The sequence below is a fragment of the Somniosus microcephalus genome, unplaced genomic scaffold (genome assembly GCF_052327205.1).
Source record: "Somniosus microcephalus isolate GS21.2 unplaced genomic scaffold, FLI_Smic_1.0 unresolved_chr4, whole genome shotgun sequence".
In the NCBI taxonomy this organism is placed as follows: Eukaryota; Metazoa; Chordata; class Chondrichthyes; order Squaliformes; family Somniosidae; genus Somniosus; species Somniosus microcephalus.
The window spans coordinates 10,325,237-10,397,325 of NW_028225182.1; the positions used below are offsets into that span (position 1 = coordinate 10,325,237).

Here is a 72,089-nt window from a genome sequence, read left to right on the forward strand (position 1 = left end):
GGACCGGCTATTTCACAGAAAAAACCTATTCTCTCACATGATGTTTTCAGACCACACACTGACTGATATTTGCTAGGCCCCAAGTGGATGATCTGACACTTGCCCGCGTTGAACTCCATGAATCACGGGTCAGGGGAGATTAAGTAAAGGTGATCAAAATTAAGGGGGAAACAGTTTCCACTGGCAGGAGTGTCAGCAGGGCTATTGGGGAAGAGCAGCGGAGTGGGACTGATTGGATAGCTCTTTCAAAGATGCAACATGAATTGCTCGTTTTAATCTGCGATTGAAAGTTTTTTGTTAACCAACGGTATTAAGGGATCATTGAAGTCTGTGAGACACTTCATAATTGTTTCTATTATCAGTAATCAACCCACAACATTTTGCTGCACACTGCAGGAATTGCTAACATGTATACCGGATGACAGTCAAACTTCAATAACTTTTTATAGAATCATAGAAAATTGCCTGAACCACTGTGGTTAATGAAGGGAATTTTAATGGTTGAGTTCCGTATACACCTTGGAATTCTGGAAAACATGGTTTGTATTTTGCAGAAACGCGGCTTAGATCTGCTGTTGTGAACCGAGGTAAAGCTGCAGGATCCTTGAATAATCTTTCAGAATTCAACTGAAAGCAGCCGGAATGTGCAGCTTTGAGAGGGGCTGTCTGCACCGTCAGGGCTGGAAACCGAAGTGAGCGAGCGACACCGTAGTGTTCTGAACTGTACAGAATAACACAAATGGAACAGGACTTTGCTTTATTGCATAACAAGTGCGAATTGATCCATTTTTCTACGATTTAAATGAACATGATTTACAAAATGTTTTCGCTTGGTTTCGAACTGGGGACTTTTGTTGCCTGTTAGGCGAACGTGATAACCACTAAACTACGGAAACGCTAGGTAAAATAGTCGCCTTTTGCCATAAATCTATGAATCTATGAAGAAAGTATTTAAAGTTTGACTGCCACCCAGCAAACATGTTACAATTTCCTTCAGTGTGCAACACATATTTTTGTTGGTTTTAATACAATTATTAAGATTCTCACAGACTTCAATTGTCTTTGTCAGAACTCAAATCCCTGACAGGGAATCAAACCTGATTGTTTTCAATGATTATAGGAGGTCCTCTGAGGAGAGATTGAGTAGATTGGGCCTATAAACTCTGGAGTTCAGAAGAACGAGAGGTGTTCTCATTGAAAGGAACAATTTTCTTGGAGGGCTTGATAGGGTAGAAGCTGAGAGGCTGTTTCCCCTGGCTGGAGAGTCCAGAACTCCGGGGCAGAGTCTCAGGATAAGGGGCCGGCCATTTGAGACTCAGATGAGGAGACATTTCTTCACTCAGATGCTTGTGAAACTTTGCAATTCTCAACCTCAGAGGGCAGTGGATGCTCAGTCATTGAGTATATTCAAGGCATTGAGAGTCCTTTTACACAGAATACAGAAAGTTAACGTTTGTGAGCTCATCCTTTATATTGAGTGGTTTCTCGTCCTTGAATCGGTGTCAGCTTTCGCTCAGCGATTACTTCACAGCACCAACTTCTTTGTAAGTTCGAACTCTGTCTCACCGCGGGCGCAGTCCGGGCTTTTTTCAATCCTCTTCAACACCGAAACACATTATAGCAGTGATTTTAATTTAGCAGTGTGACATTTTTCGAGGCACCGTTAAAAGATTCAATAACTTATTCCTATCAGTGTTGCGAGCTGGGTTCGATTCACGGTTAGGGAAGAAATTTTGATATCACCGTTTCTTATTCATGAATGCGATGTAATTTTATTAAATTAATTACATGCATCTAATGTGAATAAATAAGAACTGCTTTAATCACCATTAATTAACCGGTAACTTTATTTTGCAGACTGAAAGACATGATAATATGGTTACTGAGGGACAGTCGAAACTTCATTCATTTATTTTGCTTTTTGCATCTCCTGAACTGTTAGACCATATCTCATTTAACACATTGCATTTCAGGAGAATGGTTTAAAATTTTCATTGCTTGCGAGAGCAGCGATCTGGGGCAACATTTGTAAAATTTAACGGGACCGGCTATTTCACAGAAAAAACCTATTCTCTCACATGATGTTTTCAGACCACACACTGACTGATATTTGCTAGGCCCCAAGTGGATGATCTGACACCTGCCCGCGTTGAACTCCATTAATCACTGGTCAGGGGAGATTTAATAGAGGTGATCAAAATTAAGGGGGAAACAGTTTCCACTGGCAGGAGTGTCAGCAGGGCTATGGGGGAAGAGCAGCGGAGTGGGACTGATTGGATAGCTCTTTCAAAGATGCAATATGAATTCCTCATTTTAACCTGCGATTGATAGATTTTAGTTAACCAACGGTATTAAGAGATCATTGAAGTCTGTGAGACACTTCATAATTGTTTCTATTAACAATAATCAACACACAACATTTTGTTGCACACTGCAGGAATTGCTACCATGTATACCGGATGACAGTCAAACTTCAATAACGTTTTATTGAATCATAGAAAATTGCCTGAACCCCTGTGGTTAATGAAGGGAATTTTAATGTTTGAGTTCCGTATACACCTTGGAATTCTGGAAAAAATGGTTTGTAGTTTGCAGAAACGCGGCTTAGATCTGCTGTTGTGAACTGAGGTAAAGCTGCAGCATCCTTGAATAATCTTTCACAATTCAACTGAAAGCAGCCGGAATGTGCAACTTTGAGAGGGGCTGTCTGCACGGTCAGGGCTGGAAATGGAAGTGAGCGAGCGAAACCGTAGTGTTCTGTGTGTGTGCACAACTGTACAGAATAACACAAATGTAGCAGGACTTTGTTACATTGCATAACAAATGCGAATTGATCCATTTTTCTACGACATAAATGAACATGATTTACAAAATGTTGCCGCCGGTTTCGAACCGGGGACTTTTCGCGTGTTAGGCGAACGTGATAACCACTACACTACGGAAACGCTGGATAAAACAGTCGCCTTTGGCTATAAATCTATGAATCTATGAGGAAAGTTATTAAAGTTTGACTGTCACCCAGCAAACATGTTACAATTTCCTTCAGTGTGCAACACACATTTTTGTTGGTTTTAATACAATTAATAAGATTCTCACAGACTTCAATTGTCTTTGTCAAAACTGAAATCCCTGACTGGGAATAAAACCTGATTGTTTTCAATGATGATTGGATTGTCCTATAAGGAGAGATTGAGTCGATTGGGCCTATAATCTCTGGAGTTCAGAAGTACGAGATGTGTTGTCATTGAAAGGTACAATTTTGTTGGTGGGGTTGAAATGGTAGAAGATGAGAGGTTGTTTCCGCTGGCTGGAGAGTCTCGAACTAGGAGGCAGAGTCTCAGGATAAGGGGCCGGCCATTTGAGACTCAGATGAGGAGACATTTCTTCACTCAGAGGCTTGTGAATCTTTGCAATTCTCAACCTCAGAGGGCAGTGGATGCTCAGTCATTGACTATATTCAAGGATTTGGGAGTCCTTTTACACAGAATACAGAAATTAACGTTTGTGAGCTCATCCTTTATATTGAGCGGTTTCTCGTCCTTCAATCGGTGTCAGCTTTCGCCCAGCTGTTACTTCACAGCACCAACTTCTTTGTAAGTTCGAACTATGTCTCACCGCGGGCGCAGTCTGGGCTTTTTTCAATCCCCTTCAACACCGAAACACATTAAAGCAGTGATTTTAATTTAGCAGTGTGATATTTTTTGAGGCACCATTAAATGATTCAAAAACGTATTCCTATCAGTATCGCGAGCTGGGTTCGATTCCCGGTTAGAGAAGAAATTTTGATATCACCGTTTCTTATTCATGAATGCGATGTAATTTTATTAAATTAATTACATGCATCTAATGTGAATAAATAAGAACTGCTTTAATCACCATTAATTAACCGGTAACTTTATTTTGCAGAATGAAAGACAGGATGATATGGTTCCTGAGGGACAGTCGAAACTTCATTCATTTATTTTGCTCTTTGCCTCACCTGAACTGATAACTCATATCTCATTTTACACATTGCATTTTAGGAGAATGGTTTAAAATGTACATTGCTTGAGAGAGCAGCGATCTGGGGCAACATTTGTAAAATTTAACGGGACCGGCTACTTCACAGAAAAAACCTATTCTCTCACATGATGTTTTCAGACCACACACTGACCGATCTTTGCTCGGCCCCAAGTGGATGATCTGATACTTGCCCGCGTTGAACTCCATTAAACACTGTTCAGGGGAGATTTAATAGAGGTGATCAAAATTATGGGGGAAACAATTTCCACTGGCAGGAGTGTCAGCAGGGCTATGGGGGAAGAGCAGCGGAGTGGGACTGATTGGATAGCTCTTTCAAAGATGCATCATGAATTGCTCATTTTAACCTGCGATTGATAGCTTTTAGTCAACTAACGGTATTAAGGAATCATTGAAGTCCGTGAGACACTTCATAATTGTTTCTATTATCATTAATCAACCCACAACATTTTGTTGCACACTGCAGGAATTGCTAACATGTATACCGGATGACAGTCAAACTTTAATAACTTGTTATAGAAGCATAGAAAATTACCTGAACCCCTGTGGTTAATGAAGGGAAGTTTAATGTTTGAGTTCCGTATACACCTTGGAATTCTGGAAAACATGGTTTGTATTTTGCAGAAACGCGGCTTAGATCTGCTGTTGTGAACCGAGGTAAAGCTGCAGGATCCTTGAATAATCTTTCACAATTCAACTGAAAGCAGCCGGAATGTGCAGCTTTGAGAGGGGCTGTCTGCACGGTCAGGTCCGGAAACGGAAGTGAGCGAGCGACACCGTAGTGTTCTGTGTGTGTGCACAACTGTACAGAATAACACAAATGTAACAGGACTTTGTTACATTGCATAACAAATGCGAATTGATCCATTTTTCTATGACATAAATGAACATGATTTACAAAATGTTGCCGCCCGGTTTCGAACCGGGGACTTTGCGCGTGTTAGGCGAACGTGATAACCACTACACTACGGAAACGCCGGATAAAGCCGTCGCCTTTGGCTATAAATCTATGAATCTATGAAGAAAGTTATTAAAGTTTGACTGTCACCCGGCAAACATTTTACAATTTCCTTCAGTGTGCAACACACATTTTTGTTGGTTTTAATACAATTAATAAGATTCTCACAGACTTCAATTGTCTATGTCAGAACTGAAATCCCTGACTGGGAATCAAACCTGGTTGTTTTCAATGATGATTGGATTGTCCTATGAGGAGAGATTGAGTAGATTGGGCCTATAATCTCTGGAGTTCAGAAGTACGAGATGTGTTGTCATTGAAAGGTACAATTTTCTTGGAGGGCATGAAACGGTAGAAGATGAGAGGTTGTTTCCCCTGGCTGGAGAGTCTCGAACTAGGAGGCAGAGTCTCCGGATAAGGGGCCGGCCATTTGAGACTCAGATGAGGAGACATTTCTTCACTCAGAGGCTTGTGAATCTTTGCAATTTTCAACCTCAGAGGGCAGTGGATGCTCAGTCATTGAGTATATTCAAGAATTTGGGAGTCCTTTTACACAGAATACAGAAATTAACGTTTGTGAGCTCATCCTTTATATTGAGCGGTTTCTCGTCCTTTAATCGGTGTCAGCTTTCGCTTGGCGGTTACTTCGGAGCACCAACTTCTTTGTAAGTTCGAACTCTGTCTCACCGCGGGCGCAGTCTGGGCTTTTTTCAATCCCCTTCAACACCGAAACACATTATAGCAGTGATTTTAATTTAGTAGTGTGATATTTTTCGAGGCACCATTAAATAATTCAATAATTTATTCCTATCAGTGTTGCAGGCTGGGTTCGATTCGCGGTTAGGGAAGAAATTTTGATATCACCGTTTCTTATTCATGAATGCGATGTAATTTTATTAAATTAATTACATGCATCTAATGTGAATAAATAAGAACTGCTTTAATCACCATTAATTAACCGGTAACTTTATTTTGCGGAATGAAAGAGATAATAATATGGTTACTGAGGTACAGTCGAAACTTCATACATTTATTTTGCTCTTTGCATCTCCTGAACTGTTAAACCATATCTCATTTAACACATTGCATTTCAGGAGAATGGTTTAAAATGTTCATTGCTTGAGAGAGCAGCGATCTGGGGCAACATTTGTAAAATTTAACGGGACCGGCTATTTCACAGAAAAAACCGATTCTCTCACATGATGTTTTCAGACCACACACTGACTGATCTTTGCTGGGCCCCAAGTGGATGATCTGACACTTGCCCGCGTTGAGCTCCATTAATCACTGGTCAGGGGAGATTTAATAGAGGTGATCAAAATTAAGGGGGAAACCGTTTCCACTGGCAGGAGTGTCAGCAGGGCTATGGGGGAAGAGCAGCGGAGTGGGACTGATTGGATAGCTCTTTCAAAGATGCAATATGAATTCCTCATTTTAACCTGCAATTGATAGATTTTAGTTAACCAACGGTATTAAGGGACCATTGAAGTCTGTGAGACACTTCATAATTGTTTCTATTATCATTAATCAACCCACAACATTTTGTTGCACACTGCAGGAATTGCTAACATGTATACCGGATGACAGTCAAACTTCAATAACTTTTTATAGAATCATAGAAAATTGCCTGAACCCCTGTGGTTAATGAAGGGAATTTTAATGGTTGAGTTGCGTGTACACATTGGAATTCTGGAAAACATGGTTTGTAGTTTGCAGAAACGGGCTTAGATCTGCTGTTGTGAACCGAGGTAAAGCTGCAGGATCCTTGAATAATCTTTCACAATTCAACTGAAAGCAGCCGGAATGTGCAACTTTGAGAGGGGCTGTCAGCACGGTCAGGGCTGGAAACGGAAGTGAGCGAGCGAAACCGTAGTGTTCTGTGTGTGTGCACAACTGTACAGAATAACACAAATGTAACAGGACTTTGTTACATTGCATAACAAATGCGAACTGATCCATTTTTCTACGATTTAAATGAACATGATTTGCAAGACAAGATGTTTCTGCCCGGTTTCGAACCGGGGACTTTTCGGGTGTTAGGCGAACGTGATAACCACTACACTACCAAAACGCTGGATCAAACAGTCGCCTTTTGCTAGACATCTATGAATCTATGAAGAAAGTTTTTAAAGTTTGACTGCCACCCAGCAAACATGTTACAATTTCCTTCAGTGTGCAACACACATTTTTGTTGGTTTTAATACAATTATTAAGATTCTCACAGACTTCAATGGTCTTTGTCAGAACTGAAATCCCTGACTGGGAATCAGACCTGATTGTTTTCAATGATGATAGGATTGTCCTATGAGGAGAGATTGAGCAGATTGGGCCTATAATCTCTGGAGTTCAGAAGAACGAGAGGTGTTCTCATTGAAAGGTACAATTTTCTTGGAGGGCTTGAAAGGGTAGAAGCTGAGAGGTTGTTTCCCCTGGCTGGAGAGTCTAGAACTGGGGGGCAGAGTCTGAGGATTAGGGGCCGGCTATTTGAGACTCAGATGAGGAGACATTTCTTCACTCAGAGGCTTGTGATCTTTGCAATTCTCAACCTCACAGCGCAGTGGATGCTCAGTCATTGAGTATATTCAAGGATTTGAGAGTCCTTTTAAACAGAATACAGAAAGTTAACGTTTGTGAGCTCTTCCTTTATATTGAGCGGTGTCTCCTTCTTTAATCGGTGTCAGCTTTCGCTTGGCGGTTACTTCGCAGCACCAACTTCTTTGTAAGTTCGAACTCTGTCTCACCGCGGGCGCAGTCTGGGCTTTTTTCAATCCCCTTCAACACCGAAACACATTAAAGCAGTGATTTTAATTTAGCAGTGTGATATTTTTCGAGGCACCATTAAATAATTCAATAACGTATTCCTATCAGTGTTGCAGGCTGGGTTCGATTCCCGGTTAGAGAATAAATTTTGATATCACCGTTTCTTATTCATGAATGCAATGTAATTTTATTAAATTAATTACATGCATCTAATGTGAATAAATAAGAACTGCTATAATCATCATTAATTAACCGGTAACTTTATTTTGCAGAATGAAAGACATAATAATATGGTTACTGAGGGACAGTCGAAACTTCATTCATTTATTTTGCTCTTTGCATCTCCTGAACTGTTAACCCATATCTCATTTTACACATTGCATTTTAGGAGAATAGTTTAAAATCTTCATTGCTTGAGAGAGCAGCGATCTGGGGCAAGATTTGTAAAATTTATCGGGACCGGCTGTTTCACGGAAAAAACCTATTCTCTCACATGATGTTTTCAGACCACACACTGACCAATCTTTGCTCGGCCCCAAGTGGATAATCTGACACTTGCCCGCGTTGAACTCCATTAATCACTGGTCAGCGGAGATTTAATAGAGGTGATCAAAATTATGGGGGAAAAAGTTTCCACTGGCAGGAGTGTCAGCAGGGCTATGGGGGACGACCTGCGGAGTGGGACTGATTGGATAGCTCGTTCAAAGGTGCATCATGAATTGCTCATTTTAACCTGCGATTGATAGATTTTAGTTAAACAACGTTATTAAGGGATCATTGAAGTCTGTGAGACACTTCATAATTGTTTCTATTATCAATAATCCACCCAAAACATTTTGTTGCACACTGCAGGAATTGTTAACATGTATAACGGATGACAGTCAAACTTTAATAACGTTTTATAGAATCAGAGAAAATTGCCTGAACCCCTGTGGTTAATGAAGGGAAGTTTAATGTTAGAGTTCCGTATACACCTTGGAATTCTGGAAAACATGGTTTGTAGTTTGCAGAAACGCGGCTTAGATCTGCTGTTGTGAACCGAGGTAAAGCTGCAGGATCCTTCAATAATCTTTCACAATTCAACTGAAAGCAGCCGGAATGTGCAGCTTTGAGAGGGGTTGTCTGCACGGTCAGGTCCGGAAACGGAAGTGAGCGAGCGACACCGTAGTGTTCTGTGTGTGTGCAGAACTGTACAGAATAACACAAATGTAACAGGACTTTGTTACATTGCATAACAAATGCGAATTGATCCATTTTTCGACGACATAAATGAACATGATTTACAAAATGTTGCCGCCCGGTTTCGAACCGGTGACTTTTCGCGTGTGAGGCGAACGTGATAACGACTACACTACGGAAAAGGCTGAATAAAGCCGTCGCCTTTGGCTATAAATCAATGAATCTATGAAGAAAGTCATTAAAGTTTGACTGTCACCCAGCAAACATGTTACAATTTCCTTCAGTGTGCAACACACATTTTTGTTGGTTTTAATACAATTAATAAGATTCTCACAGACTTCAATTGTCTTTGTCAGAACTGAAACCCCTGACTGGGAATCAAACCTGATTGTTTTCAATGATGATTGGATTGCCCTTTGAGGAGAGATTGAGTTGATTGGGCCTATAATCTCTGGAGTTCAGAAGTACGAGATGTGTTGTCATTGAAAGGTACAATTTTCTTGGAGGGCTTGAAACGGTAGAAGATGAGAGGTTGTTTCCCCTGGCTGGAGAGTCTCGAACTAGGAGGCAGAGTCTCAGGATAAGGGGCCGGCCATTTGAGACTCAGATGAGGAGACATTTTTCACTCAGAGGCTTGTGAATCTTTGCAATTTTCAACCTCAGAGAGCAGTGGATGCTCAGTCATTGAGTATATTCAAGAATTTGGGTGTCCTTTTACACAGAATACAGAAATTAACGTTTGTGAGCTCATCCTTTATATTGAGCGGTTTCTCGTCCTTTAATCGGTGTCAGCTTTCGCCCAGCTGTTACTTCACAGCACCAACTTCTTTGTAAGTTCGAACTCTGTCTCACCGCGGGCGCAGTCTGGGCTTTTTTCAATCTCCTTCAACACCGAAACACATTAAAGCAGTGATTTTAATTTAGCAGTGTGATATTTTTTGAGGCACCATTAAATGATTCAATAACGTATTCCTATCAGTATCGCTAGCTGGGTTCGATTCCCGGTTAGGGAAGAAATTTTGATATCACCGTTTCTTATTCATGAATGCGATGTAATTTTATTTAATGAATTACATGCATCTAATGTGAATAAATAAGAACTGCTTTAATCACCATTAATTAACCGGTAACTTTATTTTGCAGAATGAAGGACATGATAATATGGTTACTGAGGGACAGTCGAAACTTCATTCATTTATTTTGCTCTTTGCTTCTCCTGAACTGATAACTCATATCTCATTTTACACATTGCATTTTAGGAGAGTGGTTTAAAATGTTCATTGCTTGAGAGAGCAGCGATCTGGGGCAACATTTGTAAAATTTAACGGGACCGGCTAGTTCACAGAAAAAACCTATTCTCTCACATGATGTTTTCAGACCACACACTGACCGATCTTTGCTCGGCCCCAAGTGGATGATCTGATACTTGCCCGCGTTGAACTCCATTAATCACTGGTCAGGGGAGATTTAATAGAGGTGATCAAAATTATGGGGGAAACAGTTTCCACTGGCAGGAGTGTCAGCAGGGCTATGGGGGAAGAGCAGCGGAGTGGGACTGATTGGATAGCTCTTTCAAAGATGCATCATGAATTGCTCATTTTAACCTGCGATTGATAGCTTTTAGTCAACCAACGGTATTAAGGAATCATTGAAGTCTGTGAGACACTTCATATTTGTTTCTATTATCATTAATCAACCCACAACATTTTGTTGCACACTGCAGGAATTGCTAACATGTATACCGGATGACAGTCAAACTTTAAAAACTTGTTATAGAATCATAGAAAATTACCTGAACCCCTGAGGTTAATGAAGGGAATTTTAATGGTTGAGTTCCGTATACACCTTGTAATCCTGGAAAACATGGTTTGTTGTTTGCAGCAACGCGGCTTCGATCTGCTGTTGTGAACCGAAGTAAAGCTGCAGGGTCCTTGAATAATCTTTCACAATTCAACTGAAAGCAGCCGGATTGTGTAGCTTTGAGAGGGGCTGTCTGCACGGTCAGGGCTGGAAACGGAAGTAAGCGAGCGACACCGTAGTGTTCTGTGTGTGTGCATAACTGTACAGAATAACACAAATGTAACAGGACTTTGTTACATTGCATAACAAATGGGAATTGATCCATTTTTCGACGATTTAAATGAACATGATTTACAAAATGTTTCCGCCCGGTTTCGAACCGGGGACTTTTCGCGTGTGAGGCGAACGTGATAACCACTACACTACGGAAACGCTGGAGAAATCAGTCGCCTTTTGTTATAAATCTATGAATCTCTGACGAAAGTTATTAAAGTTTGACTGTCACCCGGCAAACATGTTACAATTTCCTTCAGTGTGCAACACACATTTTTGTTGGTTTTAATACAATTATTAAGATTCTCACAGACTTCAATGGTCTTTGTCAGAACTGAAATCCCTGACTGGGAATCAGACCTGATTGTTTTCAGTGATGATAGGATTGTCCTATGAGGAGAGATTGAGCAGATTGGGCCTATAATCTCTGGAGTTCAGAAGAACGAGAGGTGTTCTCATTGAAAGGTTCAATTTTCATGGAGGGCTTGAAAGGGTAGAAGCTGAGAGGTTGTTTCCCCTGGCTGGAGAGTCTAGAACTGGGGGGCAGAGTCTGAGGATTAGGGGCCGGCTATTTGAGACTCAGATGAGGAGACATTTCTTCACTCAGAGGCTTGTGATCTTTGCAATTCTCAACCTCAGAGGGCAGTGGATGCTCAGTCATTGAGTATATTCAAGGATTTGAGAGTCCTTTTACACAGAATACAGAAAGTTAACGTTTGTGAGCTCTTCCTTTATATTGAGCGGTGTCTCCTTCATTAATCGGGGTCAGCTTTCGCTTGGCGGTTACTTCGCAGCACCAACTTCTTTGTAAGTTCGAACTCTGTCTGACTGCGGGCGCAGTTTGGGCTTTTTTCAATCCCCTTCAACACCGAAACACATTATAGCAGTGATTTTAATTTAGTAGTGTGATATTTTTCGAGGCACCATTAAATAATTCAATAATTTATTCCTATCAGTGTTGCAGGCTGGGTTCGATTCACGGTTAGGCAAGAAATTTTGATATCACCGTTTCTTATTCATGAATGCGATGTAATTTTATTAAATTAATTACATGCATCTAATGTGAATAAATAAGAACTGCTTTAATCACCATTAATTAACCGGTAACTTTATTTTGCGAAATGAAAGACATAATAATATGGTTACTGAGGGACAGTCGAATCTTCATACATTTATTTTGCTCTTTGCATCTCCTGAACTGTTAACCCATATCTCATTTAACACATTGCATTTCAGGAGAATGGTTTAAAATGTTCATTGCTTGAGAGAGCAGCGATCTGGGGCAACATTTGTAAAATTTAACGGGACCGGCTATTTCACAGAAAAAACCGATTCTCTCACATGATGTTTTCAGACCCCACACTGACTGATCTTTGCTAGGCCCCAAGTGGATGATCTGACACTTGCCCGCGTTGAGCTCCATTAATCACTGGTCAGGGGAGATTTAATAGAGGTGATCAAAATTAAGGGGGAAACCGTTTCCACTGGCAGGAGTGTCAGCAGGGCTATGGGGGAAAAGCAGCGGAGTGGGACTGATTGGATAGCTCTTTCAAAGATGCAATATGAATTCCTCATTTTAACCTGCAATTGATAGACTTTAATTAACCAACGGTATTAAGGGATCATTGAAGTCTGTGAGACACTTCATAATTGTTTCTATTATCATTAATCAACCCACAACATTTTGTTGCACACTGCAAGAATTGCTAACATGTATACCGGATGACAGTCAAACTTCAATAACTTTTTATAGAATCATAGAAAATTACCTGAACCCCTGTGGTTAATGAAGGGAATTTTAATGGTTGAGTTCCGTATACTCCTTGGAATTCTGGAAAACATGGTTTGTAGTTTGCAGAAACGGGGCTTAGATCTGCTGTTGTGAACCGAGGTAAAGCTGCAGGATCCTTGAATAATCTTTCACAATTCAACTGAAAGCAGCCGGAATGTTCAACTTTGAGAGGGGCTGTCTGCACGGTCAGGGCTGGAAACGGAAGTGAGCGAGCGAAACCGTAGTGTTCTGTGTGTGTGCACAACTGTACAGAATAACACAAATGTAACAGGACTTTGTTACATTGCATAACAAATGCGAATTGATCCATTTTTCGACGATTTAAATGAACATGATTTACAAAATGTTTCCGCCCGGTTTCGAACCGGGGACTTTTCGCGTGTTAGGCGAACGTGATAACCACTACACTACGAAAACGCTGGATCAAACAGTCGCCTTTTGCTATACATCTATGAATCTATGAAGAAAGCTTTTAAAGTTTGATTGCCACCCAGCAAACATGTTACAATTTCCTTCAGTGTGCAACACACATTTTTGTTGGTTTTAATACAATTATTAAGATTCTCACAGACTTCAATGGTCTTTGTCAGAACTGAAATCCCTGACTGGGAATCAAACCTGATTGTTTTCAATGATGATAGGATTGTCCTATGAGGAGAGATTGAGTAGATTTGGCCTATAATCTCTGGAGTTCAGAAGAACGAGAGGAGTTCTCATTGAAAGTTTCAATTTTCATGGAGGGCTTGAAAGGGTAGAAGCTGAGAGGTTGTTTCCCCTGGCTGGAGAGTCTCGAACTAGGAGGCAGAGTCTCAGGATAAGAGGCCGGCCATTTGAGTCTCAGATGAGGAGAGATTTCTTCACTCAGAGGCTTGTGAATCTTTGCAATTTTCAACCTCAGAGGGCAGTGGATGCTCAGTCATTGAGTATATTCAAGAATTTGGGAGTCCTTTCACACAGAATACAGAAATTAACGTTTGTGAGCTCATCCTTTATATTGAGCGGTTTCTAATCCTTTAATCGGTGTCAGCTTTCGCTCAGCGGTTGCTTCGCAGCACTAACTTCTTTGTAAGTTCGAACTCTGTCTCACCGCGGGCGCAGTCTGGGCTTTTTTCAATCCCCTTCAACACCGAAACACATTAAAGCAGTGATTTTAATTTAGCAGCGTGACATTTTTCGAGGCACCATTAAATAATTCAATAACGTATTCCTATCAGTGTTGCGAACAGGGTTCGATTCCCGGTTAGGGAAGAAATTTTGATATCACCGTTTCTTATTCATGAATGCGATGTAATTTTATTAAATTAATTACATGCATCTAATGTGAATAAATAAGAACTGCTATAATCACCATTAATTAACCGGTAACTTTATTTTGCAGAATGAAAGATATGATAATATGGTTACTGAGGGACAGTCGAAATTTCATTCATTTATTTTGCTCTTTGCATCTCCTGAACTGTTAACCCATATCTCATTTTACACATTGCATTTTAGGAGAATAGTTTAAAATCTTCATTGCTTGAGAGATCAGCGACCTGGGGCAAGATTTGTAAAATTTATCGGGACCGGCTATTTCACAGAAAAAACCTATTCTCTCACATGATGTTTTCAGATCACACACTGACCAATCTTTGCTCGGCCCCAAGTGGATGATCTGACACTTGCCCGCGTTGAACTCCATTGATCACTGGTCAGGGGAGATTTAATAGAGGTGATCAAAATTATGGGGGAAAAAGTTTCCACTGGCAGGAGTGTCAGCAGGGCTATGGGGGACGACCTGCGGAGTGGGACTGATTGGATAGCTCGTTCAAAGATGCATCATGAATTGCTCATTTTAACCTGCGATTGATAGATTTTAGTTAACCAACGGCATTAAGGGATCATTGAAGTCTGTGAGACACTTCATAATTGTTTCTATTATCAATAATCCACCCACAACATTTTGTTGCACACTGCAGGAATTGTTAACATGTATAACGGATGACAGTCAAACTTTAATAACGTTTTATAGAATCAGAGAAAATTGCCTGAACCCCTGTGGTTAATGAAGGGAAGTTTAATGTTTGAGTTCCGTATCCATCTTGGAATTCTGGAAAACATGGTTTGTAGATTGCAGAAACGCGACTTAGATCTGCTGTTGTGAACCGAGGTAAAGCTGCAGGATCCTTGAATAATTTTTCACAATTCAACTGAAAGCAGCCGGAATGTGCAGCTTTGAGAGGGCTGTCTGCACGGTCAGGTCCGGAAACGGAAGTGAGCGAGCGACACCGTAGTGTTTTGTGTGTGTGCAGAACTGTACAGAATAACACAAATGTAACAGGACTTTGTTACATTGCATAACAAATGCGAACTGATCCATTTTTCTACGACATAAATGAACATGATTTACAAAATGTTGCCGCCCGGTTGCGAACCGGGGACTTTTTGCGTGTGAGGCGAACGTGATAACCACTACACTACGGAAACGCTGTATAAAGCCGTCGCCTTTGGCTATAAATCTATGAATCTATGAAGAAAGTTATTAAAGTTTGACTGTCACGCAGCAAACATGTTACAATTTCCTTCAGTGTGCAACACACATTTTTGTTGGTTTTAATACAATTAATAAGATTCTCACAGACTTCAATTGTCTTTGTCAGAACTGAAATCCCTGACTGGGAATCAAACCTGATTATTTTCAATGATGATTGGATTGTCCTATGAGGAGAGATTGAGTAGATCGGGTCTATAATCTCTGGAGTTCAGAAGTACGAGATGTGTTGTCATTGAAAGGTTCAATTTTCTTGGAGGGCTTGAAACGGTAGAAGATGAGAGGTTGTTTCCCCTGGCTGGAGAGTCTCGAACTAGGAGGCAGAGTCTCAGGATAAGGGGCCGGCCATTTGAGACTCAGATGAGGAGACATTTCTTCACTCAGGGGCTTGTGAATCTTTGCAATTTTCAACCTCAGAGGGCAGTGGATGCTCAGTCATTGAGTATATTCAAGAATTTGGGTGTCCTTTTACACAGAATACAGAAATTAACGTTTGTGAGCTCATCCTTTATATTGAGCGGTTTCTCGTCCTTTAATCGGTGTCAGCTTTCGCCCAGCTGTTACTTCACAGCACCAACTTCTTTGTAAGTTCGAACTCTGTCTCACCGCGGGCGCAGTCTGGGCTTTTTTCAATCCCCTTCAACACCGAAACACATTAAAGCAGTGATTTTAAGTTAGCAGTGTGATATTTATTGAGGCACCATTAAATGATTCAATAACGTATTCCTATCAGTATCGCGAGCTGGGTTCGATTCCCGGTAAGGGAAGAAATTTTGATATCACCGTTTCTAATTCATGAATGCGATGTAATTTTATTAAATTAATTACATGCATCTAATGTGAATAAATAAGAACTGCTTTAATCACCATTAATTAACCGGTAACTTTATTTTGCAGAATGAAAGGCATGATAATATGGCTACTGAGGGACAGTCGAAACTTCATTCATTTATTTTGCTCTTTGCATCTCCTGAACTGATAACTCATATCTCATTTTACACATTGCATTTTAGGAGAATGGTTTAAAATGTTCATTGCTTGAGAGAGCAGCGATCTGGGGCAACATTTGTAAAATTTAACGGGACCGGCTACTTCACAGAAAAAAACTATTCTCTCACATGATGTTTTCAGACCACACACTGACCGATCTTTGCTCGGCCCCAAGTGGATGATCTGATACTTGCCCGCGTTGAACTCCATTAATCACTGGTCAGGGGAGAATTAATAAAGGTGATCAAAATTATGGGGGAAACAGTTTCCACTGGCAGGAGTGTCAGCAGGGCTATGGGGAAGAGCAGCGGAGTGGGACTGATTGGATAGCTCTTTCAAAGATGCATCATGAATTGCTCATTTTAACCTGCGATTGATAGCTTTTAGTCAACCAACGGTATTAAGGAATCATTGAAGTCTGTATCTTCTTGCCCACTGCACCTACCAACAAACTTAGCTTATCACAGGCACGGCTATCGATTAATTCATTGCCAGTGTGAAAAATGCAAATTTTGAAACATACAAACGTGTGCAAGCCTGTAATCAGAGAGTCCGTGGCCCGTGATAACTTGAGCATTAAGATGTTCATTAGCCCTTCCTGTATTGCTCAGTAGCCCACTGCGTGAGGAACTAAGAACCACGGGCATTTTCACTTCTGTGTCGGGCTCAGCACCATACCTGAAGATTGAACTTGATTTGGCTCGTGATCAGTGCGGCTCAGTGAGACTTCGGCCCGTCTCTCCCTTCACAACCCATCAGTGTGGAGAAAAGAACAGGGAATTTTACACATGTGTTGTGCTCTGTAACTTTATTTGAACATGTCATTGCATTTCACGCTGTGTCCAACACAGTGAGGTCCCCCGTGCTGTGTCAGCATTGTATCTTTATCAACACTGCAGCTTTACATTAACACAACCTGAGCTCCGAGATCTGGTCGGGTCACATTGCCCGAAGTGAGGAATGAGCGAGAGGGGCAATTCCACCCGGGGATAGAAAAACCTCCAAAAGAACAACAGAATACTGCTTTTGATGTGAAGCCGAAATAGCTCAGTTGGGAGAGCGTTAGACTGAAGATCTAAAGGTCCCGGGTTTCGGTAGGTTTTAGTTACTTTCTGTCTCCTTCACTACAAGAGGAGTGAATGAGGAGAAATTTTACGCTCCTGATGCCGCGTTTCCCAAACGAATGGGAGTGAAACCACATCGGACATGCTGGATCCGGCTCCAACCGTCCGCTGCAGATGTGAATGAAGTCGGGGTCCCGCCGTCTGCTCTTATACCGGAGCAGTGTTTGTGGGAGGGGCTGTGGTGCGATAATAAATTTTAGAATGAGGTTTGTTAGACCATAGAGCTGTCTTTCTGTTAGTTTCGATTTACACTCTGCCCAGTTGTATATACGAACAGTTAACAATGTTTAACCGATGTGGTGTGTTCAATGATTGTGCAGTAACTCGGTCACCCAGTGTGAGGCTGAAAGACAATCTCGCAGCCTGGGTTCGAGCCTGGCCAACAAGAGCATTGTGGCCGGTTAGCCCAGTTGGTGAAAGCCTGGTGTTAATAACGACAAGGTCGTGAGTTTGATCCCCGTACTGGCCATCAGGATGTTTTCATAATTTTACACTTTTCCCGCACATTTCAAATACAAACTTTATAAGGAAGCCAATGCACACAGACTCACGGGGGATTTATTTGGATTAACATCCATTGCACCTTTGCCACCGGGGCTGAGAGACACACCTTTCTGTTTATTTGTCTTTCTGGGTTTGCTGTTGAACGTTGAACAGGTGGCCTGTTCCCGATAAAGTTAACAGGCAGGTAATAGACAGACAGAGCAGCTCTGACCCCGCGAGATGGGCAAAAGGCTTCAGTTCAGGACAAATGCATCAATGAAATGTTCGCCGGCACCGAGAGAGACAACATCCAGAGAAAACCACTGAAGGAAATCGATTTCAAGTGGATGCCTACCCGCACTTGGTGCCGTGCTTTCGCGAACACGTCTTTTGTGTTCTCATGTTAAAAATATCATTTTGTCCGAACAGTTTGCCTGGTGCGAAAGGATCTGAATTGCAAAGGAGCAGGCAGGAAACACTGCATTGCTGTGCTTGCTGGCAGGAGACTTGCTGCAGCTTTTCTGGTAGTCTGGTGGTTAGGATTCAGGCACTTTTACCACCGCGGCCCGGATTCGATTCCCGGTGAGGAAACAGTGTGTTTTGGGGCTGTTTGAATTGCCACCATACAACGCTGAAATAGCTCAGTTGGGAGATCGATTAGATTTGAGCACGCAGACTTTCTGATTTGGAGTCAGATGCGCTACCGTTGCACCATGAGGTCCACAACATAACCACAGATGTTCGTAGTTTGTATATATACTCGTTCCACAAACACTGTTTCATTCCTCCTGCCTTCTCCTGATTCCTCAGTGTCATGCACAGAAGCGCCTGATGCCCTCATTTGTTTAAAGTAACAAGCAGACACAAACACAGGTAATTCGTTCAAAATCTACCCGCAGGTGGCCACAGACACAATAAACAGAGCCAGAGAGACAGACAGAATCGGGAATCTCCGGGAAATAGACAAGCGATATTGACAAGGACTAAAGCGATTTGTGATCAGAAATTTGCCTGAACCCCTGTGGTTAATGAAAGGGATTTTGCTGCTTGAGTTCCTTATACGCCTTGGGCTTCTGGAGAACTTGTTTCGTAGTTTGCAGAAACGCGGCTCAGACATGCTGTTGTGACCGGGCCGGAGCCACAAGGTTCCTGACTGCAATTAGCGACAAGGCAATGTTGCTTCAACAGGCCCGGCTAGCTCAGTCGGTGGAACTTGAGACACTTAATCTCAGCGTCGTGGGTTCGAGCCCCACGTTGGGCGGTAGTTATTTTGTTAAACTTTTATGTTGCTTTCAAAGCGTCATTAATTAAGCGATATCCTTGTTTTGCACAATGAAAGAAATGCGAACTGAGAAAATACTGCAGATGCTGGAAATATGAATTGAAACAGAAAATGCTGGAGATACTCAGCAGGTCAGGCAGCATCTGCGAAGAGAGAAACAGAGGTAACGTTTCAGGTCGATAACCTTTCGTCAGAACTATAAAAAAAAAGGTAATGGAACAGATTTTTAAGCAGTGCAGGGGATTCAATGAGATCATGGCTGATCTCCTGCCTCAATTCCACTCACCGGCCCTATCGCCATATCCCTTGATGCCCTTACCAGTCCGAAATCTACCCACTTCTGTTTTGAATATACCCAATAACTGAGCCTCCACAGCACTCTGGGGAAGAGAATTCCAAAGATTCACCACTTTCTGTGTGAAGAAATGTCTTCTCTCAGTCCTGAATGGCCTAACCTTTATCCTGAGGCTGTGTCCGCTGGTTCTAGACTCCCCAGCCAAGGGAATCATTCTCCCAGCATCCAACCGATCAAACCGTGTAATAATTTTGCATGCTTCATGAGATCCCCTCTCATTCTTCCGAATTCAAGAGATTACAGGCCTAGTTTACTCAATCTCTTAACACAACCGCTTCCCCGAGGCGTGGCTAGTTCTGGAGCACACGCTTTTAGTGCTGCAGACGGAGTGTTGTCGGAGCTCATTGCATTTGCTGTAACTAATCAGCTCAGCTGTTTCTTAATATCGCTTGGAATTAATCGAATTGAATGAAGTCTGGCTTCTCTCAGGATGGTTATAGACACTTCAGCTTTGTCTTCTGTATTCATCCATCTTTTCTGTTTATTTACTCTATCTAATCGTTTTCTTGATTTTAAAACCCTCTGTCAAATTTCCTCTTAGCCGTCTATGCTCTAAGGAGAACAGCTCCAACTTCTCTGGTCTATCCACGTAACGGCAATCGTTCATCACTGGAACCAATGAAGTACAAATGCATCAATGATTTGTTCGCCCCGCACCGAGAGAGACAACATCCAGAGAAAAACACAGGAGGGAATCGATTTCAAGTGGATGCCTACCCGCACTTGGTGCCGAGCTTTCGCGAACACGTCTGTTGTGTTCTCATGTAAAAAATATAATTTTGTCCGAACAGTTTGCCTGGCGCGAAAGGATCTGAATTGCAAAGGAGCAGGCATGAAAAGCTGCGTTGATGTGCTTGCTGCCAGGAGGCTGGCAGCAGCTTCCCTGGTGGTCTAGTGGTTCGGATTCGGCGCTTTCATCGCCGTGCCCTGGGTTCGATTCCCGGTCAGGGAACAGTGCGTTTTGGGGCTGTTTGAATTGCCACCATGCAACGCACCCTTACGGAGCAATGCTCCGCCCCTGATTCAACTTTCCACACCGCTGCTCAACATCACTCTTCATACAGCGATACAAAATATACATCCTTGATTTCTGTAAAATGCGTGCTGTTTCAAAGTCAGCAGGAATTGATTTCTGTCAAATTTAGACTGGCTGACTTTAAATGTTGCCAACATTTAACTGCAGCTCACAGTGTCAGGGCAGTCACGGTTTTCATCAGTCTTCCGTGTATCTTCTTGCCCACTGCACCTCCCAACAAACTTAGCTTATCACAGGCACGGCTATCGATTAATTCATTGCCAGTGTGAAAAATGCAAATTTTGAAACATACAAACGTGTGCAAGCCTGTAATCAGAGAGTCCGTGGCCCGTGATAACTTGAGCATTAAGATGTTCATTAGCCCTTCCTGTATTGCTCAGTAGCCCACTCCGTGAGGAACTAAGAACAACGGGCATTTTCACTTCTGTGTCGGGCTCAGCACCATACCTGAAGATTGAACTTGATTTGGCTCGTGATCAGTGCGGCTCAGTGAGACTTCGGCCCGTCTCTCCCTTCACAACCCATCAGTGTGGAGAAAAGAACAGGGAATTTTACACATGTGTTGTGCTCTGTAACTTTATTTCAACATGTCATTGCATTTCACGCTGTGTCCAACACAGTGAGGTGCCCCGTGCTGTGTCAGCATTGTATCATTATCAACACTGCAGCTTTACATTAACACAACCTGAGCTCCGAGATCTGGTTGGGTCACATTGCCCGAAGTGAGGAATGAGCGAGAGGGCAATTCCACCCGGGGATAGAAAAACCTCCAAAAGAACAACAGTATACTGCTTTTGATGTGAAGCCGAAATAGCTCAGTTGGGAGAGCGTTAGACTAAAGATCTAAAGGTCCCGGGTTTCGGTAGGTTTTAGTTACTTTCTGTCTCCTTCACTACAAGAGGAGTGAATGAGGAGAAATTTTACGCTCCTGATGCCGCGTTTCCCAAACGAATGGGAGTGAAACCACATCGGACATGCTGGATCCAGCTCCAACCATCCGCTGCAGGTGCGAATCCAGTCGGGGTCCCGCCGTCTGCTCTTATACCGGAGCAGTGTTTGTGGGAGGGGCTGTGGTGCGATAATAAATTTTAGAATGAGGTTTGTTAGACCATAGAGCTGTCTTTCTGTTAGTTTCGATTTACACTCTGCCCAGTTGTATATACGAACAGTTAACAATGTTTAACCGATGTGGTGTGTTCAATGATTGTGCAGTAATTCGGTCACCCAGTGTGAGGCTGAAAGACAATCTCGCAGCCTGGGTGCGAGCCTGGCCAACAAGAGCATTGTGGCCGGTTAGCCCAGTTGGTGAAAGCCTGGTGTCAATAACGACAAGGTCGCGAGTTTGATCCCCGTACTGGCCATCAGGATGTTTTCATAATTTTACACTTTTCCCGCACATTTCAAATACAAACTTTATAAGGAAGCCAATGCACACAGACTCACGGGGGATTTATTTGGATTAACATCCATTGCACCTTTGCCACCGGGGCTGAGAGACACATCTTTCTGTTTATTTGTCTTTCTGGGTTTGCCGTTGAATGTTGAACAGGCGGCCTGTTCCCGATAAGGGTAACAGGCAGGTAATAGACAGACAGAGCAGCTCTGACCCCGCGAGATGGGCAAAAGGCTTCAGTTCAGGACAAATGCATCAGTGAAATGTTCGCCGGCACCGAGAGAGACAACATCCAGAGAAAACCACTGAAGGAAATCGATTTCAAGTGGATGCCTTCCCGCACTTGGTGCCGTGCTTTCGCGAACACGTCTTTTGTGTTCTCATGTTAAAAATATCATTTTGTCCGAACAGTTTGCCTGGCGCGAATGGATCTGAATTGCAAAGGAGCAGGCAGGAAACATTGCGTTGCTGTGCTTGCTGGCAGGAGACTTGCTGCAGCTTTTCTGGTAGTCTAGTGGTTAGGATTACAGGCACTTTTACCGCCGCGGCCCGGATTCGATTCCCGGTGAGGAAACAGTGCGTTTTGGGGCTGTTTGAATTGCCACCATACAACGCTGAAATAGCTCAGTTGGGAGATCGATTAGATTTGAGCACGCAGACTTTCTGATCTGGAGTCAGTATGCGCTACCGTTGCACCATGAGGTCCACAACATAACCACGGATGTTCGTAGTTTGTATATATACTCGTTCCACAAACACTGTTTCATTCCTCCTGCCTTCTCCTGATTCCTCAGTGTCATGCACAGAAGCGCCTGATGCCCTCATTTGTTTAAAGTAACAAGCAGACACAAACACAGGTAATTCGTTCAAAATCTACCCGCAGGTGGCCACAGACACAATAAACAGAGCCAGAGAGACAGACAGAATCGGGAATCTCCGGGAAATAGACAAGCGATATTGACAAGGACTAAAGCGATTTGTGATCAGAAATTTGCCTGAACCCCTGTGGTTAATGAAAGGGATTTTGCTGCTTGAGTTCCTTATACGCCTTGGGCTTCTGGAGAACTTGTTTCGTAGTTTGCAGAAACGCGGCTCAGACATGCTGTTGTGACCGGGCCGGAGCCACAAGGTTCCTGACTGCAATCAGCGACAAGGCAATATTGCTGCAACAGGCCCGGCTAGCTCAGTCGGTAGAGCATGAGACTCTTAATCTCAGGGTCGTGGGTTCGAGCCCCACGTTGGGCGGTAGTTATTTTGTTAAACTTTTATGTTGCTTTCAAAGCATCATTAATTAAGCGATATCCTTGTTTTGCACAATGAAAGAAATGCGAACTGAGAAAATACTGCAGATGCTGGAAATATGAATTGAAACAGAAAATGCTGGAGATACTCAGCAGGTCAGGCAGCATCTGCGAAGAGAGAAACAGAGGTAACGTTTCAGGTCGATAACCTTTCGTCAGAATTATAAAAACAAAGGTAATGGAACAGATTTTTAAGCAGTGCAGGGGATTCAATGAGATCATGGCTGATCTCCTGCCTCAATTCCACTCACCGGCCCTATCGCCATATCCCTTGATGCCCTTACCAGTCAGAAATCTACCCACTTCTGATTTGAATATACCCAATAACTGAGCCTCCACAGCATTCTGGGGAAGAGAATTCCAAAGAATCACCACTTTCTGTGTGAAGAAATGTCTTCTCTCAGTCCTGAATGGCCTAACCTTTATCCTGAGGCTGTGCCCGCTGGTTCTAGACTCCCCAGCAAAGGGAATCATTCTCCCAGCATCCAACCGATCAAACCGTGTAATAATTTTGCATGCTTCATGAGATCCCCTCTCATTCTTCCGAATTCAAGAGATTACAGGCCTAGTTTACTCAATCTCTTAACACAACCGCTTCCCCGAGGCGTGGCTAGTTCTGGAGCACACGCTTTTAGTGCTGCAGACGGAGTGTTGTCGGAGCTCATTGCATTTGCTGTAACTAATCAGCTCAGCTGTTTCTTAATATCGCTTGGAATTAATCGAATTGAATGAAGTCTGGCTTCTCTCAGGATGGTTACAGACACTTCAGCTTCGTCTTTTGTATTCATCCATCTTTTCTGTTTATTTACTCTATATAATCGTTTTCTTGATTTTAAAACCCTCTGTCAAATTTCCTCTTAGCCGTCTATGCTCTAAGGAGAACAGCTCCAACTTCTCTGGTCTATCCACGTAACGGCAATCGTTCATCACTGGAACCAATGAAGTACAAATGCATCAATGATTTGTTCGCCCCGCACCGAGAGAGACAACATCCAGAGAAAAACACAGGAGGAAATCGATTTCAAGTGGATGCCTACCCGCACTTGGTGCCGAGCTTTCGCGAACACGTCTGTTGTGTTCTCATGTAAAAAATATAATTTTGTCCGAACAGTTTGCCTGGCGCGAAAGGATCTGAATTGCAAAGGAGCAGGCATGAAAAGCTGCGTTGATGTGCTTGCTGCCAGGCGGCTGGCAGCAGCTTCCCTGGTGGTCTAGTGGTTAGGATTCGGCGCTTTCACCGCCGCGGCCTGGGTTCGATTCCCGGTCAGGGAACAGTGCGTTTTGGGGCTGTTTGAATTGCCACCATGCAACGCACCCTTACGGAGCAATGCTCCGCCCCTGATTCAACTTTCCACACCGCTGCTCAACATCACTCTTCATACAGCGATACAAAATATACATCCTTGATTTCTGTAAAATGCGTGCTGTTTCAAAGTCAGCAGGAATTGATTTCTGTCAAATTTAGACTGGCTGACTTTAAATGTTGCCAACATTTAACTGCAGCTCACAGTGTCAGGGCAGTCACGGTTTTCATCAGTCTTCCGTGTATCTTCTTGCCCACTGCACCTCCCAACAAACTTAGCTTATCACAGGCACGGCTATCGATTAATTCATTGCCAGTGTGAAAAATGCAATATCTCAAACATACAAACGTGTGCAAGCCTGTAATCAGAGAGTCCGTGGCCCGTGATAACTTGAGCATTAAGATGTTCATTAGCCCTTCCTGTATTGCTCAGTAGCCCACTGCGTGAGGAACTAAGAACCACGGGCATTTTCACTTCTGTGTCGGGCTCAGCACCATACCTGAAGATTGAACTTGATTTGGCTCGTGATCAGTGCGGCTCAGTGAGACTTCGGCCCGTCTCTCCCTTCACAACCCATCAGTGTGGAGAAAAGAACAGGGAATTTTACACATGTGTTGTGCTCTATAACTTTATTTGAACATGTCATTGCATTTCACGCTGTGTCCAACACACTGAGGTCCCCCGTGCTGTGTCAGCATTGTATCTTTATCAACACTGCAGCTTTACATTAACACAACCTGAGCTCCGAGATCTGGTCGGGTCACATTGCCCGAAGTGAGGAATGAGCGAGAGGGGCAATTCCACCCGGGGATAGAAAAACCTCCAAAAGAACAACAGTATACTGCTTTTGATGTGAAGCCGAAATAGCTCAGTTGGGAGAGCGTTAGACTGAAGATCTAAAGGTCCCGGATTTCGGTAGGTTTTAGTTACTTTCTGTCTCCTTCACTACAAGAGGAGTGAATGAGGAGAAATTTTACGCTCCTGATGCCGCGTTTCCCAAACGAATGGGAGTGAAACCTCATCGGACATGCTGGATCCGGCTCCAACCGTCCGCTGCAGGTGCGAATCCAGTCGGGGTCCCGCCGTCTGCTCTTATACCGGAGCAGTGTTTGTGGGAGGGGCTGTGGTGCGATAATAAATTTTAGAATGAGGTTTGTTAGACCATAGAGCTGTCTTTCTGTTAGTTTCGATTTACACTCTGCCCAGTTGTATATACGAACAGTTAACAATGTTTAACCGATGTGGTGTGTTCAATGATTGTACAGTAACTCGGTCACCCAGTGTGAGGCTGAAAGACAATCTCGCAGCCTGGGTTCGAGCCTGGCCAACAAGAGCATTGTGGCCGGTTAGCCCAGTTGGTGAAAGCCTGGTGTTAATAACGACAAGGTCGCGAGTTTGATCCCCGTACTGGCCATCAGGATGTTTTCATAATTTTACACTTTTCCCGCACATTTCAAATACAAACTTTATAAGGAAGCCAATGCACACAGACTCACGGGGGATTTATTTGGATTAACATCCATTGCACCTTTGCCACCGGGGCTGAGAGACACATCTTTCTGTTTATTTGTCTTTCTGGGTTTGCTGTTGAACGTTGAACAGGTGGCCTGTTCCCGATAAGGTTAACAGGCAGGTAATAGACAGACAGAGCAGCTCTGACCCCGCGAGATGGGCAAAAGGCTTCAGTTCAGGACAAATGCATCAATGAAATGTTCGCCGGCACCGAGAGAGACAACATCCAGAGAAAACCACTGAAGGAAATCGATTTCAAGTGGTTGCCTACCCGCACTTGGTGCCGTGCTTTCGCGAACACGTCTTTTGTGTTCTCATGTTAAAAATATCATTTTGTCCGAACAGTTTGCCTGGTGCGAAAGGATCTGAATTGCAAAGGAGCAGGTAGGAAACACTGCATTGCTGTGCTTGCTGGCAGGAGACTTGCTGCAGCTTTTCTGGTAGTCTAGTGGTCAGGATTCAGGCACTTTTACCGCCGCGGCCCGGGTTCGATTCCCGGTGAGGAAACAGTGCGTTTTGGGGCTGTTTGAATTGCCAACAGACAACGCTGAAATAGCTCAGTTGGGAGATCGATTAGATTTGAACACGCAGACTTTCTGATCGGGAGTCAGATGCGCTACCGTTGCACCATTAGGTCCACAACATAACCACGGATGTTCGTAGTTTGTATATATACTCGTTCCACAAACACTGTTTCATTCCTCCTGCCTTCTCCTGATTCCTCAGTGTCATGCACAGAAGCGCCTGATGCCCTCATTTGTTTAAAGTAACAAGCAGACACAAACACAGGTAATTCGTTCAAAATCTACCCGCAGGTGGCCACAGACACAATAAACAGAGCCAGAGAGACAGACAGAATCGGGAATCTCCGGGAAATAGACAAGCGATATTGACAAGGACTAAAGCGATTTGCGATCAGAAATTTGCCTGAACCCCTGTGGTTAATGAAAGGGATTTTGCTGCTTGAGTTCCTTATACGCCTTGGGCTTCTGGAGAACTTGTTTCGTAGTTTGCAGAAACGCGGCTCAGACATGCTGTTGAGACCGGGCCGGAGCCACAAGGTTCCTGACTGCAATCAGCGACAAGGCAATGTTGCTTCAACAGGGCCGGCTAGCTCAGTCGGTAGAGCATGAGACTCTTAATTTCAGGGTCGTGTGTTCGAGCCCCACGTTGGGCGGTAGTTATTTTGTTAAACTTTTATGTTGCTTTCAAAGCGTCATTAATTAAGCTATATCCTTGTTTTGCACAAAGAAAGAAACGCGAACTGAGAAAATACTGCAGATGCTGGAAATATGAATTGAAACAGAAAATGCTGGAGATACTCAGCAGGTCAGGCAGCATCTGCGAAGAGAGAAACAGAGGTAACGTTTCAGGTCGATAACCTTTCGTCAGAACTATAAAAAAAAAGGTAATGGAACAGATTTTTAAGCAGTGCAGGGGATTCAATGAGATCATGGCTGATCTCCTGCCTCAATTCCACTCACCGGCCCTATCGCCATATCCCTTGATGCCCTTACCAGTCAGAAATCTACCCACTTCTGTTTTGAATATACCCAATAACTGAGCCTCCACAGCACTCTGGGGAAGAGAATTCCAAAGATTCACCACTTTCTGTGTGAAGAAATGTCTTCTCTCAGTCCTGAATGGCCTAACCTTTATCCTGAGGCTGTGTCCGCTGGTTCTAGACTCCCCAGCCAAGGGAATCATTCTCCCAGCATCCAACCGATCAAACCGTGTAATAATTTTGCATGCTTCATGAGATCCCCTCTCATTCTTCCGAATTCAAGAGATTACAGGCCTGGTTTACTCAATCTCTTAACACAACCGCTTCCCCGAGGCGTGGCTAGTTCTGGAGCACACGCTTTTAGTGCTGCAGACGGAGTGTTGTCGGAGCTCATTGCATTTGCTGTAACTAATCAGCTCAGCTGTTTCTTAATATCGCTTGGAATTAATCGAATTGAATGAAGTCTGGCTTCTCTCAGGATGGTTACAGACACTTCAGCTTTGTCTTTTGTATTCATCCATCTTTTCTGTTTATTTACTCTATCTAATCGTTTTCTTGATTTTAAAACCCTCTGTCAAATTTCCTCTTAGCCGTCTATGCTCTAAGGAGAACAGCTCCAACTTCTCTGGTCTATCCACGTAACGGCAATCGTTCATCACTGGAACCAATGAAGTGCAAATGCATCAATGATTTGTTCGCCCCGCACCGAGAGAGACAACATCCAGAGAAAAACACAGGAGGAAATCGATTTCAAGTGGATGCCTACCCGCACTTGGTGCCGAGCTTTCGCGAACACGTCTGTTGTGTTCTCATGTAAAAAATATAATTTGTCCGAACAGTTTGCCTGGCGCGAAAGGATCTGAATTGCAAAGGAGCAGGCATGAAAAGCTGCGTTGATGTGCTTGCTGCCAGGAGGCTGGCAGCAGCTTCCCTGGTGGTCTAGTGGTTCGGATTCGGCGCTTTCACCGCCGTGCCCTGGGTTCGAAACCCGGTCAGGGAACAGTGCGTTTTGGGGCTGTTTGAATTGCCACCATGCAACGCACCCTTACGGAGCAATGCTCCGCCCCTGATTCAACTTTCCACACCGCTGCTCAACATCACTCTTCATACAGCGATACAAAATATACATCCTTGATTTCTGTAAAATGCGTGCTGTTTCAAAGTCAGCAGGAATTGATTTCTGTCAAATTTAGACTGGCTGACTTTAAATGTTGCCAACATTTAACTGCAGCTCGCAGTGTCAGGGCAGTCACGGTTTTCATCAGTCTTCCGTGTATCTTCTTGCCCACTGCACCTCCCAACAAACTTAGCTTATCACAGGCACGGCTATCGATTAATTCATTGCCAGTGTGAAAAATGCAAATTTTGAAACATACAAACGTGTGCAAGCATGTAATCAGAGAGTCCGTGGCCCGTGATAACTTGAGCATTATGATGTTCATTAGCCCTTCCTGTATTGCTCAGTAGCCCACTGCGTGAGGAACTAAGAACCACGGGCATTTTCACTTCTGTGTCGGGCTCAGCACCATACCTGAAGTTTGAACTTGATTTGGCTCGTGATCAGTGCGGCTCAGTGAGACTTCGGCCCGTCTCTCCCTTCACAACCCATCAGTGTGGAGAAAAGAACAGGGAATTTTACACATGTGTTGTGCTCTGTAACTTTATTTGAACATGTCATTGCATTTCACGCTGTGTCCAACACAGTGAGGTCCCCCGTGCTGTGTCAGCATTGTATCTTTATCAACACTGCAGCTTTACATTAACACAACCTGAGCTCCGAGATCTGGTCGGGTCACATTGCCCGAAGTGAGGAATGAGCGAGAGGGGCAATACCACCCGGGGATAGAAAAACCTCCAAAAGAACAACAGTATACTGCTTTTGATGTGAAGCCAAAATAGCTCAGTTGGGAGAGCGTTAGACTGAAGATCTAAAGGTCCCGGGTTTCGGTAGGTTTTAGTTACTTTCTGTCTCCTTCACTACAAGTGGAGTGAATGAGGAGAAATTTTACGCTCCTGATGCCGCGTTTCCCAAACGAATGGGAGTGAAACCACATCGGACATGCTGGATCCGGCTCCAACCGTCCGCTGCAGGTGCGATTCCAGTCGGGGTCCCGCCGTCTGCTCTTATACCGGAGCAGTGTTTGTGGGAGGTGCTGTGGTGCGATAATAAATTTTAGAATGAGGTTTGTTAGACCATAGAGCTGTCTTTCTGTTAGTTTCGATTTACACTCTGCCCAGTTGTATATACGAACAGTTAACAATGTGTAACCGATGTGGTGTGTTCAAAGATTGTGCAGTAACTCGGTCACTCAGTGTGAGGCTGAAAGACAATCTCGCAGCCTGGGTGCGAGCCTGGCCAACAAGAGCATTGTGGCCGGTTAGCCCAGTTGGTGAAAGCCTGGTGTTAATAACGACAAGGTCGCGAGTTTGATCCCCGTACTGGCCATCAGGATGTTTTCATAATTTTACACTTTTCCCGCACATTTCAAATACAAACTTTATAAGGAAGCCAATGCACACAGACTCACGGGGGATTTATTTGGATTAACATCCATTGCACCTTTGCCACCGGGGCTGAGAGACACATCTTTCTGTTTATTTGTCTTTCTGGGTTTGCTGTTGAACGTTGAACAGGTGGCCTGTTCCCGATAAGGTTAACAGGCAGGTAATAGACAGACAGAGCAGCTCCGACCCCGCGAGATGGGCAAAAGGCTTCAGTTCAGGACAAATGCATCAATGAAATGTTCGCCGGCACCGAGAGAGACAACATCCAGTGAAAACCACTGAAGGAAATCGATTTCAAGTGGATGCCTAGCCGCACTTGGTGCCGTGCTTTCGCGAACACATCTTTTGTGTTCTCATGTTAAAAATATCATTTTGTCCGAACAGTTTGCCTGGCGCGAATGGATCTGAATTGCAAAGGAGCAGGCAGGAAACACTGCGTTGCTGTGCTTGCTGGCAGGAGACTTGCTGCAGATTTTCTGGTAGTCTAGTGGTTAGGATTCCAGGCACTTTTACCGCCACGGCCCGGGTTCGATTCCCGGTGAGGAAACAGTGCGTTTTGGGGCTGTTTGAATTGCCACCATACAACGCTGAAATAGCTCAGTTGGGAGATCGATTAGATTTGAGCACGCAGACTTTTTGATCTAAGAGTCAGTATGCGCTACCGTTGCACCATGAGATCCACAACATAACCACGGATGTTCGTAGTTTGTATATATACTCGTTCCACAAAAACTGTTTCATTCCTCCTGCCTTCTCCTGATTCCTCAGTGTCATGCACAGAAGCGCCTGATGCCCTCATTTGTTTAAAGTAACAAGCAGACACAAACACAGGTAATTCGTTCAAAATCTACCCGCAGGTGGCCACAGACACAATAAACAGAGCCAGAGAGACAGACAGAATCGGGAATCTCCGGGAAATAGACAAGCGATATTGACAAGGACTAAAGCGATTTGTGATCAGAAATTTGCCTGAACCCCTGTGGTTAATGAAAGGGATTTTGCTGCTTGAGTTCCTTATACGCCTTGGGCTTCTGGAGAACTTGTTTCGTAGTTTGCAAAAACGCGGCTCAGACATGCTGTTGTGACCGGGCCGGAGCCACAAGGTTCCTGACTGCAATCAGCGACAAGGCAATGTTGCTGCAACAGGCCCGGCTAGCTCAGTCGGTAGAGCATGAGACTCTTAATCTCAGGGTCGTGGGTTCGAGCCCCACGTTGGGCGGTAGTTATTTTGTTAAACTTTTATGTTGCTTTCAAAGCGTCATTAATTAAGCGATATCCTTGTTTTGCACAATGAAAGAAATGCGAACTGAGAAAATACTGCAGATGCTGGAAATATGAATTGAAACAGAAATTGCTGGAGATACTCAGCAGGTCAGGCAGCATCTGCGAAGAGAGAAACAGAGGTAACGTTTCAGGTCGATAACCTTTCGTCAGAACTATAAAAAAAAAGGTAATGGAACAGATTTTTAAGCAGTGCAGGGGATTCAATGAGATCATGGCTGATCTCCTGCCTCAATTCCACTCACCGGCCCTATCGCCATATCCCTTGATGCCCTTACCAGTCAGAAATCTACCCACTTCTGTTTTGAATATACCCAATAACTGAGCCTCCAAAGCAATCTGGGGAAGAGAATTCCAAAGATTCACCACTTTCTGTGTGAAGAAATGTCTTCTCTCAGTCCTGAATGGCCTAACCTTTATCCTGAGGCTGTGTCCGCTAGTTCTAGACTCCCCAGCCAAGGGAATCATTCTCCCAGCATCCAACCGATCAAACCGTGTAATAAGTTTGCATGCTTCATGAGATCCCCTCTCAATCTTCCGAATTCAAGAGATTACAGGCCCAGTTTACTCAATCTCTTAACACAACCGCTTCCCCGAGGCGTGGCTAGTTCTGGAGCACACGCTTTTAGTGCTGCAGACGGAGTGTTGTCGGAGCTCATTGCATTTGCTGTAACTAATCAGCTCAGCTGTTTCTTAATATCGCTTGGAATTAATCGAATTGAATGAAGTCTGGCTTCTCTCAGGATGGTTACAGACACTTCAGCTTTGTCTTTTGTATTCATCCATCTTTTCTGTTTATTTACTCTATCTAATCGTTTTCTTGATTTTAAAACCCTCTGTCAAATTTCCTCTTAGCCGTCTATGCTCTAAGGAGAACAGCTCCAACTTCTCTGGTCTATCCACGTAACGGCAATCGTTCATCACTGGAACCAATGAAGTGCAAGTGCATCAATGATTTGTTCGCCCCGCACCGAGAGAGACAACATCCAGAGAAAACACAGGAGGAAATCGATTTCAAGTGGATGCCTACCCGCACTTGGTGCCGAGCTTTCGCGAACACGTCTGTTCTGTTCTCATGTAAAAAATATAATTTTGTCCGAACAGTTTGCCTGGCGCGAAAGGATCTGAATTGCAAAGGAGCAGGCATGAAAAGCTGCGTTGCTGTGCTTGCTGACAGGAGATTGCTGCAGCTTTTCTGGTAGTCTAGTGGTTAGGATTCAGGCACTTTTACCGCCGCGGCCCGGGTTCGATTCCCGGTGAGGAAACAGTGCGTTTTGGGGCTGTTTGAATTGCCACCATACAACGCTGAAATAGCTCAGTTAGGGAGATCGATTAGATTTGAACACGCAGACTTTTTGATCTGGAGTCAGATGCGCTACCGTTGCACCATGAGGTCCACATCATAACCAGGGATGTTCGTAGTTCCACAAACACTGTTTCATTCCTCCTGCCTTCTCCTGATTCCTCAGTGTCATGCACAGAAGCGCCTGATGGCCTCATTTGTTTAAAGTAACAAGCAGACACAAACACAGGTAATTCGTTCAAAATCTACCCGCAGGTGGCCACATACACAATAAACAGAGCCAGAGAGACAGACAGAATCGGGAATCTCCGGGAAATAGACAAGCGATATTGACAAGGACTAAAGCGATTTGTGATCAGAAATTTGCCTGAACCCCTGTGGTTAATGAAAGGGATTTTGCTGCTTGAGTTCCTTTTACGCCTTGTGCTTCTGGAGAACTTGTTTCGTAGTTTGCAGAAACGCGGCTCAGACATGCTGTTGTGACCGGGCCGGAGCCAAAAGGTTCCTGACTGCAATCAGTGACAAGGCAATGTTGCTGCAACAGGCCCGGCTAGCTCAGTCGGTAGAGCATGAGACTCTTAATCTCAGGGTCGTGGGTTCGAGCCCCACGTTGGGCGGTAGTTATTTTGTTAAACTTTTATGTTGCTTTCAAAGCGTCATTAATTAAGCGATATCCTTGTTTTGCACAATGAAAGAAATGCGAACTGAGAAAATACTGCAGATGCTGGAAATATGAATTGAAACAGAAAATGCTGGAGATACTCAGCAGGTCAGGCAGCATCTGCGAAGAGAGAAACAGAGGTAACGTTTCAGGTCGATAACCTTTCGTCAGAACTATAAAAAAAAAGGTAATGGAACCGATTTTTAAGCAGTGCAGGGGATTCAATGAGATCATGGCTGATCTCCTGCCTCAATTCCACTCACCGGCCCTACCGCCATATACATAGATACATAGAAGATAGGAGCAGGAGTAGGCCATTCGGCCCTTCGTGCCTGCTCCGCCATTCGATGAGATCATGGCTGATCCTTTAATTCAGTATCCCGTCCCCGCCTTCTCTCCGTAACCCTTAACCCCTTTTGCCCGTAGAAATATATCTAATTCCCTCTTAAATATATTTAATGAGCTGGCGTACACTGCCCTCTGTGGCAATGAGTTCCACAGGTTCACCACTCTCTGAGTGAAGAAATTCCCCCTCATCTCTGTCCTAAATGGTTTAGCCCTTATCCTTAAATTATGTCCTCTAGTTCTGTTCTCACCCGCCAAGGGAAACATTCCTTCTGCATCCAGTCTGTCTAGACCTGTCAGAATTTTATACACTTCTATGAGGTCCCCTCTCAATCTTCTAAACTCCAGTGTGTACATCCCTAAACTACATAGTCTCTCCTCATAGGTCATTCCCGCCATTCCTGGTATCAGCCTGGTGAATCGCCGCTGCACCCCCTCCATGGCAAGAACATCCTTCCTCAGATGAGGCGACCAAAACTGTACACAGTACTCGAGGTGTGGTCTCACCAGTGCCCTGTACAGCTGCAGCAAGGTATCCCTGTTCCTGTATTCTAACCCTTTTGCTATGAAGGCCAGCATACCGTTTGCCTTCTTGACCGCCTGTTGCACCTGCATGCTCGCCTTCAGTGACTGGTGTACAAGAACACCCAGGTCTCTCTGTACTTCCCCCTCTCCCAATCTATTGCCATTTAAATAATAATTTGCCCTCCCGTTCCTGCACCCAAGGTGGATAACTTCGCACTTGTCCACATTATAGTGCATCTGCCATTTATCCGCCCAATCGCCCAGTCTGTCCAAATCGCTCTGGAGCTTCCTGGTCTCTTCCTCTGAGCCCACCCCCCCTCCTAGTTTAGTGTCGTCTGCAAATTTGGAAATGCTGCATCCGACTCCCTGATCCAGGTCATTAATGTAAATTGTGAACAGCTGGGGGCCCAGGACAGATCCCTGTGGTACCCCACTTGTTACTGCCTGCCATTCAGAAAATATCCCTTGATGCCCTTACCAGTCAGAAATCTACCCACTTCTGTTTTGAATATACCCAATAACTGAGCCTCCACAGCACTCTGAGGAAGAGAATTCCAAAGATTCACCACTTTCTGTGCGAAGAAATGTCTTCTCTCAGTCCTGAATGGCCTAACCTTTATCCTGAGGCTGTGTCCGCTGGTTCTAGACTCCCCAGCCAAGGGAATCATTCTCCCAGCATCCAACCGATCAAACCGTGTAATAATTTTGCATGCTTCATGAGATCCCCTCTCATTCTTCCGAATTCCAGAGATTACAGGCCTAGTTTACTCAATCTCTTAACACAACCGCTTCCCCGAGGCGTGGCTAGTTCTGGAGCACACGCTTTTAGTGCTGCAGACGGAGTGTTGTCGGAGCTCATTGCATTTGCTGTAACTAATCAGCTCAGCTGTTTCTTAATATCGCTTGGAATTAATCGAATTGAATGAAGTCTGGCTTCTCTCAGGATGGTTACAGACACTTCAGCTTTGTCTTTTGTATTCATCCATCTTTTCTGTTTATTTACTCTATCTAATCGTTTTCTTGATTTTAAAACCCTCTGTCAAATTTCCTCTTAGCCGTCTATGCTCTAAGGAGAACAGCTCCAACTTCTCTGGTCTATCCACGTAACGGCAATCGTTCATCACTGGAACCAATGAAGTACAAATGCATCAATGATTTTTCGCCCCGCACCGAGAGAGACAACATCCAGAGAAAAACACAGGAGGAAATCGATTTCAAGTGGATGCCTACCCGCACTTGGTGCCGAGCTTTCGCGAACACGTCTGTTTTGTTCTCATGTAAAAAATATAATTTTGTCCGAACAGTTTGCCTGGCGCGAAAGAAACTGAATTGCAAAGGAGCAGGCAATGAAAGCTGCGTTGATGTGCTTGCTGCCAGGAGGCTGGCAGCAGCTTCCCTGGTGGTCTAGTGGTTAGGATTCGGCGCTTTCACCGCCGTGGCCTGGGTTCGATTCCCGGTCAGGGAACAGTGCGTTTTGGGGCTGTTTGAATTGCCACCATGCAACGCACCCTTACGGAGCAATGCTCCGCCCCTGATTCAACTTTCCACACCACTGCTCAACATCACTCTTCATACAGCGATACAAAATATACATCCTTGATTTCTGTAAAATGCGTGCTGTTTCAAAGTCAGCAGGAATTGATTTCTATCAAATTTACACTGGCTGACTTTAAATGTTGCCAACATTTAACTGCAGCTCTCAGTGTCAGGGCAGTCACGGTTTTCATCAGTCTTCCGTGTATCTTCTTGCCCACTGCACCTCCCAACAAACTTAGCTTATCACAGGCACGGCTATCGATTAATTCATTGCCAGTGTGAAAAATGCAAATTTTGAAACATACAAACGTGTGCAAGCCTGTAATCAGAGAGTCCGTGGCCCGTGATAACTTGAGCATTAAGATGTTCATTAGCCCTTCCTGTATTACTCAGTAGCCCACTGCGTGAGGAACTAAGAACCACGGGCATTTTCACTTCTGTGTCGGGCTCAGCACCATGCCTGAAGATTGAACTTGATTTGGCTCGTGATCAGTGCGGCTCAGTGAGACTTCGGCCCGTCTCTCCCTTCACAACCCATCAGTGTGGAGAAAAGAACAGGGAATTTTACACATGTGTTGTGCTCTGTAACTTTATTTGAACATGTCATTGCATTTCACGCTGTGTCCAACACAGTGAGGTCCCCCGTGCTGTGTCAGCATTGTATCTTTATCAACACTGCAGCTTTAGATAAACACAACCTGAGCTCCGAGATCTGGTCGGGTAACATTGCCCGAAGTGAGGAATGAGCGAGAGGGGCAATTCCACCCGGGGATAGAAAAACCTCCAAAAGAACAACAGTATACTGCTTTTGATGTGAAGCCGAAAAAGCTCAGTTGGGAGAGCGTTAGACTGAAGATCTAAAGGTCCCGGGTTTCGGTAGGTTTTAGTTACTTTCTGTCTCCTTCACTACAAGAGGAGTGAATGAGGAGAAATTTTACGCTCCTGATGCCGCGCTTCCCAAACGAATGGGAGTGAAACCACATCGGACATGCTGGATCCGGCTCCAACCGTCCGCTGCAGGTGCGAATCCAGTCGGGGTCCCGCCGTCTGCTCTTATACCGGAGCAGTGTTTGTGGGAGGGGCTGTGGTGCGATAATAAATTTTAGAATGAGGTTTGTTAGACCATAGAGCTGTCTTTCTTTTAGTTTCGATTTACACTCTGCCCAGTTGTATATACGAACAGTTAACAATGTTTAACCGATGTGGTGTGTTCAATGATTGTGCAGTAACTCGGTCACCCAGTGTGAGGCTGAAAGACAATCACGCAGCCTGGGTTCGAGCCTGGCCAACAAGAGCATTGTGGCCGGTTAGCCCAGTTGGTGAAAGCCTGGTGTTAATAACGACAAGGTCGCGAGTTTGATCCCCGTACTGGCCATCAGGATGTTTTTATAATTTTACACTTTTCCTGCACATTTCAAATACAAACTTTATAAGGAAGCCAATGCACACAGACTCACGGGGGATTTATTTGGATTAACATCCATTGCACCTTTGCCACCGGGGCTGAGAGACACATCTTTCTGTTTATTTGTCTTTCTGGGTTTGCTGTTGAACGTTGAACAGGCGGCCTGTTCCCGATAAGGGTAACAGGAAGGTAATAGACAGACAGAGCAGCTCTGACCCCGCGAGATGGGCAAAAGGCTTCAGTTCAGGACAAATGCATCAATGAAATGTTCGCCGGCACCGAGAGAGACAACATCCAGAGAAAACCACTGAAGGAAATCGATTTCAAGTGGATGCCTACCCGCACTTGGTGCCGTGCTTTCGCGAACACGTCTTTTGTGTTCTCATGTTAAAAATATCATTTTGTCCGAACAGTTTGCTTGGCGTGAATGGATCTGAATTGCAAAGGAGCAGGCAGGAAACACTGCGTTGCTGTGCTTGCTGACAGGAGACTTGCTGCAGCTTTTCTGGTAGTCTAGTGGTTAGGATTCAGGCACTTTTACCGCCGCGGCCCGGGTTCGATTCCCGGTGAGGAAACAGTGCGTTTTGGGGCTGTTTGAATTGCCACCATACAACGCTGAAATAGCTCAGTGAGGGAGATCGATTAGATTTGAACACGCAGACTTTTTGATCTGGTGTCAGATGCGCTACCATTGCACCATGAGGTCCACATCATAACCAGGAGTGTTCGTAGTTTTTATATATACTCGTTCCACAAACACTGTTTCATTCCTCCTGCCTTCTCCTGATTCCTCAGTGTCATGCACAGAAGCGCCTGATGCCCTCATTTGTTTAAAGTAACAAGCAGACACAAACACAGGTAATTCGTTCAAAATCTACCCGCAGGTGGCCACATACACAATAAACAGAGCCAGAGAGACAGACAGAATCGGGAATCTCCGGGAAATAGACAAGCGATATTGACAAGGACTAAAGCGATTTGTGATCAGAAATTTGCCTGAACCCCTGTGGTTAATGAAAGGGATTTTGCTGCTTGAGTTCCTTTTACGCCTTGTGCTTCTGGAGGACTTGTTTCGTAGTTTGCAGAAACGCGGCTCAGACATGCTGTTGTGACCGGGCCGGAGCCAAAAGGTTCCTGACTGCAATCAGTGACAAGGCAATGTTGCTGCAACAGGCCCGGCTAGCTCAGTCGGTAGAGCATGAGACTCTTAATCTCAGGGTCGTGGGTTCGAGCCCCACGTTGGGCGGTAGTTATTTTGTTAAACTTTTATGTTGCTTTCAAAGCGTCATTAATTAAGCGATATCCTTGTTTTGCACAATGAAAGAAATGCGAACTGAGAAAATACTGCAGATGCTGGAAATATGAATTGAAACAGAAAATGCTGGAGATACTCAGCAGGTCAGGCAGCATCTGCGAAGAGAGAAACAGAGGTAACGTTTCAGGTCGATAACCTTTCGTCAGAACTATAAAAAAAAAGGTAATGGAACAGATTTTTAAGCAGTGCAGGGGATTCAATGAGATCATGGCTGATCTCCTGCCTCAATTCCACTCACCGGCCCTACCGCCATATCCCTTGATGCCCTTACCAGTCAGAAATCTACCCACTTCTGTTTTGAATATACCCAATAACTGAGCCTCCACAGCACTCTGAGGAAGAGAATTCCAAAGATTCACCACTTTCTGTGCGAAGAAATGTCTTCTCTCAGTCCTGAATGGCCTAACCTTTATCCTGAGGCTGTGTCCGCTGGTTCTAGACTCCCCAGCCAAGGGAATCATTCTCCCAGCATCCAACCGATCAAACCGTGTAATAATTTTGCATGCTTCATGAGATCCCCTCTCATTCTTCCGAATTCAAGAGATTACAGGCCTAGTTTACTCAATCTCTTAACACAACCGCTTCCCCGAGGCGTGGCTAGTTCTGGAGCACACGCTTTTAGTGCTGCAGACGGAGTGTTGTCGGAGCTCATTGCATTTGCTGTAACTAATCAGCTCAGCTGTTTCTTAATATCGCTTGGAATTAATCGAATTGAATGAAGTCTGGCTTCTCTCAGGATGGTTACAGACACTTCAGCTTTGTCTTTTGTATTCATCCATCTTTTCTGTTTATTTACTCTATCTAATCGTTTTCTTGATTTTAAAACCCTCTGTCAAATTTCCTCTTAGCCGTCTATGCTCTAAGGAGAACAGCTCCAACTTCTCTGGTCTATCCACGTAACGGCAATCGTTCATCACTGGAACCAATGAAGTACAAGTGCATCAATGATTTGTTCGCCCCGCACCGAGAGAGACAACATCCAGAGAAAACACAGGAGGAAATCGATTTCAAGTGGATGCCTACCCGCACTTGGTGCCGAGCTTTCGCGAACACGTCTGTTCTGTTCTCATGTAAAAAATATAATTTTGTCCGAACAGTTTGCCTGGCGCGAAAGGATCTGAATTGCAAAGGAGCAGGCATGAAAAGCTGCGTTGCTGTGCTTGCTGACAGGAGACTTGCTGCAGCTTTTCTGGTAGTCTAGTGGTTAGGATTCAGGCACTTTTACCGCCGCGGCCCGGGTTCGATTCCCGGTGAGGAAACAGTGCGTTTTGGGGCTGTTTGAATTGCCACCATACAACGCTGAAATAGCTCAGTTAGGGAGATCGATTAGATTTGAACACGCAGACTTTTTGATCTGGAGTCAGATGCGCTACCGTTGCACCATGAGGTCCACATCATAACCAGGGATGTTCGTAGTTTGTATATATACTCGTTCCACAAACACTGTTTCATTCCTCCTGCATTCTCCTGATTCCTCAGTGTCATGCACAGAAGCGCCTGATGCCCTCATTTGTTTAAAGTAACAAGCAGACACAAACACAGGTAATTCGTTCAAAATCTACCCGCAGGTGGCCACATACACAATAAACAGAGCCAGAGAGACAGACAGAATCGGGAATCTCCGGGAAATAGACAAGCGATATTGACAAGGACTAAAGCGATTTGTGATCAGAAATTTGCCTGAACCCCTGTGGTTAATGAAAGGGATTTTGCTGCTTGAGTTCCTTTTACGCCTTGTGCTTCTGGAGAACTTGTTTCGTAGTTTGCAGAAACGCGGCTCAGACATGCTGTTGTGACCGGGCCGGAGCCAAAAGGTTCCTGACTGCAATCAGTGACAAGGCAATGTTGCTGCAACAGGCCCGGCTAGCTCAGTCGGTAGAGCATGAGACTCTTAATCTCAGGGTCGTGGGTTCGAGCCCCACGTTGGGCGGTAGTTATTTTGTTAAACTTTTATGTTGCTTTCAAAGCGTCATTAATTAAGCGATATCCTTGTTTTGCACAATGAAAGAAATGCGAACTGAGAAAATACTGCAGATGCTGGAAATATGAATTGAAACAGAAAATGCTGGAGATACTCAGCAGGTCAGGCAGCATCTGCGAAGAGAGAAACAGAGGTAACGTTTCAGGTCGATAACCTTTCGTCAGAACTATAAAAAAAAAGGTAATGGAACAGATTTTTAAGCAGTGCAGGGGATTCAATGAGATCATGGCTGATCTCCTGCCTCAATTCCACTCACCGGCCCTACCGCCATATCCCTTGATGCCCTTACCAGTCAGAAATCTACCCACTTCTGTTTTGAATATACCCAATAACTGAGCCTCCACAGCACTCTGAGGAAGAGAATTCCAAAGATTCACCACTTTCTGTGCGAAGAAATGTCTTCTCTCAGTCCTGAATGGCCTAACCTTTATCCTGAGGCTGTGTCCGCTGGTTCTAGACTCCCCAGCCAAGGGAATCATTCTCCCAGCATCCAACCGATCAAACCGTGTAATAATTTTCCATGCTTCATGAGATCCCCTCTCATTCTTCCGAATTCCAGAGATTACAGGCCTAGTTTACTCAATCTCTTAACACAACCGCTTCCCCGAGGCATGGCTAGTTCTGGAGCACACGCTTTTAGTGCTGCAGACGGAGTGTTGTCGGAGCTCATTGCATTTGCTGTAACTAATCAGCTCAGCTGTTTCTTAATATCGCTTGGAATTAATCGAATTGAATGAAGTCTGGCTTCTCTCAGGATGGTTACAGACACTTCAGCTTTGTCTTTTGTATTCATCCATCTTTTCTGTTTATTTACTCTATCTAATCGTTTTCTTGATTTTAAAACCCTCTGTCAAATTTCCTCTTAGCCGTCTATGCTCTAAGGAGAACAGCTCCAGCTTCTCTGGTCTATCCACGTAACGGCAATCGTTTATCACTGGTACCAATGAAGTAAATCTCTTCTGTGCCCTCTTCAAATTCTTCATGTCCTTCTGAAAGTGCGGCGCCCAGAATAGGACTCAATACTCCAGCTGCAGCCCAACTAGTATATTATATTGGCCCACAAATTCCAGAACGGGGCTTGCAGCCCCTTGAGGTCTCAGTTTCACTGGACACGCCCCCATTGTTTCTGTCAAGCTGCTAAGTATTTCTACATGCAAAGCAGCAGTTTTAATAGGTTCTTGGAAGTTTTTTGAAGATTTTGGTAACTTTTATAAACTTTTTAAAATGTTTACATTATTTTGAGTAATCTGAAATAGTTTCAAAGAGAATTAAAGCAATTTAAAGACTTTTAAAAGCCCTAAAAGAATTTTTTTATTTCCATTTATTTATTTAGCAATGTCGTCGTCATACGTGTCTTCACACTGTTCCCTTTGGGGAACTGTATGAAGTGGTGGAAGGATTTATGGCCATGATTAACGCTCATTCCGTGACCGTAACCATCTTTGAACCAACCATTAGGGCGGTTAGTCCTATGGCGGGAGGGTTTTACGGGCTCCCACAAGCTATACAAGGAGGGGGGCCACCCACAACCACGGATGCAAATATCCCACTGGATGTCAACCCAGAATTTAGAGCCGAAGCTCCGACTCCACTTGCCGGGACTGTTTGGAGCAGGGTTCGAAACCCTACCCTGATCTGGCCCAGCGGCGGGGATCCTACCACTATGACAAAGGCCCAATCCAATTAGCAACGTGAATTGGCAGCATAGGGCTCCAGTCACGGGGAGGGAAAAGGCGCAGGAAATGTATGGGTGTCACCTTTTGTGCGGAGTGGGCCTTTTGCGTAGCAGTAAGCATCCCCGCCGCTGGGCCAGAAGGAGTAGGGTTTTGAACCCCACTCCAGACAGTCCCGGCAAGTGGAGTCGGAGCTCCAACTTTAAATTCTGGGTGGACATCCAGCGGGATACTTGCGTCCGTGGGTGTTGGTGGCCCCCCCCCGCCCTCAGATGGGTTGTGGGAGCCCGTAAAACCCTCCCGCCATAGGACTAACCACCCTAATGGCTGGTTCAAAGATGGTTACGGTCACGGAATGAGCGTTAATCACGGCCATAACTCCTTCCACCACTTCATACAGTTCCCCAAAGGGAACAGTGTGAGGATACGTACGATGATGACCTCTTGCGCAACGCACCTCCTTGGGCCCTCAGTCGCAGATGCGAGGGGGCAAGTCGTGCAATTGTTAAATTTTTTATTTTATTGACATGTAAAATGTTGGCCCAGTAATTCCCTTCCAAATGCGCTAGTACGGTCGGGGTACTTACGCATCTGGCCGGATGAAATGCTGGTTTTCAGCATTCACAGTGCATGTGGGGAAAACCGGCATTTCCTGTCCTCTGAACGAAGGGGTTCAGAGGCAGAACGCGTGCGACTGCACAGGCAGCACGTGCACAGTATAATTCGCCGCTTTCATTAATGCTTTCAGTGAGGTCCAGTCATTACAACTTACACATGAAAAAAGCATGGGTACAGTTGCTCCACAGGCTGCGGAGGAAGCTATTTCTTATCGTGGAGCTTCTGAAAGTATGTATGTCTGTATATATTCCTTTGCGTGTTATGTATATATTCCTTTATTTATGTGTATGAATGTATTATTTTATTATGACTTTCAGAGAAAGTAACTTACTGGAAAATCATAATTAAAAACATACATTCATACACATTAGTAAAGGAATATAAAACATACATACATATACGTAAAGGAATATATGTGGACATACATACATAACTCATTCTCACATTCCATTCACACAGCCACAATTGCTCCTTCTACCTACCGTTCTGAAAACCCTTGTAAAAAAAAAAATTAAACTTTTAAACTTACTTAAAATTTCTTAAAATAACTTCCCTCCCTTTCCCAAACAAAAATATTGCATTTCAAAAGCTCCACGATAAAATATATCTTCCTCCGCAGCCAATGAACAACTTTACACTTGCTTTTTTCACGTGTAACTTCTAAGGACTTTCCCTCACGAATTTCATGAATGAAATCCACGAAGTTCACTGCGCAAGCGCTGCCTGTGCAGTCGCACGCGCTCGAGGTCTGGAAATGCCGGCGTTCCCCACATGCGCTGTTCATGCTGAACGCCGGCATTTCCAACGGCCAGAAGCGTGAGTAAGCCGACCGTACTCACGCTTTTGGCCTGGAATTTCTGGCCCAATGGTTATCCACAACTTCATGCCGTTTGGACTTCATGTTTCTTTTTATATAAACAAGGATCACACATGGTTTATTAACAGCGTTCTAAAGCTGTTCTGCCATCTTCAACGAATTGTTCACAAACTCCCCCAGTGATATCTGTCCGTTAACCCTTCTAAAATTATTCAATTTAGCTTGTAATCATATCAACTCACAATTTTCAGCATTGAATTTCATCTAAATGTGTCCGCCCATTACAACAGCCTGTCTATGTCATCATTTTTAAAAATTCTTTCATGGGCTGTGGGCGTCGCTGGAAAGACCAGCATTTATTTTCCATTCCTAATTACCTTTGGGAAGGTGGTGGCAAGCCACCTTCTTCAACCACTGCAGTCCGTGATGTGAAGGTAGTCCCATTGTGCTGTTAGGGATGGAGTTCCAGGATATTAACACAGCGACGACGCAGGACGGTGTGTGACTTGTAGGGGAACTTGGAGGTGGTGCTGTTCCCATGCACCTGCTGCCCTTGTCCTTCTAGGTGGAATAGGTCGCGGGTTTGGGAGGTGCTTCCGAAGAAGCCTTAGCGGTTGCTGCAAAGCATCTTATAGATGGTACACACTGCAGCCACCGTGCACTGGTAGCGGAGGGAGTGAATGTTTAAGATGGTGAATAGGGTGCCAATAAACGAGCTGCTTTGTCCTGGATGGTGTCGAGATTCTTGTGTGTTGTTTGTGCTGCTCTCATCCCGGCAAGTGGAGAGTATTCCATCACACTCCTTGTTTGTCCCTTGTAGATGGTGGAAAGTCTTTGGGGAGTCAGGAGGTGCGACACACGCCGCAGAATACCGACCCTCTGACCTGCTGTTGTTGCTACAGTATTTATGTGGCTGGTACAGTTAAGTTTCTGGTCAATGGTGACCCCCAGGATGCTGATGGTAGGTGATTCAGCGATGGTAATACTGGTATATATCATGGGGCGGTGGTTAGACTCTCGGTTGTTGGAGATAGTAATTGCCTGGCACTTCTGTGGCACGAATGTTACCTGCCACATATCAACCCAATCCTGAATGCCATCCAGGTCATGTTGCATGCGGGCTTGGACTGCTTTCTTATCTGAGAAGTTGTGAATTGCGCTGAACACTGTGCAGTTATCATGAAACATCCCCATTTCTGACATTATCTTGAAGGGAGGGTCATTAATGAAGCAGCTGAAGATGGTTGGGCCTAGGGCACTACCATGAGGAAATCCTGCAATGATGTCCTGGGCTGTGATGATTGACCTTCAATCAACACGAATTGAAGTCTCTTACTATCTTCTTCACTCTTACATATTTCGTATCCTCTGCAATTTTCAAAATTGGGCCTATACCCCCATGTCCATGACGTTAATGTATGCCAAGCACAGCAGTGGTCCGAGTAGTTAACCCGAGGGAACACCAATTTTCACCTCTATACATTACGCAATAACAGCCATTCAACACAACTCGCTGCTTTCTATCCCTTCGCCCCCTTTATATACATGCTGCTACTTCCCCTTTTATTGCATGGGCTTCAAATTTTCTCACATGCCTAATATATGGAGCTTTATCAAAAGATTTGTATTGTCCATATACACAACAGAAAATGCACTGCCCTCACCCACCCTCTCTGTTACCTCAGCAAAACACTCAATACAATATCTCATAAAGCTCTCTTCCGCAAAAAACATTTGATGCGGGGTCAATTGTTAATTTAAAATCTGATATTATTAGATTTCAGTTACCCAAAGTTATCAAGGGATATGGGGCAAAGCCAGATGAATGGAGTTAGGCAATAGATCAGCCGTGATCCCCTTGAATGGCTCGAGGGGCTGAATGGCTACTACTACTGTTGCTATGCTCCTGTGCTCCTAACAGGTTTATTCGGGATCGCCTGCTTATATTTCTGGGTTTATGACAGATTACTAGAATCGACAGACAATATATCTGTGATTATGAGGGCTCATTGAGAACAACTGCCTATATATATATATGGATTAATCGTAATTTACTGTAAACTCCAGCCAAGATATCTGGGTTTATCTGGGTTCACTTGGATTACCAGCTATATTATTGGGTTTGTCGGGATTTACTGGGATCAACAGCCTATATATTTTGCTTTCCAGGGTTTATTAGAATTGCCAGCTTACATGTCCAGTATTTATTGGTAAAATGTTCCTTTGTAACAGCCTCTGTCTGTAGCATAACACATTCTGCTGAGTCTCCGAAATAACCAGCGGCTCAGCATAAGATTTATTTAGGTGCAACCTCCAGAATGATAAATGCTTATTGGGATCAGTGAGTTCTGGATAAAGTATCCCTTAGAGAGCACGGTTCAGTGAACATAAGAACATAAGAAATAGGAGCAGGAGTAGGCCAATCGGCCCCTCGAGCCTGCTCCGCCATTCAATAAGAACATGGCTGATCTGCTCCTAACCGCTAATCTACAATCACAGAACCATCTCCTGAATCTAACAGAATTAGACACACGAAATAGGAGCAGGATCAGGCTACACGGCCTCTGGGCCCGCTCCGCTACCCACAGGGCCATGTCCGATCCGAACCTAGACTCATGTCCAAATTTCTGCCCGCTCCCCGTAACCCTTAATTCCCTTTACTTCTAGGAAACTGTCTATTTCTGTTTTAAATTTATGTAATGATGTAGCTTCTACAGCTTTATGGGGCAGCATATTCCATGGACCTACCACCCTCTGACTGAAGTAGTTCCTCCTCATCTCAGTTTTGAAAGAGCAACCCTTATTCTAAGACTATGCCCCCTAGTTCTAGTTTCGCACATCATCGGGAACATCCTCCCCGCATCCACCCGATCCAACCCATTCACAATCTTATATGTTTCAATAAGATCGCCTCTCATTCTTCCGAACTCCAATGAGTAGAGTCCCAATCTACTCAACCTCTCCTCATATGTCCATCCCCTCATCCCCGGGATTAACCGAGTGAACCTTACTTGTACTGACTCGAGAGCAAGTATGTCTTTTCTTAAGTATGGACACCAAAACTGTATGCAGTATTCCAGGTGCAGTCTCACCAATACCTTGTACAACTGAAGCAATACCTCCCTATTTTTATATTCTATCCCCCTAGCAATGAAAGCCAACATTACATTGGCCTTCTTAATCACTTGCTGCACCTGCATACTAACCTTTTGAGTTTCGTGCACCAGGACCCCCAGATCCCTTTGTACCTCAGTACTTTCCAGTTTCTTGCCATTAAGATAATAACTTGCTCTATGATTTTTCCTGCCGAAGTGCATAACCTCACACTTTCCAGTATTGTATTCCATCTGCAAAATCTCTGCCCACTTATTTTGCCTGTCTATGTCCCCTTGCAGGTTTTTTATGTCCTCCTCACTCTCTACTTTCACTCCCATCTTAGTATCATCTGCAAACTTTGATATGCTGCACTCAGTCCCCTCCTCCAAATCATTAATATAGATTGTAAAGAGTTGGGGATCCAGCACTGACCCCTGCGGAACACCACTAGTTACTGATTGCCAGTCTGAGAATGAACCATTTATCCCAACTCTCTGCCTTCTGTTAGATAGCCAATCCTCTATCCGTGCCAGAATATTACCCCCAATCCCGTGATTTTCTATCTTAAGCAATAATCTTTTGTGTGGCACCTTGTCAAATGCCTTTTGGATGTCTAAATACACTATGTCCACTGGTTCACCTTTATCCACCCTATATGTTACTTCCTCAAAGAACTTCAGCAAATTTGTCAAACATGACTTCCCCCTCATAAAATCATGCTGACTTTGTCCTATTAAATTATGTTTATCCAAATGTCCTGTTACTGTCTCCTTAATAATGGACTCCAAAATTTTACCTCCCACAGATGTTAGGCTAACTATAGTTTCCAGCCTTCTGTCTACTGCCCTTTTTAAATATGGGTGTTACATTAGCAGTTTTCAAGTCTGCCGGGACCTTTGCTGAGTCCAGGGAGTTTTGGAAAATTATTACCAATGCATCCACAATCCCTACCGCCACTTCCCTCAAGACCCTAGGATGTAAGCCATCAGGTCCAGGTGATTTATCCGGCTTGAGTCCCATTAATTTACTGAGTACCACTTCCTTAGTGATTTTGATCGTGTTTAGCTCCTCCCCCCCTATAGCCCCCTGTTTGTCCAGCGTTGGGATATTCTTAGTGTCCTCTACTGTAAAGACTGATACAAAATATTCATTCAGTGTTTTTGCCATCTCCATATTTCCCACAATTAATGTCCCGGTCTTATCCTCTAAGGGACCAACATTTACATTAGCCACCCTTTTTCTTTTTATATAACTATAAAAACTCTTACTATCTGTTTTTATATTGTTTGCTAATTTACTTTCATAATCTATCTTCCCTTTCTTAATCAATCTTTTTGTTATTTTTTGCTGTCTTTTAAAGTTTTCCCAATCCTCTATCCTCCCACTAGATTTGGCTACCTTATATGCCCTTGTTTTTAGTTGAATACTATCCTTAATTTCTTTACTTAGCCACGGATGGCTGTCTTTTCTTTTACACCCTTTTCTTCTCAGTGGAATATATATTTTTTGGAAGTTGTAAAATAACTCCTTAAATGTACACCACTGATCATGTATCGTCTTACCCTTTAATCTATTTTCCCAATCCACTCTACTCAATTCCGCTCTCATACCTTCATAGTCTCCTTTATTCAAGCTTAGCATGCTTGTTTGAGATCCAACCTTCTCACCCTCTAATTGAATATGGAATTCAACCATGTTATGGTCACTCATTCCAAGGGGATCCTTTACTAGGACATTTTTAATTAATCCTGTCTCGTTACACAGGACCAGATCTAAGGTTGCTTGCCCCCTGGTCGGTTCAGTTACATACTGCTCAAGAAACCCATCCCTAATACACTCAATGAACTCATCCTCAAGGCAGCCCTGCCCAAATTTGATTTCTCCAATTAATATGATAGTTAAAATCCCCCATAATTATAGATGCTCCCTTATTACAAGCCTCAACTATTTGCTGATTGATACTCCGTCCAACAGAGTTGCCACAGTTCGGAGGCCTATAGACTACGCCCACTAGTGTTTCTTTCCCCTTATTATTCCTTACCTCCACCCAAACTGTTTCATTGTCCTGATCTTTTGACCCAATATCATTTCTCTGTATTACAGTGATTCCTTCCTTTATTAACATTGCCACCCCACCTCCCCTTCCTTCCTGCCTGTCCTTCCTGATCGTTAAATAACCTGGTATGTTTAATTCCCAGGCATTGTCACCCTGCAGCCATGTTTCTGTAATGGCCACAAGATCATACCCATATGTAGTTATTTGTGCCATTAACACGTCTATTTTGTTACGAATGCTACGTGCATTCAGATAGAGAACTTTCAAAGATGTTTTGTGACACTTAGTTCCTGCTTTTGCCCTTTTTATTACTTTACCTTTTACTCCATACCTTCTGCCCCTTCCTGACATGCTCTGGTTTTTAATTTCCCCACTGCTACCTAAGTCTATGACCTTCTCTGTTGCCATTTGTATTATTTGCTCTCCAGGAACCTCCCCCCCACTAGTTAGTTTAAAGCCTTCTCTACAGCCCTAGTTATATGATCCGCCAGGACTCTAGTCCCAGCACTGGCCAAGTGAAGCCCGTCCCAACGGAACAGCTCCCTCCTGCCCCAGTACTGGTGCCAGTGTCCCAGGAAGCAAAACCCATTTCTCCCACACCAGCCTTTGAGCCACGCATTTAACTCTCTAATTATATTTGTCCTAGCCAAATTCGCTCGTGGCTCAGGTAGTAATCCAGAGATTATTACCCTTGTTGTTCTGCTTTTTAATTTGGCCCCTAGCTGCTCAAACTCCCTCAGCAGAACCTCCTTCCTTGTCCTATCTATGTCGTTGGTACCAACATGGACCACGACAACTGGATCCTCCCCTTCCGACTCCAAGTTTCTCTCCAGTCCAGAGGAGATGTCCTTAACCCTGGCACCGGGCAGGCAACACAGCCTTCGGGACTCTCGCTCTCGGCTGCAGAGAACTCTATCTATCCCCCTAACGGTACTATCCCCTACCACTACAACATTTCTTTTAACTCCCCCCACTTGAATGGTCCCCCGCTCCACGGTGCTGTGGCCAGGTTTCTCATCCTCCCCGCAGTCCCTGTTCCCATCCTCACAGGGAGTAAGAGCCTTGAACCTGTTGGACAAGTGCAAGGGCTGCGGCTCCTCCAACACTACCTCCTGGATCCCCGTACCTGCCTCACTTCTAGTCACACCATCCTGCCCCTGGCCACGGACTACATCTGAATTAATTAATCTAATTGGTGTGACTATCTCCTGATACACAGTTCCAGTTTTTTATATAATCTTAGATCGTTACCTTAATACTTATCCCCCATATTTATGTTAGTTCTCCCGGGTTCCACTGCTCCTTCCTCTGAGCCCTGGCTTAGAAGCCACTGGCAGGAAGAACAGGGATGCTGAAAGGACCGGGACAGGTTACACTTCTGAGCTCGATTATGGCATTCTGGGAAATTATTTTCTGAACAGTGAGTCTGTCTCATTTACTTTCCACAGTCTGCTATTGTAAAGCGGGTATCAACCCATTTAACGCACCTAGTATTAACCCATTTAACACACCTGGTAATAACCCATTTAACACACCGGGTATCAACCCATTTAACGCACCTAGTATTAACCCATTTAACACTCCTGGTAATAACCCATTTAACACACCGGGTATCAACCCATTTAACACACCTGGTATTAACCCATTTAACACTCCTGGTATTAAACCATTTCACACACCGGGTATCAACTCATTTAACACACCGGGTATTAACCCATTTAACACACCGGGTATCAACCCATTTCACACACCTGGTATGAACCCATTTCACACACCTGGTATCAACCCATTTAACACTCCTGGTATTAACCCATTTAACACACCGGGTATCAACTCATTTAACACTCCTGGTATTAACCCATTTAACACACCGGGTATTAACCGATTTAACACAACCGACATTAACCCAGTTAACACACTGGACATTAACCCATTTAACACACCTGATATTAACCCATTTAACACGCCGAGTATTAACCCATTTAACTCACCGGACATTAACCCATTTAACACACCAGGTATTAACCGATTTAACACAACGGACATTAACCCAGTTAACACACTGGACATGAACCCATTTAACACACCTGATATTAACCCATTTAACACGCCGGGTATTAACCCATTTAACACACTGGGTATTAACCCATTTAACACACTGGGTAATAACCATTTAACACACTGGGTAATAACCATTTAACACACTGGGTATTAACCCATTCAACACACCAGGTATGTAGCTATTCAGCATAGACAGGTATAATAACAGGCACAGTCTCAAGTCTTGCTGGACTATTGATGCCAACACCGATATTTGAGATTCGGCACAAATAACAACAGGGATGATGGAATGAGTTTATTCTGGAGAGATTTTTTTAATGAAAATTTAAAAAGATTTCATGATAATGTGTTAACAGTAGTTTAATGAATACACAGACATTATATACATTTTACAGAGAGTATGACGCTTATCTAAATTTGCAAACTCTAGCCAACTCGGGTCTGCTGCAGGTGTCTACTGCTGTTCAGTTAAATTAGTCACTTCCTTAAGAAATCCGGTAACTTGCTTTTTCCGGATGAGAACTACAAGCAGTTTTCTATTACTGCTGTAGCAGGAGCGGGAAATGTGCAGTAATGTGACCAGGGAATGTGCTGTAACGGTATCCGGGAGTGTGCAGCCTCGGAATCAGGGAGTATGCGGTATTGGGAATGGGGAAGTGCTGTAATGGTAACACTGAATGTGCAGTACGGGACACGGTAGTTTCCCATACTGGGACCAAGGAGTGTGCTGCACAGGAACCCAGTTGTTAAGCAATGACGGCCCGTATTTTCCAATCAGAGGATTCCTGCATGCGCCCTTACCTGAGGGCTCCGGAGGTCCGGACAGTTCCACTCCTGAGCCTCTGCTCTACGAAATGCGTAGGGCCCAGGTCTCCCACGGGCACAGGCGGTTCGCAAGCGTCCCTGGGATCATGTGCGCCATGGGGAACCAATGAAAGAAGGGAATCCCCCTTCATATATTTGACAGGTCTCTCAGCTTAGACCTGTCAAAATTATGAATGGGCATCAATGAAAAAATATATCAGAACAATAAATATATATTTTTTTAAATCACGTTTTTAAAATTATTTAAAATTTCATTAAATTAAATATTTTAAACAAAAATGAAATTATTTCAAAAAGATATATAAATTTTACGGGGTTAAAATAAACTTACCTTTTTGAAATGTATTTTAAATGATAAATGAGTGAAAAAAAATATTTTTACTTTTTTAAACTCTTTGCTGGTAAAAGCAGGCCTTACGCCTCCTTTTACCAGGCAAAACATTTTAAAGAGATTTCAGCGGGCGGAGATATTGCAGAAAGCGGAACGCTCTGCCCGCAGTGGCCCTTCTCTTCTGCAGGTGCATGATCAGCCGAGAGGACTTTTTGACAGATCGGAAGGGCCGGTTTTCAGGGCATGAGCTTCACATGCGTGAATCCGGCACTTATGAGGTCCCGACAGGTGTGTACACAGCTCGTACACACCCGTAGGGATTGGAAAATGCGGGCCATTATTCCCAACTAATTTGGCAAGAACTCTATATGTGGACGAAATTATCACTGGGCAAAATGTCATTTATTTCAGGTCACATTCTGTTTCATTCAACAACAGGTAAAATATACATAACACTGAATGGGATGCAATATGTTCACTTTAATCAGAACGGCACCTGCCCGGAAATGTACAAAATGAAGAACAGGCTTAGACGAACGCACGGGGTTGACTGGAATTTAATATAGATTGATTCCTTTTCAATATCTTTCCCAGTGACGAGGCAGAGATTAATATATATCGCAACCATCCTGCTGCCTTAAATTTTTCTGATCTTTATTTTTAAAACAAGTCTTCCTTTACAGACTAGCACAGATCGGATAAAGCTGTCAACTCTGAGGATCTAAACCCGGTCTGAATGTCGGGAAATTTCACACGATTTGCCTATTTTTTGGAATCAGTCACAACAAGGACTCATTCCCAAAACACCCTTGTACTGCGACCTCAGCATGAGACTGAGTAAAGCAGCTACCCACTCCTGGGCGAGTACCTGCTAAAACCACAGCTGTAGATAGCTTGTGTCCAGGTCCTGTCCTTGCGCAAAAAGGCGAGAAGGTCCCGAACTATGATATTAACTTGCGTTTTAACACTGGACCAGATTGTGAAATGTTTCCGAAAATATAAAGGCCAAATGGAACCCAGTGAAATCTACACATGAAACAAAAATACAGGATATTGTTAGAAAGTGTTAGCCCTTCTCATCTATTTAATTTGTTCATCATTGCGAGGGGATACTTCACTCCTCTCCTCAATTCCTCTCTAAATTTCCTCTGGGTCACAGCATAAATAAAAGTGTTGGTGCAGCAACTCAGGAGCTGGAGCATGAAGCCGATTTCAGGTACAAATGTGGGCAGAGGGGCAGGATATCACAAGTAATCCAACCGCCTCAGTATAGAACAGACCATAAACACCACCCATAACAGTATGAAATTCCCTGATGTAACGAACAGTACAATCGTGCATTTCCTTTGGCTCTCCATCTCTGGGTCACTGGGACTCTCGCCACTGCTCCGAGCCCGGAGTCTTCTGCGGGCTCTGCTGGCCACTAAAACGTGCCTGACTGTTAAAGCATTGAACAGTAGAATCAAAAGAAACGGCTTGAATGGCGTTAAGATATAATTCATTAATTCAACCACGGCCCAGACCAGTGAACGTGATACAACAAGGATAACGTGGCAAAACCAGGGAGTGTTAGAAAGCCAATACTGACTTGTATATAGAAAATTCCCGAAAATGTTCTTCAAACAGCTCAGCACAGTCACTGTGCCTAGAATCACAGACGCCATTTTCTCGGTGCAATAATTAGATTTCACCTTCTGACAACAAATGGCCACGAATCGATCAAAAGTGAAAGTGACTGTGAACCAGACAGAACAGTCTGTGGTGGCATAAAGCAGGACGGCGTGAATATTACACACTCTAGTTTCCCTCAAAAACAAAAATTCTTTCCGATAAACAATAGGAATCTGCCTCAGTATCAGATCGATGATCACGACCAGTAGATCTGCCGCTGCCATGGCCACCAGTTAGTGAGTGACACATTTGGAGAGTCCACACTTTCCCCGAGACAGGATCGCAATCGTCACCACGTTAACTGTGTGCAGCAATAAAATACGATAATCATTCACAAGACACGGGGCATTAACAGTAGTTTTTCGTGTTTGCATGGAAGTAACAGTCCGTTATATAACAGGGACATTAACGTTCTTCACAATTACCTGAAACGCTTCGAAAATGTGCAGCTTGGCTTTGCATCCAGTGATGGATCGTGATTATTCTACCTGTGATAGGGCATCCTGGAGACAGGGGTTGTACTCAGCGTGCCAGCGATGAATTGTCATTTAAGTGACACAACGTGATCAAATTATACAGGCTAGTAATGTATTCCCTGGAGTATATAATATTACGGGTGATCCATTTAAGATGATTATAGGATTTGATAGAGTATATAGGGGTAACCTAATATCTCTTTTGGCGGAGTCACTAAAATTAAAGCTAGGCCGTTCAAGGGTTCAAGGAAGCACTTCTTTACTCCAGGCTGAGCTAGATTTTTGGATCCAAGGAGAATCAAGGAATATGGAGATCTGGAGGGAAAGTTGAGTCGAGGTCGATGATCAGCCATGATCATATAGAATGGCCGAGCAGGCTCGAGGGGCCGTATGGCCATCTCCTGCTCTTACTTCTTATTTTCTTATGTTCTTACAAGAAGGGAAGTATAAATCGGGACCTCTCTCCCCAAAAATGCTTTTCAGGTTGTGGCTCAAGTAAAATATCAAATTGAAAGTGATAGATTATTGATAGACAAGGGTGTTTAGGCATATGGAACCAAGGCTGGTCGATGGAGCGAAGCTAAAACTCATCCAGTATCTATTTGAATGGCTCGAGAGGATGAAAAGTCTGCATCGCATTTGTTAAACAAACCAAGGTTAAAAACAAAAACTAGAGTTTAGTATATATACAAATGCATCCAATTGGGAATTGGGAGCCTCACTTGCAACAGTTGGGACATTTTGAAAGTTGCATTGCAGTGTGTGTGTGAGTTTGTTGTAGTGGTGTTATATTTGAACTAAATGTCCTGAGGTGGGGTGATGCGAAAAAGGGCATGGGAGTAAGAGGAGTGGTGATTAGTAGGAGCACTCTGAATGGAACAGGTAGCTAGCGACACCCACTCTTTGCGCATGCAATTACTGTGGTCAATTTTGTTCAAACCATTGAGCACTTGAGTATAATTTCAGAAATCAAACCTTCCCATTCAATGCTTGTAATGTATTTCTTCCACTTTTCTGCTACTGGCCTGACATATTAAATACAGTATCCCTGCTTGTTTTGGATGTGAGACGTGAGGCACAGTCAGATCCTCTGCTCCTGGATTACCAATGGTCAATCATTGGTTCAGACGAGTTACAGTCACACTACGCTCCATGCTCGGTAATTGTATATACAGAGTCACTAAATCTACAAAGGCAAAAAATTAACATTTAGTGTAGTTCATGGTAGGTTTTGGAATTGAATTACATGTAACATTTGTAACAATGGTCATTTCTTGTAAATTGAGGCATAATATGAATGATAATATAACACACCATCTTGAGATTTCAGCAAAGAGCTTAATTCTAGACAAATAATGTTAATCTTGTTCTCTCCCTCAGATGCTGTGAAATCAGTCGATTTGCAATTAATGAACAGAGCATGACACAATCATTGATCGAGTGGGTTCAATCGCAAAACATTCCCCTTTCAAACATTGTGGATACAAATGAGAGATACGATGAACAGTACCAAAATGGCAAGTGTCCTACACAGAGATATGAAGAACTTTACCACGGATGCACGGGATTAATTAATAATGCTAATTAATTACTCAAATTAAATCATTAAATGAGTTGGATAATAATAAACAGTAAATCAATCTTACTATTCTATCGTAACATTTCAGAAACTGTGACACTGACATAGAGCAGGTAATGTTGGAAAGTGAGACAGCTGAATCATATTGGATCATCGATGCATTTGTGATTTATCTGTTAGGATTGATTTGTACAACGAAATAAATGAAAGTGTCCTGCAGAATCCGAAGACTGTGTGAGGTCATAAAGCAATTTATCATCTGACATTCTGACTCAGTATTTACAGCAAGGAAAGAAAATAATCGCGGGACATGTCTCCTGCTGTAGACTGAAAGAACAATGGGGTCTTAAAGCGATTGGCTGAAATGTAACTATTGTGACAAGTTAGGACGCACCAGTCATTGCATTGAACCAGTGATTGCGAGTTCACATCAGTGGAGCCTGTGCCTTTATAAAACACAAACACGAGAGAAAAATAGAAAGATGAAAATAAAGCAATAAAGAAGAAAGAGAGAAAGAGAGTAATAATGTATAAAGAAAGGGAAAAATAGAGGAAAAGTACCAAAAAACGAAGAAAAGAAGAAGGAAAACAAAGAAAATAAGAGAGAAAGGAAGAAAGAGTGAAAGAAAAAGAGAGAAATGAAGAAAAAAATAAAAAGGAAGAAAGAAAGGAAGGAAATAAGAAATAAATTAAGAAAGAGAGAAAGAAAGAAAGAAAGAAAGAAAGAAAGAAAGAAAGAAAGAAAGAAAGAAAGAAAGAAAGAAATGAAGAAAGAAATGCAGGAAGGAAAGGAGAAAGAATGAAAGAAATTAAGAAAGAAGAGAGAGAAAGAGTGATAGAATGTAATAAAGGAAGGAATAAAGAATGAAAAGAAAGCAAGACATAAGAAAGGATAGAAGAAATAAAAATAAATTAAATAAGAAGAAAGAGAAAGAACAAAAGAATGAAATAAAGAATGGAAGAAAGAAAGAAAGACAGAAAGAAAAAAGAAAGAAAGGTTAAAAGAAAGAAACAAAGAAATTAAGTAAGGAGGAGAGAAAGAGTGAAAGAATTAAATAAAGAACGGAATAAGGTAAGAGTGAAAGACAGAAAGAATGAAAAAATGAAAGAACCAAACAAAAAAATGAAATTAAGTGAGATGAAAGGTAAAGAGCAAATGAATGAAATAAAGAACAGAATAAGGACAGAAAGAAAGAAAGAAAGAAAGAAGGAAGGAGTTTGCGAGCATTGCTAAAGTTTCTTCACCACAATAAAAGGAACCTGGGTCAGCATTAAACACACAGCATCAACACAGCTGGAAATCTACAACAGAAGGAAAGATGGGAAAAAGTGAAGGAAAGGAAAGAAAGGAAGAAAGAGTGAATGAAATAAGAAAGAAAGAACACAAGAAAATAAGGAAGAAAGCAAAAAGGAAAGAGAGTTAGAAAGGAAGAAAGAAATAAGGAAGGAAGCAATGAAGGAAGGGAGGAATTAAGTATGAAAGAAAAAATAAAGAGAGAAAACGGAAAGAAAAGGAAGAAATAAAGAATGAAGGAAAAATTTGGTGAAAATTGCAAGATTTTCTTTGACAACAATAAAAGAAACGTGAGTCAACATTAAACACACAACATAAAGAAAGTTGGAAATCTATAAAAGGAAAGAATGGAAAAAGTAAAAGAAAGGAAGAGTGAAAGAAAGAAAGAAAGAAAGAAAGAAAGAAAGACAGAAAGAAGGAAAGAAAGAAAGAAAGAAAGAATGAATGAAAGTTGGAAAGAAAGAAGAGTTCTCATTTCTATCGGATCTTTCACAACCTCCGGACGTCCAATAGTGCTATACTGCCTGAGCAGTAATTTGAAGTGTAGTTACTGCTGTCATATAAGGAAAGTAATAAAACAAAGAGCTGCCCACACAGAATAAGATGTCACATACTTTTATTCTCCAGTTCCTGATATACCTGACCCAGGTAGTAACTTACCTGGGACACCGACTGCAGCCAGAAAGGGGTAATAAATCATTTGTATCTCATTAATCACCCACAGAATCTTGAGCTTGATTAGAAAACCAAGAGACATTTTATCCCTTTCTGTTAGATTCGATGACTCGATGGTTGGTGGTGATGCTGGGAGCGATTCTCCAATTGACACGTTGAAAAAAAAGCCCCTTATTTATTGAAGAGAAGTTCCATCCAGTCAGAAAGTCGGCTCCCCTGCTGATTGGGTTTAATTGCAGTCATTGAACAAACAGATGACGCCAGCAAATTTCAGAACAAGAATGTTAACAAGAAGAGCGGAATTCCCAATCCATTCAAACCCATAAGGTCAGGAGACAGGCTGCACATTCATATATTCATACAAGTCTTAGAATTCTAACAAGAACTTCCATAGATGCCTTTCCTTAGTAAAGCTACAAGGAAAGACCGGGATGTCCCAGTGTCAAACAAAAAGTCACAATTGCGCCTTTTTAGAGGTAAAAACTAACAAAAACATTAGCACAAAGCTAAACAAAGGAAACTTATGAACTTAAATAATAATGTTAATCCTAGTGTGCAGCACACCCTCCAGTCCCTGCGCTGCAGTTTCCACAGATGCTGCCTGACCTGTTGACTGTTTACTGCATGTTCTCCCCTTATTTCAGATTTCCAGCACTGCAGCATTCTCCTTCTGTTCTAAGAATTTATAAAACATAGCCTGAGCATTTATTCTGGGCCCCATCTAACATAAAATCCATTCACCGCAGAACATATCTGTTCCAGTTGATGACATCCATCACAATGGCCCTGAAATTAGGATCGGGAGCTTGCCGCGCGTGCAAGCCCCCGATGTGCACTTACCCGGCGCGCTGTCATTTCAATCCTGGCCCGCATTGCATTTCCTCTCACTGACCCGCTGTGCGTGCGTGACCCAGCGGCGTACTTAGTGCGATGAGCCGGCTGGGATCACGTGAGCACAGGACAACCAATGGGAGGTTGCAAAAGTTCATTCATGAGTTTGAAAGTAAGAGCTGTCAAACTCATGAAAACTCCTGGCCCCAAAACACTACTTAAACTTGAAAGAAAATTAAAAAAAAGCATTGCACTACTTAAATGAACCATAAATAACTGTAAAAAACTATTTTAAACAATAATTTTAAAATTTGAAAAAAATTACTATATAAAAAATCGGGGCTAAAACTAAACTTACCTTACTGTAAATTCTTTAAAAATATTAAACCTGTGGAAATTTTTTTAATAAATTGTATTAATAGACCACTTACCTGTAAAACTAAGTACTTACATGTGGTTTTTCAATGTGTAAAAACCGGATGTTTTACACTTGCGCAACTCTCTAAAAATAAAGGAAATCCAAGTCGCACGCGCTGCCTGTGTAGTCGCACGCGTTCAGCCTCTTAACCCCTTGGGTCAGAGGAGAGGAAATGCCGGTTTTCCCTGCATGCGCTGTGCATGCTGAAAACTGGCAATTCCTCCGGGCACACACGTGAGTACCCCGTCCGTACTCACGCGTTTAGAGAGGAATTACTGGGCCAATATGTATGTTGTGCAGAAAGAAAGAAAAATAGTTATAAAGAAAGAAAAATAAATGTAAGAAAGCAAGAAAGAAAGACAGAAACTGTACTCACTGTTGTAATGTAGGCAACTTTGGAACAAGCACTGACCAGATTTAAATACAGAAATGTTAGAGATCGTTTATTATTGATTGATATAAGATGTAATATTTTTGATTAATTAACAGGGAGAGGGATTTGAGACCAGCTGATCAAGCGTTTGTTCTCCACCATATTACCGCCACATTTTAGTGTTTTTTTGATATTGGACGGAGATTATCTGAACAAGCGTGCCACCCACACCTTCAGCAACTTCCGACCTGGTGATATGGTTTAGCTGCAAAAGCGGCACTCTGCCACTCACTCCGTCTACTCACTGATGCCCTGTGTTTTACCCACTTCTTACCATGAAAGACCAACAGTCGCCTTTCAGTTCTGCTCGTGCAATTGTCTCTTTGGCCTGTGGGGTATCAATTAGTTCACCAAATATATAACCACAACTTGACCCCTTCACTGAGCAGTGGGTTTTACAGTACAGGTCAATTCAATATACCTTCAGCATTCTGACGTGCCTAATGCTAGTTCCTTTACTCGGTGTTCATCTCAATCATCTGCAGCTATTCACCCACTGAACCTAAAAGCACCTACTGTACCAGTACATCTCCATCTCACTAACCAACATTGATTCGCCTATAGACCCTCGTACTGCACTTCGCACTACTCCCTCGATTTCACTGACCAACTTTTTTTTGCTTGTTGTGGCCAGTACTGCCCTTTACACTACCCCTCCATCTTAATGACCAGCATTATATCACCTATTTAGCCCACCCTCGCTCTAACTCACTGACCAGCATTGACTCATCCACTGAGCCTCATACCTGAAGTTCCACTACCCGATCTATCTCAGTAACCTACACTGACTCGCCAATTGAGCCTGTAATATCGGTACCACTAACCCCATCTCACTGACCTGTAATGAGTCAATTGTTTAACCTTGTACCATTCAGCCCTCTATCCCTTCCTTCCCACTTACCAGCACTGAGTTGCCTGTTGAGCTCAGCACTTCCCTTTTAACTGGCCATCTATCACATTGAAGCGCACCTGTTGATTCTAATTCAGCCCATGCACTTGCCACGCCATCTCACTGACCAGCACTGAATCACCACTACCATATAATATTAACCATTGCATTGTGGGACTGACTAATCTGTGCAAACGGCCATGATACGATATTAATTCTAGGAATTCATATTTCATCAGCAAAAAGACCTTATTTTTTATATATCACATTTAATGGAGAAAACGCTCTCTCGATGCTTCCACCAGACAAGAGGGACACCTCATAGCAAAAAAGGAGGAAATAAGAGAACTGACCATATTCTCAGTCAAAGTGGGTGGTTTGTTAAGCAATGTATTAAACGGTCAGAGGGAGGTTCCAAGAGTACGTTTAAGCCCTAGGCTCTACAAATCGCTCCGTAAACCTCCGAGTCTCTACACTCTCTCCTCATAAAACGCCCCTTAAATTCTAACTTTTGACCAAGCTTTTAGTCTTGTGTCCTACTATCTCTTTATGTTACTGGGTGTCAAATTCAGTGTGATTCCGTTCCTGTGAAGCGCCTTGTGACATTGTTCCACGTTTATGGCGCTATGTAAATACAAGTTGTTGCTGCTGTTGTTGTTAATGAGAGAATTTCATACGTGAATCCCAGACAGCTGAAAGGAAAGGGAGTGGACAGCAGACGGGTAGTATAGAATGGGAAATTTATGGGGAAAGTTGCAGCACCTGAATAGTCTATAGGGCAATGATGGATATAAATACAATAATATGAATTATAAATTTGAGACGTTTGCATACCAGAATACAGTTTAGCAACGACGGAGGTGCTAGGCAGTGTGCCTTGGTCTGTGCTATGATATGGGTTGCAGATATAAGAATGCTCTTAATTTCATGGATGGTAGATGATGGGGGGCCGCCTGGAAGATTATTGGATGTCTTGAGATCGGAGATGAAAAGACACGGATGAGTTTTTCAGTGGTGGTTGGGATGTGGTCAAAATTAAGGCGGGAGATGTGCCAGTGGTAGATATGGAATTGTTTTCTGATTAAGCTGGTGGTACGACACCGAGTTGGAATGGGGTCAAAGAGCGGTAGGCAGATGGGAGAAATTTAAGAGAGGCCGATGTTCAGGGGTAGAGTGTAGATGCGGCAGTCTTGCATTGGTGGGTAATCACTGATAATGAGAAAAGGGATGCAGAACTGACAGCTGAATGGATTGTCTTTAGCTCAATGACTTAGAAACCCGTGAGCTCCTCGCATTGCTTAAAAATATAACGATGTTCATTGAACGATGTGCACTTCAATGAACCGTGCTCTGTAAGAGCCACCTTATCCAGAAGTCACTGATCTCAATAAGCATTTATCATTCTGGAGGTTGCACCTAAATATATCTTATTGTGAGGCCCTGGTTATCTCGGAGACTCGGCAGAATGTGTTATGCTACAGACAGAGGCTGTTACACAGGAACACTTTCCCAATAAATACTGAACATGTAAGCTGGCAATTCTAATAAACTATGGACAGCAAAATATATAGGCTGTTGATCCCAGTAAATCCCGAAAAACTCAATAATATAGCTGGTAATCCAAGTGAACCCTGATAACCCCAGATATAACGGCTGTAGTTTGCAGTAAATTACGATAAACCCATATATATATAGGCAGTTGGTCACAATAAACCCTCCTAATCACAGATGTATTGGCTGTCGACCCAGTAATCCGTCATAACCTCAGAAATATAAGCTGGCGATCCCCAATAAACCTGTTAGGAACACAGGAGCATAGCAACATAGGAACAGTAGTAGTAGCCATTCAGCACCGCGTGCCATTCAAGGGGATCACGGCTGATCTATTACCTAACTCCATTTACCGGGCTTTGCCCCATGTCCCTTGATTACTTTGGGTAACCTAAATCTATCAATATCAGATTTAAAATTAACAATTGACCCAGCGTCAAATGATTTTTGTGCAAGAGAGTTATGTGAGATACATGATTGAGTTATTTGCTGAGGTAACAGAGAGGGTGGGTGAGGGCAGTGATTGTGTTATTGTGAATATTGACTTTAAAATGTCGTTTAATAATGCTCCATATATTAGGCATCTGAGCAAATTTGAAACCCATGCAATAAAAGGGGGAGTAGCAGCATGGATATAAAGGGGGGCGAGGGATAGAAAACAGCGATTTGTGGTGAATGGCTTTTATTGCAGAATGTATAGAGGTGTAAATTGGTGTTCCCTAGGGTTCACTACTCGGACCACTGCTGTGCTTGGCATACATTAACGACATGGATTTGGGGGTATAGGCAAAATTTTGAAATTTGCAGAGGATACGAAACATGCAACAGTGAGGAAGAGAGTAAGAGACTTCAATTCATGGTGGTTGAAGTTCAATCATCACAGCCCAGGACATCGCTGCAGGATTTCCTCATGGTAGTGTCCTAGGCCCAAACATATTCAGCTGCTTCATCAATGACCCTCCCTTCGAGGTAAGGTCAGAAATGGGGATGTTCGATGATAACTGCACAGTGTTCAGCGCAATTCACAACTTCTCAGATAAAGAAGCAGTCCTAGCCCGCATGCAACATGACCAGGGCGGCATTCAGGATTGGGCTGATATGCGACAGGTAACATTTGCGCCGCAGAAGTGCGAGGCAATTACTATCTCCAACAACCGAGAGTCTAACCACCGTTCCATGACAATTAACGGTATTACCATCGGCGAATTCCCCAGCATATGTATCCTGGGGGTCACCATTGAACAGAAACTTAACTGTACCAGCCATATAAATAGTGTATCAAGAAGAGAAGGTCAGAGGGTTGGTATTCTGCGGCGAGTGTCTCACCTCCTTACTCCCCAAACACTTTCCACCATCTACAAGGGACAAACAAGATGTGTGATGGAATAATCGCCACTTGCCTGGATGAGTGCAGCTCCAACAATACGCAAGAATCTAGACACCATCCAGGACAAAGCAGCTCACTTCATTGGCACCCCATTCACCACCTTAAACATTCACTCCCTCCACCACCGGTGCACCGTGGCTGCAGTGAGTACCATCTACAAGATGCACTGCAGCAACTCGCCAAGACTTTTTCGGCAGCACCTCCCAAACCCGTGAATTCTTCCACCTAGAAGGACAAGGGCAGCAGGTGCATGGGAACAGCACCACCTCCAATTTCCCCTCCAAGTCACACACCATCCTTCATCGTCGCTGGGTTAAAATCCTGGAACTCCATCCCTAACAGCACAATGGGACTACCTTCACAACACGGACTGCAGCGGTTGAAGAAGGCGGCTCGCCACCACCTTCCCAAAGGCAATTAGGAATGGAAAACAAATGCTGGCCTTTCCAGCGACGCCCACATCCCATGAACGAATTTTAAAAAAGGAGGACATAGACAGGCTGTTGTAATGGGCGGACACATTTAGATGAAATTCAACGCTGAAAATTGTGAGTTGATATGATTTGGTAGGAAGAATAAGGCGAGATTACAAGCTAAATTGAATAATTTTACAAGGGTTAACAGACAGACATAACTGGGGGTGTTTGTGAACAATTCGTTGAAGATGGCAGAACAGGTTTAGAACGCTGTTAATAAACCATGTGTGATCCTTGTCTATATAAATAGAAGCATAATGTCCAAACGGCATGAAGTTGTGGATAAACAATATAAAATACTAGTTGGGCTGCAGCTGGAGTATTGAGTCCTATTCTGGGCGCCACACTTTCAGAAGGACATGAAGGATTTGAAGAGAGCACAGAAGAGATTTACTTCATTGGTTCCAGTGATGAACGATTGCCGTTACGTGGATAGACCAGAGAAGCTGGAGCTGTTCTCCTTAGAGCATAGACGGCTAAGAGGAAATGTGACAGAGGGTTTTAAAATCAAGAAAATGATTAGATGGAGTAAATAAACAGAAAAGACAAAGCTGAAGTGTCTGTATCCATCCTGAGAGAAGCCAGTCATCATTCAATTCGATTAATTCCAAGCGATATTAAGATACAGTTGAGGTCATTAGTTACAGCAAATGCAATGGGCTCCGACAAAACTCCGTCTGCAGCACTAAAAGCATGTGCTCCAGAAATAGCCACGCCTCGGGGAAGCTGTTCTAGTACAGCTAAAACAGTGGTATCTACCCGACAAAGTGGAAAATTGCCCAGGTATATCCTGTCCACAAGAAGTGGGACAAATGTAAAGCGGACAATTACTGCCGAATCACTCCACTCTCAATCATCACCACAAGTGATGGATGGTGTGGCTTACACACCAATTACCTGCTCCCATATTCTCAAATTGGATTCCCCCAGGACCGCTCAGCTTCAGACCTCATTAGAGCCTCTGTTGCACCATCGATTAAAGAGCTCAATTCCAATGGTGAATTGAAGGTGACTGCCCTTGATATCATTGCATCATTTGACCGACTGTGGCATCAAGGGGCCTTCGGAAAATTGAAGTCAATGGGAATCACAGGGGCTCTCTCAACTGGCAGGATTTACACCTAGATCAAATTACGATGGTTGTGGTTGGTGGAGGCCAATCATCTCAGCTCCAGGACATCGCTGCAGGAGTACCTCAGGGCAGTGTTCTAGGCCCAAGATATTCAGCTGCTTCATCAAAGACCTTCCCTCCGTTGTAAGGTCAGAATTTGGGATGCTCAGTTCAATTCACAACTCCTCAGATAATGAAGCAGTCTGTGCCCGCATGATGGAAATCCTGGACAGCATTCAGTCGGGCTGATAAGTGGAAAGCAACATCCGTGCCCAACAAGGGAGGGGGCGGTTCTGGACTTAGTTTTAGGGAATGAAGCTGGGCAGGTAAAAGAGATCTTTAATCTAACAAACCTCATTCCAACAGTTTGCCTGGCGCAAAATTCAAAGGAGCAAGCAGGAAAGACTGTGTTGCTGTGCTTGCTGGCAGGAGGCTTGCTGCAGCTTCCCTGGTGGTCTACTGGTTAGGATTCGGCGGTCTCACCGCACTGATCAAGTGCCAAACTGAAATCAAGTTCAATCTCCAGCTGCAGGTATGGTGCTGAGCCCCAGACAAACCTGAAAATGACTAAGCGCCATGCCCGGCCTGTGGTCTCTTCGGTCCTCACTCAGTGGGCTGCTGAGCAATACAGGAAGGGCTAATGAACATCTCAATGCTCAGGTTAAGTTATCACGGCCCACAGACTCTCTGATTCCAGCCTTGCACACGTTGCTAAGTTTCAAATGAGGCATTTTTCAAACTGGCAACGAATTGATTGATGGTCGTGCCTGTGATAAGGGAAGTGTGTTAGGGAGAAGCAGTGGGCAAGAAGATTCACGGAAGACTGATAAAAACCGTGACTGTCCTGACACTGTTTAAAGTTTCAATCAGCCAGTCTTAATGATGACAGAAATCAATTCCTGCTGACTTTGAAACAGCACGCATTTCACAGAAGTCAAGGAAATTCATTTTGTATCGCTGTATGAAGAGTGATGTTGAGCAGCAGTGTGGAAAGTTGAATCAGGAGAGAGCATTACTCCGTAAGTGTGCATTGTATGGTGGTAATTCAAACAGCCCCAAAGCACACTGTTTTTTGACCAGGAATCGAACCCCGGCCGCAGCAGTAACAGCGCCGAATCCTAACCACTAGACCACCAGGGAAACTGCAGCAAGTTTCCAGCCCCGGTGGCAAAGGTGCAATGGATGTTAATCCAAATAAATCCCCCGTGAGAATTTGTGTGCATTGGCTTCCTTATAAAGTTTGTATTTTAAATGTGCGGGAAAAGCGTAAAATTATAAAAAATTTCGGATAGCCCGTACGGGGATGGAACGCGCGACATTGCTGTTAGTATCACCACCCTCTCACCAACTGAGCTAACCGACCGCAATGCTCTCGTTGGGCAGGCTCGAACCCAGCCTGGCAGATTGTCTTTTAGGCTCACACTGTGTGGCCGAGTTACGGCACAAACTTTGAACACACCACTTCGCTTTAACATTGATAACTGTTCGAATATACAACTGGGCAGTGAGTAAATCAAAAGTAACAGAAAGAGCTCTATGGTCTAACAAACCTCATTCTAAAATTTATTATCACACCACAGCCCCTCCCTCAAACACTGTCCCGGTATAAAAAGCATACGGCGGAACTCCGACTGGATTCGAACCTGCATCGGACGGTTGGAGCCGGATCCAGCATGATCCAATGTGGTTTCATTCCCATTCGTTTGGGAAACTCGGCATCAGGTGCGTAAAATCTCTGCTGATTCGCTCCTCTTGTTGTGAAGGAGAAAAAAGTAACTAAAACCTGCCGAAACCCGTGATCGAACCAGGGACTTTCAAATTTTCAGTCTAACGCTTTCCTACTGAGTTATTTCGGCTTCACATCAAATGTAGTATTCTGTCGTTATTTTGGAGGATTTTCTATCCCCGGGTGGCATTGCCCCTGTCACTCATTCTCACTTCGGGCAATGTGACCAGACCAGATCTCGGAGCTCAGGTTGTGTTAATGTAAAGCTGGAGTGTTGATAAAGATACAAAGCTGACACAGCACGGGGGACCTCACCGTGTTGGACACAGCGTGAAATGCAATGGAATATTCAAATAAAGTTACAGAGCACAACATATGTGTAAAATTCCCTGTTCTTTTCTCCACGCTGATGGGTTGTGAAGGGAGAGTCGGTCCGAAGTCTCACTGAGCCGCACGGATCACGAGCCAAATCAAGTTCAATCTTCAGCTGCAGGTACGGTGCTGAGCCCCACACAGAACTGAAAATGCCCGTGGTTCTTAGTCCCTCACACAGTGGGCTAATGAGCAATACAGGAAGGGCTAATGAACATCTTAATGCTCAAATTATCATGGGCCATAGACTCTCTGATTCCAGTCTTGCACACGTTGCTAAGTTTCAAATATTGCATTTTTCATACTGGCAATGAATTGATTGATAGCCGTGCCTGTGATTATTATGTCCGTGTATAATTGAGACACGGACTGCAGGAGTTGATTATAACAAGTCTATACTGAATGGAGACAACATGGAAACTGAAACTACAGAAGCCTGCTAGGGCCTGTTATACAGGGGTGGTCACTGCCGGTTCTGCAGTCTGAGACCAGTTCTTCCCTTAAAGGTACATACATAAAAATTCCTCCCCTTTCAGATAAACAGTACATAACATTCATTTAACAACTAAATAATAACTAGTTAAAATTACAATTACGGTTGCTAGATATATTCTCGAAAAAAGTTAACAATTGCTTTTCTTTCGTGCAGCAGTGCCTTGCAAAGATTATACACATTTTACCTGGCAGGACTGCAATGCAATCTGCTCTGAGCAGTGTGAAAAAGAAGCAGAGATTTGTGAACCGATAGCCATCAAGGCAGCTGTGTGATTTGCTCAGAACCGAGGCTTAGCAGAGGGGCAAGTGGGCAAGCTGAAGTTAAGGATGAGACCAGGCCGAGACAAAGTATAATGGTGGAGACGGTAATGTTGTTGATTTTGAGAAAAGAATCTAACAACCTCTTCAGCAACGGTTCCATGGTGTAATGGTGCGCTCTCTGGACTTTGAATCCAACGATCTGAGTTCAAATCTCGGTAAAACCTGAATTCTTGTTGACCCAGCTGCTGGAAATTTGGGACATACAAGCTTGGCATCTGCATACCAACCATCAGCTACGGGACCGTTTGTTGCCTGAATCAGTGACGGTTGATTTATTGTTCTCGACATCAGATGATAGACTCAGCATCTCATTCCCGGTTCCAAATAAGCAGGGCTGAAAGATGTGTGTTGTCCAGTGCTTCGTTTGACTGCACAGCAGATTTCTCAACATTTTCTTTGCAAGCTGCATTCGGCTGGCATAATTGTTGAAATTGAAAGCAGTGCTTCTTGAAACGTAGGCATTGCACTTCGTATTCTCGAAAAAAGTTAATAATTGCTTATCTTTCGTGCAGCAGTGCCTTGCAAAGATTACAGACATTTTACCTGGCAGGACTGCAATACAAGCTGCTATGAGCAGTATGAAAAAGAAGCAGAGATTTGTGAACCGATAGCCATCAAGGCAGCTGTGTAATCTGCTCAGAACCGAGGCTTAGCAGAGGGGTAAGTGGGCAAGCTGAAGTTAAGGATGAGAGCAGGCCGAGAAAAAGTATAATGGTGGAGACGGCAATGTTGTTGATTTTGAGAAAAGAATCTAATGCGCTCTTCAGCAACGGTAGCATGGTGTAATGGTGAGCACTCTGGACTCTGAATCCAGCGATCTGAATTCAAATGTCGGTGGAAGCTGAATTCTTGTTGTCCCAGCTGCTGGAAATTTGGGACGTACAAGCTTGGTATCTGCATACCAACCATGGTTACGGGACCGTTTGCTGCATGAATCAATGATGGTTGATTTATTGTTCTCCACATCAGATGATAAGCTCAACCTCTCATTCCAGTTCCAAATAAGCGGGGCAAGAATGATGTGTGTTGTCCAGTGCTTCGTTTGACTGCACAGCAGATTGCTCAACATTTTCTTTGCAAGCTGCATTCGGCTGGCATTATTGTTGTAATTGAAAGCAGTGCTTCTTGAAACGTAGGCATTGCGCTTCGTATTCTCGAAAAAAGTTAACAATTGCTTATCTTTCGTGCAGAAGTTCCTTGCAAAGATTTTTCCACATTTTACCTGGCAGGACTGCAATACAAGCTGCTATGAGTAGTGTGAAAAAGAGGCAGAGATTTATGAACCGATAGCCATCAAGGCAGCTGTGTGATTTGCTCAGAACCGAGGCTTAGCAGAGGGGAAAGTGGGCAAGCTGAAGTTAAGGATGAGACCAGGCCGAGACAAAGTACAATGGTGGAGACGGTAATGTTGTTGATTTTGAGAAAAGAATCTAATTACCTCTTCAGCAACAGTTCCATGGAGCAATGGTGAGCACTCTGGGCTTTGAATCCAGCGATCCGAGTTTAAATCTCAGTGGAACCTGAATTCTTGTTGTCCCAGCTGCTGAAAATTTGGAACATACAAGCTTGGCATCTGCATACCAACCACAGTTACTGGACCGTTTGCTGCCTGAATCAATGACGGTTGATTTATTGTTCTCGACAGCAAATGATAGGCTCAACCTCTCGTTCCCAGTTCCAAATAAGCGGATAAGCGGGGCAGAAAGATGTGTGTTGTCCAGTGCTTCGTTTGACTGCACAGCAGATTGCTCAACATTTTCTTTGCAAGCTGCATTCGGCTGGCATAATTGTTGAAATTGAAAGCAGAGCTTCTTGAAACGTAGGCATTGCACTTCGTATTCTCGAAAAAAGTTAACAATTGCTTTTCTTTCGTGCAGCACTGCCTTGCAAAGATTATACTCATTTTACCTGGCAGGACTGCAATACAAGCTGCTATGGGCAGTGTGAAAAAGAGGCAGAGATTTGTGATCCGATAGCCATCAAGGCAGCTGTGTGATTTGCTCATAACCGAGGCTTAGCAGAGGGGCAAGTGGGCAAGCTGAAGTTAAGGATGAGACCAGGCCGAGACAAAGTATAATGGTGGAGACGGTAATGTTGTTGATTTTGAGAAAAGAATCTAACAACCTCTTCAGCAACGGTTCCATGGTGTAATGGTGCGCTCTCTGGACTTTGAATCCAACGATCTGAGTTCAAATCTCGGTAGAATCTAAATTCTTGTTGTCCCAGCTGCTGGAAATTTGGGACAGACAAGCTTGGCATCTGCATACCAACCATCGTTACTGGACCGTTTCTTGCCTGAATCAATGACGGTTGATATATTGTTCTCGACATCAGATGATAGGCTCAGCATCTCATTCCCAGTTCCAAATAAGCGGGGCAGAAAGATGTGTGTTGTCCAGTGCTTCGTTTGACTACACAGCAGATTTCTCAACATTTTCTTTGCAAGCTGCATTCGGCTGGCATAATTGTTGAAATTGAAAGCAGAGCTTCTTGAAACGTAGGCATTGCACTTCGTATTCTCGAAAAAAGTTAACAATTGCTTTTCTTTCGTGCAGCACTGCCTTGCAAAGATTATACACATTTTACCTGGCAGGACTGCAATACAATCTGCCATGAGCAGTGTGAAAAAGAGGCAGAGATTTGTGAACCGATAGCCATCAAGGCAGCTGTCTGATTTGCTCAGAACCGAGGCTTAGCAGAGGGGCAAGTGGGCAAGCTGAAGTTAAGGATGAGACGAGGCCGAGACAAAGTATAATGGTGGAGACGGTAATGTTGTTGATTTTGAGAAAAGAATCTAATGGCTTCTTTAGCAACGGTTTCATGGTGTAATGGTGAACCCTCTGGACTCTGAAGCCAGCGATCTGCGTTCGAACCTCAGTGGAACCTGAATTCTTGTTGTCCCAGTTGCTGGAAATTTGGGACATACAAGGTTGGCATTTGCATACCAACCACGGTTACTGGACCGTTTGCTGCCTGAATCCATGACGGTTGATTTATTGTTCTCGACAGCAAATGATAGGCTCAACCTCTCATTAACATTTTCTTTGCAAGCTGCATACGGCTGGCATAATTGTTGAAATTAAAAGCAGTGCTTTTTGAAATGTAGGCGTTGCACTTCGTATTCTCGAAAAAAGGTAACAATTGCTTTTCTTTCGTGCAGCAGTGCCTTGCAAAGATTATAGTCATTTTACCTGGCAGGACTGCAATACAAGCTGCTATGAGCAGTGTGAAAAAGAAGCAGAGATTTGTGAACCGATCGCCATCAAGGCAGCTGTGTAATTTGCTCATAACCGAGGCTTAGCAGAGGGGCAAGTGATCAAGCTGAAGTTAAGGATGAGACCAGGCCGAGACAAAGTATAATGGGGGAGATGGTAATGTTGTAGATTTTGAGAAAAGAATCTAATGAGCAATACAGCAAAGGTTCCATGGTGTAAGTGTGAGCACCCTGGGCTTTGAATCCAGTTGATTACGAGTTCGAATCTCGGTGGAGCCTGAATTCTTATTGTCCCAGCTGCTGCAAATTTGTGACATACAAGGTTGGCATCTGCATACCAACCACGGTTACTGGACCGTTTTCTGCCTGAATCAATGACGGTTGATTTATTGTTCTCGACATCAGATTATAGGTTCAACCTCTCATTCCCAGTTCCAAATAAGTGGGTCAGAAAGATGTGTGTTGTCCAGTGCTTCGTTTGACTGCGCAGCAGATTGCTCAACATTTTCTTTGCAAGCTGCATTCGGCTGGCATAATTGTTGAAATTGAAAGCAGTGCTTCTTGAAACGTAGGCATTGCACTTCGTATTCTCGAAAAAAGTTAATAATTGCTTATCTTTTGTGCAGCAGTGCCTTGCAAAGATTATACTCATTTTACCTGGCAGGACTGCAATATAGGCTGCTATGGGCTGTGTGAAAAAGAGGCAGAGATTTGTGAACCGATAGCCATCAAGGGAGCTGTGTGATTTGCTCAGAACCGAGGCTTAGCAGAGGGGCAAGCAGGCAAGCTGAAGTTAAGGATGAGACCAGGCCGAGACAAAGTACAATGGTGGAGACGGTAATGTTGTTGATTTTGAGAATAGAATCGAATGAATTCTTTGGCAACAGTTCCATGGTGTAATGGTGAGCCCTCCGAACTTTGAATCTAACCAATCCGAGTTCAAATCTCGGTAGAACCTGAATTCTTGTTGCCCCAGCTGCTGGAAATTTGGGACATACAAGCTTGGCATCTGCATACCAACCACATTATTGGACCGTTTGCTGCCTGAATCAATGACGGTTGATTTATTGTTCTCAACATCAGATGATAGGCTCAACATCTCATTCCCCGTTCCAAATAAGCGGGGCAGAAAGATATGTGTTGTCCAGTGCTTCGTTTGACTGCACAGCAGATTGCTCAACATTTTCTTTGCAAGCTGCATTCGGCTGGCATAATTGTTCAAATTGAAAGCAGTGCATCA

General features: G+C 43.6%; 12 non-coding genes across 12 annotated transcripts; 9 read left to right on the top strand and 3 right to left on the bottom strand.

Annotated features, from left to right (window-relative positions):
* Positions 1–4,922: 4,922 nt before the first annotated feature.
* trnav-aac (transfer RNA valine (anticodon AAC)) lies at positions 4,923–4,995 on the bottom strand. Its single transcript has one exon. It is a non-coding gene; the product is annotated as a tRNA-Val (tRNA).
* A 6,081-nt stretch (positions 4,996–11,076) lies between these two features.
* trnav-cac (transfer RNA valine (anticodon CAC)) lies at positions 11,077–11,149 on the bottom strand. Its single transcript has one exon. It is a non-coding gene; the product is annotated as a tRNA-Val (tRNA).
* Positions 11,150–13,126: 1,977 nt separating this feature from the next.
* trnav-aac (transfer RNA valine (anticodon AAC)) lies at positions 13,127–13,199 on the bottom strand. Its single transcript has one exon. It is a non-coding gene; the product is annotated as a tRNA-Val (tRNA).
* Positions 13,200–19,097: 5,898 nt separating this feature from the next.
* Positions 19,098–19,170, top strand: trnak-cuu (transfer RNA lysine (anticodon CUU)). Its single transcript has one exon. It is a non-coding gene; the product is annotated as a tRNA-Lys (tRNA).
* Positions 19,171–23,147: 3,977 nt separating this feature from the next.
* On the top strand, positions 23,148–23,220 carry trnak-cuu (transfer RNA lysine (anticodon CUU)). Its single transcript has one exon. It is a non-coding gene; the product is annotated as a tRNA-Lys (tRNA).
* Positions 23,221–24,476: 1,256 nt separating this feature from the next.
* Positions 24,477–24,548, top strand: trnae-uuc (transfer RNA glutamic acid (anticodon UUC)). The gene has a single exon. It is a non-coding gene; the product is annotated as a tRNA-Glu (tRNA).
* A 2,648-nt stretch (positions 24,549–27,196) lies between these two features.
* On the top strand, positions 27,197–27,269 carry trnak-cuu (transfer RNA lysine (anticodon CUU)). Its single transcript has one exon. It is a non-coding gene; the product is annotated as a tRNA-Lys (tRNA).
* Positions 27,270–31,247: 3,978 nt separating this feature from the next.
* Positions 31,248–31,320, top strand: trnak-cuu (transfer RNA lysine (anticodon CUU)). The gene has a single exon. It is a non-coding gene; the product is annotated as a tRNA-Lys (tRNA).
* A 1,909-nt stretch (positions 31,321–33,229) lies between these two features.
* trnak-cuu (transfer RNA lysine (anticodon CUU)) lies at positions 33,230–33,302 on the top strand. Its single transcript has one exon. It is a non-coding gene; the product is annotated as a tRNA-Lys (tRNA).
* A 2,307-nt stretch (positions 33,303–35,609) lies between these two features.
* Positions 35,610–35,681, top strand: trnae-uuc (transfer RNA glutamic acid (anticodon UUC)). The gene has a single exon. It is a non-coding gene; the product is annotated as a tRNA-Glu (tRNA).
* Positions 35,682–38,330: 2,649 nt separating this feature from the next.
* Positions 38,331–38,403, top strand: trnak-cuu (transfer RNA lysine (anticodon CUU)). Its single transcript has one exon. It is a non-coding gene; the product is annotated as a tRNA-Lys (tRNA).
* Positions 38,404–40,329: 1,926 nt separating this feature from the next.
* trnak-cuu (transfer RNA lysine (anticodon CUU)) lies at positions 40,330–40,402 on the top strand. Its single transcript has one exon. It is a non-coding gene; the product is annotated as a tRNA-Lys (tRNA).
* Positions 40,403–72,089: the final 31,687 nt, after the last annotated feature.